General features: G+C 47.0%; 2 protein-coding genes across 2 annotated transcripts; one reads left to right on the forward strand and one right to left on the reverse strand.

Moving 5' to 3' along the window:
• Nucleotides 1-16,912: 16,912 nt before the first annotated feature.
• Nucleotides 16,913-32,578, reverse strand: HTATIP2 (HIV-1 Tat interactive protein 2). Its single transcript, XM_078863697.1, has 6 exons — nt 32,344-32,578; nt 29,901-30,093; nt 28,241-28,348; nt 24,673-24,810; nt 23,366-23,427; nt 16,913-20,476 (listed from the first exon to the last, which is right to left on the reverse strand). Exons 1-6 carry the CDS (start codon nt 32,448-32,450, stop codon nt 20,260-20,262), a joined length of 825 nt encoding a protein of 274 aa, XP_078719823.1. The 5' UTR covers nt 32,451-32,578; the 3' UTR covers nt 16,913-20,259.
• Nucleotides 32,579-49,826: 17,248 nt separating this feature from the next.
• On the forward strand, nt 49,827-60,027 carry DBX1 (developing brain homeobox 1). The gene is made up of 4 exons (XM_078863455.1): nt 49,827-50,464; nt 51,277-51,378; nt 57,386-57,585; nt 59,666-60,027. Exons 1-4 carry the CDS (start codon nt 49,969-49,971, stop codon nt 60,023-60,025), a joined length of 1,158 nt encoding a protein of 385 aa, XP_078719581.1. The 5' UTR covers nt 49,827-49,968; the 3' UTR covers nt 60,026-60,027.
• The last annotated feature ends 12,062 nt before the right edge of the window (nt 60,028-72,089 follow it).

Here is a 72,089-nt window from a genome sequence, read left to right on the forward strand (position 1 = left end):
CGTTGCTTGAAATATCTGCAGTCTCATCGATATAGCATTTATCACTGAGCTCACCAAAACATCGCAGATTTTCTATGGCAGCAAAACAGATAGACTAAATGAAAGACAAAATGTATGCTTGTATGTTGAACTTCTTTCCCACCGTACGTCGCCAACCGTGCTAATCTGGTGCCAGAACAGTAATAAGACTGCTTTTAAAAAACTGGTTTAATGTTGCAGCACTCAGTGATGACCAACATCACGATCGTGAGCTAAACACGACCCGATCGCGAAGGTAAATCAATTGCGTTCTAGCGCACTACCGAGTATAAACGGGTGTGAAATGTGCACGCCTCTACCCGCTGTGAATACGTACGCACGCGCGCGTCCGCCAACGTGTGCGCGCGCCTGCGCGTCCCGGCGCGCACGCGACCCGCGACGTCCACGCGGACCGCGTAACGTGCGAAGCGTCGCGCTCGAGCGGACAGGGCGGGCACGCTGCGACACAGAGCCGGGGGCACCCCCTGAATTGCGCAACCTATAACGTGGACGGGACGTGGACGTTCCGCTCGTTCTCCAGGGGTTTGCCCAAGCACGCTCTCCCGCAGGTGTGCGCCCACGCGAGTGGGGGGGGGGGGGGGCTGGGGAGGTGGGGGGCCCCTTCCCGTCACCGTGTTGTTTTTTTGCCCATTATCTTTCGGTGACCCAGCGGGGGTGGTGGTGGTGGGGTGGGGGCACTAGCGGAGCCAGTGGGGGGGGGGGGGGTGGCCCCCGAGACGCAACTTTTTCGGCCTTTGTGCGAGCTCAAGAGGACGGCTGACAGGCGCATAAGCGGCTCTTAATTAAAGCATAACCATCCCGTATTAATAACAAAAACTCCGTTCGTCACGGGGCACGCCGGGGAGAAGGAGGGGGGGCGGGGGCGCATGCGCCCGATTCCGCCGCCTCCATTCCCAGTGCTGACACTGCCCCTTTTCTGCACACTTCCGTCACAGTCCCTGGGTGGCCGGCAAGAACCAGGCGGAATGAATCTGGGCCCAGCGGGGAACCACGCATTTAGCTCCAATTACCGCGTGTCCCATTCCCACCGACCGAGGACGGCTGCCCTGGCGAGGTGACGTGGGGGGGCGAGGGGGGGGTGAGAGGGCGTGTTGGTGAGCGGCGAGGAGAGGCGGTCCGGGGACACTGAGCCAAGCTGCGCTGCGGCGGTGGCTCTGGCGGGGGGTAGTGGAGTGGCGTTAAGTGTGGGTATGTGCTGAGCTTCAACAGCTGGGGGAGACAGAATGGGACTTGGTCGTCTGTCTGCCATGACTCTGGGTTAGAAATAGAAAACAATGCATATCGTTGTTATGCTTAAGCATTACATATGTCGTTCATACAAAAAAAAAATTGTAGCCAACCCCATGCAATTGTGGGGCCTTTTGGCTCAGGAGAAAAATGAGACCCTCATGCAACACGTTTACATCAACAGCAATATCTGTGCTACAGAGGCTTCAGCGTGGTTGGCATGGACCCTCGTGCAAATAATTAAACGGGATCCCTTCTCCACTTTTCACCCCCTCCCCGAGCTCCAGTGCAGGGTTGTCCCAGCCTGCTCGCTCGCTCGCTAAAGGACCGATGTACTCCTCCGCCTTCTCTCCTGAAGGGTCTCCGCTGTCCACTCGGCCAATGATCAAGCTCCCTCCATCTCATCCGGTCCTCACTCCCAACTTTCCTCCACTTCACCACACAACACGACACACCGCATTGGGCTTCCGGAGCCATGGCCAGTTGAGAACATCTGAAATTGCTTCTCCTTGCGACGGTGTATTTTTAGGTGACACCCATCGCCGGCCCTATGTATATATGCACGTTCAACTTCTTTCGCACCGTACGTAGCCAACCGTGCAAATCGGAGGTGCGGGAGAAGGTGTTTTCAATCTAGATGATTTAAAATTGCATAGCACCAGTGGCTTCCTAATATTGGAAGAAAGAGCGTTCCAGACGGCCGTGTAAGCGCATCTGAAAGCGCACGATGCGGTGACCATCTTTGTTCGACGGTTAGCCAAAAGCCGCTGTTGCCAGGATGACCGAAGTCCGCGCGATGGTGTATGCCCCTTGACGAGATCAGCAAGGTACTGTGGTTCATTTGTGGCAAGCACTTTGTGTGCAATGAGTGCGAGCGAGCAGTTTAACATCACACCCAGGACATTCGCTACAACTACAGCAACAGTTATTTATTCTTCCACTCCGAGAGAGTGATCACACACTGGAGTTCGTTACACGCGTGAACTCTCACACCAATTAAAACGAATGCCCCCGTTTTTTTTCTCTTGCAGCTTCACCGTTAACGAGACAACTTTCGGGTGAGGTGTCGTGTGACGTACGTCACCGCTTTAAACCCCGCAGTCCTTTTTTTTTCCCGACGCGCGCATTCTGAAAAACAACCGGGCGAGGGTTGAGGTCGAATTCACACATTTTGACTTCAAAAGTGAAGGAGAGCCTAAGTTTTACGTCAAAAGCCTCGAAACTCATTAAAGCTTTCAACCCGACGAAGATTCTCCAAAGGGCGGCAGCGGCCGATGCATCACTTAAAAAAAAAAACCCCGTCGAAATTCATCGTGTTAAGAAAAAAACCCAACACATCAAGTCAGAAAACAAACACGGAATTAAATATTTCAAGGCAGTACTTTTGAGCCAGTTTGAAGGATGATAATGTAAATGCTTTTTTGATACTGTTTCAAATGCTTCACTTAAAGAGGGTTGACCCTCTGAACCTGTTTTAGTGGGCTGATGGATGGCTGAAAGTGCTGCCGTTTGTACATTTTGAATGCGGAGATAAAAGAAATGCAAAGCAGGGACTTTCAGTTATTTGAGCGGTGAAGACGCCGCACACGGAATGATAGACTCCCGCGTGAATGGGTCAGCCTTCCCCGGCCCATTGTTGCCCGGCCGGGTGAATGAGCCTTTCAGCGGCCAGTGAAGGGCTGTCACAGGTAAGGAACTGCGGAGCCCAGAATTCACACATCATGCTTCATTAATTTCTCAGAAAAACGGCTCCCCGGGGAGCGGCAAGGCGGGCGAGCGGGGCGAAAGAAACGCGTGGGGTGCAAGCGCGCGCGCACACACACACAACGCGCACACACACACACACAACGCACACACACACACACAACATGCACACACACACACACAACACACACACACACAACACGCGCACGGCCTCCTCCTCCCGTTGCTACTCCCCCCTGCCCCCCCTCCCATATCCCTCCCCTCCGTCTCAACCACCCTCGAGCCCCCCCCCCCCTCTCTACAAGAACCCCACCCCCCACACAAACCCCATCCCTACCCCCGAACCACTGCACCCCCACCCTCCAACCACCAATCCTAACGCCGAACACAATACAACAAAAAAACACGGCTGAAATGAACTGCTGGCATCGGCCAACCCACTTCTGCAGCTCACTGGGTTTTCCAGGGATGTGAGCAGTTTGTGAGATTGGGTGGGGGGGGCGTATGTGTGGGGATGTGGTGGGAAGAGGAGGGGGAGAGGCCGGGGATGGAATAGGAGGGCGGTAGTGGCCACGGAGATGTTGGGGGTGGCGGGCGGGCGGGCGGGTGGGCGGGCGGGGGGGCTCCCGCCGGAGAAAAGATGATGCCACGATTTGGTGCTCGAGCAGGGACAAAAACCGCGGGGGCCGCCGGGGTGGTGCCCGCCTCAAGATGGCCCCGTCGGCAGCGGCAGGTTTTTTTCTCTCTCGCCCCGCTCGCCAAGCGGTCAGGTTATGCACGCCCACGGCAGATGGGTCCGCGTCGACCGGCCGCAGTTAACTGGGCGCCCTCTTCCCCTTCGTCTGTTTTTTAGCGGCACAAAGCGAGTAAATTATCATTACGCCTTTTTTTTTTAACTAGCCGGCCACGTCGATCCGTGTGGCTCGACGCATCTTCATTTCAAGGCACAAACAAAGCCACGTGCTGGGCCTCTCGCTTGTGAGAGCATCGATGGGAGTGTGAGCCGAATATATGCCGTGCGAGGTGCAGCAGAATAAGCTGTGCTGTCGTGCGCCGTCCCTGAAACGTAACGTGTTTTTTTTATTGAAGGGTTGCACACTGTCTGTGAATAACTGAAAAAACAGTTGTGATTATTTATTCGGGAGAAAAATGGAGAATTTACACTACCATGAGAGGACTCGAAAGTCGCGATTGGCACAAATATAGTCGCCCTTGCAGAAAAGTCAATGTCTCATCTGTCCCAAAGGGATTATTTCATTTCCTGCGTAAATAACGGCCACTGTCTGAGTAGAGGCTCAAAACGAGAGAAAAAATCCAAAAACCAACGTTTTCAAAATTGGGCCCCCCAAATAATTACTGCCTCGAGGTCGATTGGATCCACTCAGAGGGCACGTTCAACGGAAGGTTCTACATTGCTTTGAGTCGCATGCTGAACACGTCTAAATAAACAATCTTCATCGTGAGTGAGCCAAGTAATTTGTTTGTGTGTGCGTGTGATACGAAAGCCAAAAGAAAAGTGGACAGAGCCCACGACTCATAACCAGTAACAACCGCACTTACACCAGAGTAGCCAAGTGAACAACTTATTAAACGCAAATGAATGTAACGATAATTAAAAACAACAATTAAATGCAAATGAATGCAACGATAATTTCAAACGACTTTGACGTTAAAATGTGGTAATCGGCATTGGATTATGCCATCATAATTTAATTCTTGTTCCATTGCATAATTTGCAATGCCCGAGCATTGTTAAAAATCCCATGATCGGCATTGGATTATGCCATCATAATTTTATTCCCCTTCCCTTGCATAATTTGCAATGCCGCGAGCATTGTTAAAAATCCCACGATACACCTGTAAAGAAGAGCTTATCCGCCTTAATCTCAAAATCCGTTACAAGTTTTATTCACTTGCAAAACAACCAAATACTAAACCTGGATCCGCGGCCCGCCACCACATGGCCATCACGCCTCTATTATTCGCGCTTCTCTCTGCCTCAATTCATTCACCCCCCCCCCCCCCCGGCTTTTCGTCGCGCGGCCCCATCCGCTGACGAAGGCTGCCACCGCCGCCGCCACACGTTCTAATCCGCTCGCGCAAAAATCGGAAGAGCTTTCTCTCTCCCCCCCTCCCCCAAAAAAAAAAAGCGAAAAGGAGAGAAAACACATATATATTTCTCTCGATATATAACAGCAAAAAAAAAACGAACCCACGCCCCAAAATAAACACGCGACCAAAAATTGCAAAGACATTTTAACAGCGGGAGGACAAAATGTGTGAACGCGCGCGCTGCGAGGGGGGCTTCCAACCGCCGTCGAAACGTCTGAAACCACCTCGACGGAAAATGTGGGTTTGAAAGACGGCGGAGGGGTGAACGAGCTCTCGCCGGGCAACATGAATTTGGCGAGCCCTCTCCCCCCCCCGGGACGCGCTGCTACCGCCTCCTCCGTCTAAGCTGCCTCCTGTGTTAACACATTTGCAGGGGGGGCCGCATCTGTAGCCGTCCTCCTGCGAGGCTTGCGGATAAAGAGGGGGGGGGGGGTGGCGGGTGGCGGCCGGGCGGAGGCTCAATGAGCCCGCGACTCGTTACAATAACTTTTGTGGAGGACCCCCCCCCCCCCCTGCTCACGACCACCCCCCCCCCCCCCCCAACGCAAGGAGAACCATATGCGACGCGCTCGAGCAAGCGATCCGCAGCTAATCTGATCCCGGAGCAAGGGGCGCGGGGGGAAGTGAGAATTATTGTGCGACCTCTGCGGTCGCCTGTGCTTTTGAGCCGCTTACACCCATATGCACGTTTTCCTTTAGCTATTAACCACAAATTTGTCCCATCTGAATAATAATGGGCCCGCTCCTTTGCGACGTTTAGCACACAGATGGTGCGTTTATGTTTGGCTTATTCACACACACACAGACACAAAAAACCCCGAAACGAATGTAATGGAACATTGATGAAGACGGAGTTTTGGCGGTGACGACTTCAAATTCGGTATTCGCGCAGTTTAGGTTTCGTGGCCAATGATGTCGTTCGAACGGAGTGTTGTCTGACCACCGGTATATCCGCAGGATGTTAGGTAGTTTGAACAGTGATGTTAAATTGAGTTTAAGTCCTCTCTATCGAAGTAACCCGTGCCACTTGATTTCACACACGTGTAAATATTTACCGAGGTTATTTGTACCGTCATACCCCGATTTCAGTGTCGCACATTTGCGTCGTTTCGCAAATACGTCGCCACTTTATAAACGCATCAACCCCAGACAACTCACGTCGCTGACAGCACCATCCGTCCTCACCACCACCACCTACCACCCCAATAAGTCGTTTACTACCCTGTACGTCGCTTCGATTGACGTCGTTTCGATATTCGTCATCGACTTTTAAGGAACGCACCCCCAACGTAAACCCGGGTATTACTGTAAATACTAAAAACTCACTAACTAACTAAGCCATGTTTTAGAATAAACTTATGTTAACTCACATATGTGTACTTGCCGCTCAAAAATAAGATGGAAACAAGCGATTCAGTATCTACACGTTCAGGTATGAATTCGTAACATATTATGCCCCTTGGTGTTTGTCAATGGCTCCTACCCATGAGCGCTGAGAAAACCATGACTATTCTATAAATATTTACACCTTGCAGAGATACAAGTACGACGAAGAAGATGTAAACCTACCCAGTGCGAACATTTGCATTTTGCCAGTGACACAAACATCTTGCAGGCCCCCTATCCAAATATATATTATGCTGCTAATCCGTAGCGGATTTGTTGTGCGCTGTTTATCAGCTTTAGTGTCACACTCCATGGCAGGCGGATTACGCGGTTGGCTGGTTCAGTGTTTAGCACCAGACTTTAAAGCAATTCACAACTTTAGACTGAGCCTGCCCCTGGACTGTAATTATTTGGAGCCCAAATTCAATAATTTAGGCTTTTATATAGATTGTTTAGTTGCAAGTCTAAGACTCTGTGATATTCATATAAGCTGCGTTACAAATGTGACCAAATGTCAGCTTTCTAGCCATAAAATGTACATCAGTGTATCAGTCATCATCATCTATATTACATGCACGTACGTTTAAACACATATGTAGGTAAGTTTTGCACAATATGGTGTTTCCGCACTTAATGTTTGGAATTGTGTTTAATTTAAACCCTGAGTCTCCGTCATGGAGACACTCACTGTCACATGATGGGCTCTAACCCGGCGCAGACCACTACATTCAAATGAACCTGCTGGATATACAACACCATTCATACAAGGCCGTCATGACCTTCCACCACCCGATTGTGATATAATTAGCCCTCCTCTGTATTTTAACGATTATACCGTCTTCCCAAGCGAGTGTTTGTGTTTTGCAAGCTTTGACATTTTCTCTGCAGTTGCATTTTCTCCCCGATTGTTTATCTTGGCCTCGTACGTGAAGCCTACACGCCCCCCCCCCCCGGACTTTAGGTCACGCTTGCAAATGGGACGCGAAGGAGGTCTCAACGAGTTCTCTCACCAAGGTCAAAGCCAGTTGACGTATAGATGAACGATGCACGAAGGGCCTCCACGTGGACGCCGCTCACGGGGGTTGTGCGACCGTACTTCGGCACGTTGGTCGGCGCGAGCTGGTGAAGGGCGGACACGGGGCCCACGACTGGGTTCGGATTTCACTCGCCGCCAACGCTCACCGCGGCTGGGAATCGATTTCAAGTCGCAGCGCGCTAACCACTGCGCCACCGCTCCACTCTGAAAATTTGCGATTTGGAAGCAAAAACTTTGATTCGGAAACAACTTTAACTCATTAAGCGAGTGCAACCATGCCAAGTTAAGAATGCAGCCCTGATTAGCTTTTATGGCAAAGCCGTTCCGAAGTGAGGTTCATTAACTCCCTTCCTCTTTATCGCTCGTGACATCGAGGTCCGGAGGTCACCGTTACCGCTTAATCTCGGCTCCTTTCTCCGCCATTCAAATCCCGCCGCAGGCAAGTCCCACTATGCCCGGGTCGTAGCGCTAACACGTTTCGTACGAGGACTCAACTCGCTGTGCTTCTCTGCTGGAATTGAGTCCCGAGACAGAGGCACACGCGTGAATGTTGCCGCAAGAGCCGGCCGGCTCGTGCGTTTTGCCGTTCGTTGCTGAGTTGACTGCCACTGTTTGTACGTCCGTGTCGAGGTTGGCGAGTGAGCCGGAGAATAGCTTCATAGTAATAGTCAACAAAATAATCACGGTCATAATAACAGTAAAAATCATAGTCGTAATCATAGTAAAGATAATCGTAATAATCATATTAATAATCATAGTAATAATCAGCACGTGTATTTGTCCAGCTCCTTGTGTCAGAGATGATATCAAGAGGCTCGAGCCTCTTGAGCTGCGAAGATGAAAACGCAAACGTGGCCGTTGAATGGCCGAAGCGGGCCGCCGCGTGAGTGTGTGCATCGTGGTTTTAGAGCATTTGGCTGCTGTACATTTCCACGCGATAAGCCACTTTGTTGAGTTATCATTTGTGGCCCAGGTCGCTTCTGAAAAAGGAGCTAAAGAGCTCAGTGGGCCTTACCCGTGAATTTTGTTTTATTTATTTAGTTTAGTTTTCGAGACGAGTGGCCGCAGTCACACAGTGTGGCGATTTCCGATGATCCACTGCACGAGGAGATGACGATGTTTTTGATGCGATTCGGTACAAACCGACCGTTCCACTGAAACCGGGAGGATCGTCGTCCATGGGGGGTCGGCGGTACAGCGCTCATCGTCGTTGTCCGGTTGCTCTCGCCGAGCCTCGGGAGTTTCCTGCAGTGAAATCGAGCAGCGGATGCAGTGCACAGAGCAAATGGCTTTCGACAATATGCACAGCAGTAAGAACTGGACTGGTGAATCCTTTCCTGCTTCAGAGACATCTGCAAGTCGCAGGGTGGGTCCCGTTCACCGCTGATTCTCGGAACGTGCAAGCGGTTGGCGTTATGTTTTATGTACAGACGTTTAGTGCAGTTGTTTGTGAAGACATTGTATTGTACTCACCGCAGAAAACTGTAGCGACATGACCACACTCTATAATAGCTGGCGCCAAACCATGCCACACACCCTCTTTAAAAGCGGCGCGTACCAAATTGGAATGGAATCGTACGGAAAACTGATGATGTACACGCCGTCAGTCATCGGAATGGGAAATGGTTAAATAAGCTAAATTCATTGTTCTCTATAATTCCAGGAAAGCCTCACTGAGCCTCAAGACTTGTTTTCAAGGAGGCTACGGATGTCCGGCCAAATCCGAATTTAGTATTTTGAGCTAAGTGAGACGGTGATGTAATCAGCAAACACGAAGAACCAAAAACATGTACGTGTGAATTGGTCAGCAACTTATTTTCTGTCCTGCTATACGCTTATTTCTGTAGTAACGGTTCTAAACGACATGTCAAAAAAACACTGCACGAAACTAATTTCAATCATTTTAAAACTGTAATGGCACAAACATTAATACAAGTTTGAGCTTACAAAGGGCCCAAATAATGTCCGCAGAATTATATGGCTGGATATGTCGTGTCCTACATATAACGGGGGATATTTTTGAACCCATAAACATCGCAGGAGAAAAAGAAGCTAAAAAGTTGGGTTAAGGAAACGGGTAAACTGGGGAAATCCACCTCTGAATTATCCTGGTATTTCGACGACACATGGGCAACTAAGCTGTTAAGACATCCAGCCACTGCCTCACAACTGTGACACAAGCCTAAGCAACAGCCATTAAGCCATCAGAGCTTGACACAGCTCACAATATGCCCTCTCTTCTCGATCTCTTGCTCTGTGCGTCTTCAATCCCATAACAACCGAGGGATTTGGCAAGCTCCGGGCGGCTGTATCTGGGACAGGGATATCGCTAAACTGTTGGTCTCATTAGCGGTTTTGCAACGGGGATTAAATGATCAGGACTCGCAAAGTGAAATTTACGAATCAATCCGTGTTGCCTGCCACATCCTCACAGCCTCTGCTAATTGAATGGGAGGGAGCGGAGGAATGGTCTTGTTTACACGCAAGCTTTCACTCCTCTTGTTGTTGGGAGATATTTCCACTTTACCCCCCCCTGCCCCCCAGGCATTTAGCTGCTAATTGTTTCTGCGGAGGTTTTGTTTCCGATTAGCTTTGCTAAGCTCGCCGGAGCTCAGGGATACAGCCAGAGCCATCGCAACACCAAGCGGGGGGGGGGGGGGGGCGCTGTGCAGATGAGCAAACCATCAGCCAAACGGGCGGACACTGAGAGACATGGATAAGAGACAGCTGCAGCAGAGGGACACAGAGACGTAGAACAATTTACAGAAAGACACCGAGATAAAGGCAGAAAGAGACACGGAAAGGAAGCGCTCAGAGACGTGCATTGACACGGGGAGTTTTGTTGGGGCCACTGAAGAAGTGGAAATCCTCCACCACAGCACATCGACGCCATATGGCACGCAGCCTCGGTGCAAGAGATATCCGATTGTGCTCGACAGGCCAGATTTAAAATACTCTCCCAAATTAAGGACCGTATTTAACTAGGGCAGCATCTTCATCGATGAATAACAATAAAACCATACGAATAAGGAGGCAAGAGACTTGATAACCAACTTCACGGCCATTTTTAAATGCCCTCATGAATTCCACATTTAACAAGGCAAAGCCTCGTTGTCGCCGCATCACAATTGGAAAAAGTTAGGGGCCGTCCATAAATGACGTCACGCACCTGGGGGGGGGGGGGGGGGTCAGATATTTGTGACGATTTGTGACGAGGGGAGGAGGGTTTGAGAAATGTTACGTCACATCAAAATGCGCAACTTTCAATAAATATATAATTGTTATAACAACACTAATTGTTATAACAACACTCCTGCAACATCAGAGTGCAGCGCCACATTAAATACGCACTACAATGACAATAATTTAAAGCGATTTGAAGCATGTTTTATTTTCAAAATGGAAATATGGTTTTGGGGGGGGGGGGGCAGAGCTTTGTGACGTCACATTTGAGGGGGGGTCTAACTTTTCGTGACGTCGTGTGACGAGGGGCGGGGGGGGGGGGTCAAAAATCGTCCAAAATCGCGTGACGTCATTTATGGACGGCTCCTTACCCATAATACTTCAAAATGTGAATTGATAAATGACTTGGGCATATTAAGCACGCGTACAACGAATGCACTTTCTAGAAGTACAAGGCCAGGGCATTAACTTTTGGCAACGAGAACGAATACACAAAGTGTGATGCGTTCGATTCGACTGGGACGTGATAATCGGCCGTGTTCGGCAGTGTAACACCTCTCTCACAAGGACACTGTCGCACGGTTATTATGTTGCATACGGCCGAATCACCCACGTGCGTCCAATATTGTTAGAACTCGGAAAGCCAAGCGGGGTTTTCAGCCTGGTTAATACTTGGATGGATGAGCACTGAGGCTTGTCAGATTTTGGTAGGCGTGGGACAGTGAGGTGGGCAGAAGATGGCATGGCTCAGCGTTACCTCCTCATTGAAGTGTCATGCCTAAAGCAATGTCAGCTTAAATTTCAATTTAAAGCTTTCGTGACTGCAGGGATTCATCTTCTTGGTTCTTTCGGTAAAGTCACGTAGAAGGGAAGTAATAAAATAATAAAAATAAAACATAATAAAATTATTCTCACGACGTTTCGGCCACAACGCAAGTAGCCGTGACGCTGTCGCCTCGACAGACCTGGTTTTCACCTGAGGACGGCTACTTGCGTTGTGGCCGAAACGTCGTGAGAATAATTTTATCATGTTTTATTTTTTATTATTTTATTACTTCCCTTCTACGTGACTTTACCGAAAGAACCAAGAAGAACAATGTCAGCTTCATGGTTAATGTCTCTGTTAAAGAAGAAACGCAGAACATGTCATTTGAAGAAGACATTTTCACGGTGCCTTTTTGATTGGTGTGGCTGGAGCAATCATACAATTGCACTTTATTCAAGTCACTACAGTAATCGGATTAATATCACGTATCGGGTTTCCATTTCACCTTTTGATTCAAATAAGATCCCCTTATTTCAATGAAGGTTGCTTAAAATATGGTAAAACCAATACCGAATGCGTGCTTTCCTCCCATCACAGAGTCTCAAGACTCAGTGAAGGTTGAGGCTCAAGTGAGGCTGTCCTGGTTACACAATTGGTTCTATTATTTTTAAGACGATAGTCATATTACTCTAGAATAATAATAAAACAATCTTAGCTCTCCGATGCGTGTACTTTGTGCTGTTTCGGCACGATGTCCGATGTTTCGCACCGCGCCCCACGTGCTGGAAAGCGTCTTCCGAAAGACCTAGATGCTGTACATCGCAACACAAACACATCGGCAAGCGGTACAACAACAGCAAAAAAAGCGGCACGCAGCAAAGTAAACCCCTCAACCAAAATAACGAGCATACGGTTGCTGCACATTAACCCACTCAATAATAACGACTCCATGACAAAACAACCGCGGGTGACAGGCATCACGCATGTAAGCTTCTGTCTGCTGTCCAAACGGTGGATTCCATTGCAACCGTGAACGGAACCTGCACAAACATTAGCAAACGAGTAAAAGCCACGTCCAACATTCATCACACGGCGCGTGACACCGCGTCCCCGCGGGGACCCCGGACCCACAGGTGAATAACGCAGAGCAAAGCGTGGCGTGCCCGTGCGCAGACGCCCCTTCTCCAACGGTCGTAAAACACCAAGCCACGCTGGCTTGACGCATCGTGGCGTTCGTCCACAGAGATGACGCAGCAGGTTATTAACGCAGCTGGGGGAGGAGGGCGCAAAGGCACCTCGCACACATCCGTGGCAAAATCCATCTAGGCGAAGCGACTAACCCAACCCACCGTCCACTGCTCACAGGCGCTGGGAAGGAAAACAACTATTCGGGTGCCCCAGAAGATGAACCACACCTGTCAACCCCTGATCAGTGCCCTACCTTAGGACAGACCAATTCAGACCGCATTGGTCACCCCCGTGCCCCTTATACATCTCAACGTTCATCCTACAAAGTCCCATCACATGGGAGAAACACAAAGGCATTTCTTGCCCGTATTGAAACGGCTGTACGCCGTATAGACCTGAAAACTCAATTTCCCTGTAAAAGAATACGGCTAAACCGTACGGGTTGACAGGTATGATGAACGAACACGGACATAGCAGCAACGAGCGACGCGCTGTCCGATGTCCAATGCCCGTTATAAAAAAGTACAACAAAAATAGTACTAACGGAGAAATTCTGTTCTTAACTTTTAAAGTGATTGAAGACTCATCACTCATGCCATCTGACACGGATGTTATGTTTAACCAAATATTTTCTAGAACTATAACTCTCTCTGACGTATGGATCAGAAGCGTGGCCGCTAACAGAGAAAACCAAACATTTGGAACTGCACGAAGGGAGTAAAAGTGGAGTGCAAGGGTCAGGGAGAAAAAATGCAAATTTGAGACATCGTTTCACCGACGTGACAATTAATTGGGATTGGGCAGGACACAAAGCAAATTTCGATTTAAAGCTTTCGTGACTGCAAGGATTCATATTCTTGGTTCTTTCGGTAAAGTCACGTAGAAGAGAAATAATAAAATAATACAAATTTAACATATTTTAGAATTTCCCTTCTACGTGGCTTTACCGAAAGAACCAAGAATAAGACACAAAGCAATTGGTGGGCCATTGGGCAAGACTTTGCGAGGACATCACGTGACTGAGAAGACGAGTTTCGATTTAAAGCTTTCGTGACTGCAGGGATTCATCTTCTTGGTTCTTTCGGTAAAGTCACGTAGAATGGAAATAATAAAATAAAACATAATAAAATAAAATGGGCCGGATACGTCGTGAGAATAATTTTATTATGTTTTATTTTTATTATTTTATTATTTCCATTCTACGTGACTTTACCGAAAGAACCAAGAAGATGAGAAGACGAGCCCAACGGAGATGAAGCAACACGATCCGTGCAGGTGGCCGTGGTCCCTCCAGACCACGAGGCATTGTGGCATCGTAGGGAGGCATTTACCCACCAGTGGATAGACAATGTCTAAGGGGCCGTCCATAAATGACGTCACGCGATTTTGGACGTTTTTTGACCCCCCCCCCCCCTTCTTCACAAAAAGTCAGACCCCTCCTCAAATATGACGTCACAAAGCTCTGCCCCCCCCCCACCTCCCGAAAAAAATATAAAACATGCTTCAAATCGCTTTAAACTATTGTCATTGTAGTGCGTATTTAATGTGGCGCTGCACTCTAATGTTGTAGTAGAAAACATTTATTAAAAAGTCTATTTCATTAAGTAGAACGTGTCGTCTATATTTATTAAAAGTTGCGCATTTTGATGTGACGTCACATTTCTGAAACCCCCCCCCCCCACCCCTCGTCACACAAAGTCACAAATGTCTGACCCCCCCCCCCCTACGGTGCGTGACGTCATTTATGGACGGCCCCTAATACCTTTGATAGCTTCTTCGTGATGATATAAAGAAACATTGTCAAAATTAGGAGCCAGTTGTTCCCCTCATTCAGATGTCAGAATGGCATGGCGAGTAATAATAATAATAAGTTCATTCCCGATATTTGTTGAGGTAAGCCTCACCGAGTCTCAAGACATTGGGATATCTGACCTGTCCCTTTCATACGATTGGCATTGCGTGCGTAAATCGGAATAAAAATCTGGGGGGAAAAACCACACACGGAAGAAGGCAACACTAAATGTGTGCAAACCCAAAGCCAATAACCCATTGCTACTTTTAAAATAAAAAAAACAGAGTTTAACCAGTTCTTAAACAACAAAAACAACTGTAAAAAAAAACATAAACCCACATGAAACAATTTCAAAGACCCACTTGAGATTTTAATTAACATTGAAAAATGTCACTCAAAACACAAACGTGTGAAGACAATAATTCTTGAGGCTGCTGTCACTTTTCAACAATCGCCGAGGTCAGGCCCCCCCACCCCCATATGCCTTTAAACCTACGGCCGCATTCGAGGGGGCGAAGCTGTTGCAAATTACATGGATGTTTCAGCCTCCGGTGAGCACAGCAGTGGGGCTCTGTTTGGCGTCTGTCAGAACGAGTGGGAGGGCTGTGTGCTTGCCGCGTGGTTGGTGGTGGTGGTGGTGTATGGTGGGCGGGTGGGTCAGTGGTGGAGCCAAGCTGGTAGTGGGTGGTGGCGGTGGTGCGGTAGGGGAGAGGGGTGGGGGTGGTGAGGCTGCTTTATACGAAGACAGCAGGCGGCCGGGCTGAAATGGCGCCATGGCGAATTGGCGGTGTTGTTTGGGGTCCTTGTTGCGGAGGTCTACGTTGCGAGGAGGTGCGCGCTGACCGATCGTATGTGGCCAGGCGGAGGGCCGCCCGATGGAGGGGTGGGTGCTGCATGGGTGTGCGGGGGGGGCAGGGAGAGGGGGGTGTAACAAGCCCACACGCCTCTTACGCCCTTTTGTCAGAAAACTGACAGAAGTAAATTAGCCAAACGCGCTACGCGTCCCATGTGTGGGGCGCACGCGCGCGCTCCTCGGGAAACTGTGCGAGACCATCTTCGAAGCCTCCCAACAAGGAGGATGCCAACGCAGCGCTCTGCACGCTTGTGCCGTGAAGCTCTCTCTCGCTCTGTCCGATTCGCACGATGTCCGACGTTTCGCTCCGAGTGCTGTGGGGCTTCTTCGGGAAGTCAAGCGAGCAGCCACATATTTCCCCCTCTATCGTACAGCACAATTCACTTCCCGACGAAATGTCAGGACGTTACGGTGAACATGTGGCATGTCCTGAAAATACCTGACTTCACAGTCGCATGCCTAACGTTCAAATCCAAAGATGACAGGTTGAATAAAGGTATCTTCTGGAAAACGCAAAGGTTGGCATGCTTGCTGATAGTGCCTGTTTATCCTAGTAGCAAAAGTAGCTACATATGCTAGGGTCCCCGCACTTTCAAGGGCCCCACGCTAATTGCTTTCAAGCTATCAATGCCGGTTCAGTGATTCTGCACTTGCTCTATTACTATAGTATTATACTGCCTTCAACTGTTGTGAACGACTGAGTGTTTAAGGTTAGCGATTTGTCGTATTATCTGGCTGTATAGCAAATGGAATTAACACAATTACGTTACTGTTAGTAAAAAAATGTTTATATTTACGTTCTTTTTAATGTATGGCCCCTTGATAACATATGCTACAGGCCCCGCACTAGCTTAACCCGGCACTGCTTGCTGCCCCCGAATTAGTTCGCACAAATGATCTCAAGGAGCATCAACGATCACGCGAACTCCGGTCATCCTCGGAGCGGCTTGTGGCTACCCATCGAACACATTTGGTCGCTGCGTGGCGCGCGTTCAGATGCACTTCGGCGGCCGTCTGGAACGCTCTTCCTTCCGATATTAGGAAGCCACTGGAGCTATGCACTTTTAAATCTAGATTGAAAACCTTTTTCTTTCGAACTGCTTTATGTTTTGTTTGTTGTCCTTTCCCCGCATTTCTGATTAGTACGGACGGCTACGTGCAGTGCGAAAGAAGTTCAACACACACACACAGAGGATCATGGTTTGAGCCCTAGAAATGGCTGGCCATGTTACCAGAATTAAAACGTGACGTTAAAAACCCTGGGATGTCATTGTGCGGGGTAGTTGCCAACATCCAACATATAAACATATCATTCTTTGGTTCTTTCGGTAAAGTCACGTATGACTTTACCGAAAGAACCAAAGAATAATTCCTGCAGTCACGAAAGCTCCAAAATTAAGATGTAAACATGTCTTCAGTCTTGCTTGTACGGCAAACAGGGTCTCCCGAGTTTGACATATCACCTCTAAGTGATCCCCTCGCCTGGTTAAATAAAGGAAATTGAATCGTAAACATTGTAATGGAGAAGCGCAAAGCACTGTAAACAACACAGAGCATACACATCGACAGTTACATCGTAGGCAATGCTTACCTGTGTCAAAGAGACGAATTAGACATTTGCTTTCTCCGATTAATTTATTGAATGACCTCATTCATAATAGCGAATTATTGAAAACAAAACACTCAATCCCTTAAAGAGCACTTTATATCGATATACATATGGCAGCATTGAGAGAGAAACAGAATTCATACACAGACCCAAGCACAGTAAACAAAATGCCAAATATAATCAAGGCACTCAAAATATAACATTCGCCACACCAGGACACCGCCCACCAGGACAGACGTACATTCACCACATTTACAGTTATATATTCCCATTGCCAGTTTTTTTTTCCACGCAATTCCACAAGTGCATGTCATGCACTTGTGATCGAAACCACGATACAATTTGTCTTTGGCGTAAAAAAATAAAAAAGAAATGGCGAGCACGAGGTCACGTAACGTCACGTGCCGCCAGCAAGCACGCTCGTGCAATTCATCTTCGCGTTACAACGCCCCGCACCGCGTATCCCAGGTCCGGCCCCCACGTCCGTTGGGCACCTCGGCTGTTAAGAAAGCACGGAGCAACATTTCTCGTGGCCAAGCCCCAAAAAGAGGAGCCCGTTGAACGTATTTGCCGAATAAAATCCCCCCCTTTTTGAAACCGTGCAGCAGCAGCAGCAAATATTAGCACTGCCGTGCGAGCGCCGATATTGACCTCCGGAAATCCAACGAAAGCTCCCTCTCGAGCTTCCACAAAGAAGCAGGGCGAACCGTCGGATCCGGCGGTCGGTCGCAATTAAGGACAATCGGTCATCGGAAAGGCCGGGAGCAGACCTCGAGAATGGGCGGGGTGGGGGGTGGGGGGCCTTCAAAAGACGTCAACGAACGACTCCAAGAAGTCCACCCCGAGCCACCACCGGTCCACGCAAGGTCCACGGTACAGGCGGTGGGGCGGTGGGGGGGGTAACCTTTGGTGCCCACTTTAGGAGGATTTGTTTTATGAGACGCACCGGGGGGGGTGGAGGGGGGGCTCCTGACGCCGGCGTTTGCTCGCCCTCCCGCCCCCCCCTGCGGCTTCTGTGTGCGGCTCCTCCGTAGCCGAGAATTTGACAGCCGACGCCTGAAGCCTGGCGACATGGCGGGGTTACAGCGCACGAAGAGAGTCGAAGGTCGAGGTGCAACCAACCCCCACGGTTTCGTGCCAACGCCGCTGCCGGCGGAACGGCTTCCGCTCGAGGAGGCTCGAAGAAAACCCCCCCCCCCCCGCATCTCTGGAGCACATTTAGGCCTACTCTTTCACGCCGGCCAGACCTCTTGGAATTAATGCGGGGCGTTACCCACACCTTTACCCCGCCGTACGCAATGCGGTGTAAGCATTGATTTATTTCGCCGCGCGTACAGAGGCGGCGGGGATTGGAGAAACGCGAGCCGTTGTTTCACCTGCCGTGCTAGCAAGCTGGTCGAACCGGCGACCTCTGGATTTGCAAGTCGCAGTCTGCTGACCAAAACAAAATGAGAAAGTAGTGCGTTTGTATTCACGTGGTACATTCGGTCACTGCAAGAGCCTTGGAAAGGCATGCTCAAGTTCTCAAGTGCCCGTTTGCCCGTTTGCCTGTTTGGTTACTGGGCGATCGCTGTACGTCTTTGTGTACCGATTTGTTTACCGATTCATTCCCTTGCTCAACCTTCTCAGTGGATGTCAGCTCCAAACACAATAGAACCCTTTTTGACTGGAAAAGACAATACACCGGTTTAGTTCATCCATTTTACACCGAAATGTCTGAGATACACACACTACCTCCTTTGACGCGGGTTTTAGGCTCATATTTATTTTGAAATAGATGAGCGAGAAGAATTAGAAATTGAGCTGTGTTCAGTAACATTCCCAGTGTGTGTTTTCCCATTTCTATCCAACTTCTGATTTAAAAAAAAAATGAATACAGCCACAATCACCCAACTACGGTGGACGACCCTCTCCAGGTTAATATTTTTCCTGCATCAAACGTTCAATTTGGCTGAGCCCCTGAAATATATTGAGGCTACGCTTCAACAAAAAGTGAAATGGTGCCCCACTTCATAATTTCCCACCTTTTCCATCGCCTGGCACATAGGCCCCTCCGGCCCATGGACTCAGGTGCAGTTTCACCGCCTCCCCAGTGGATTCCGTACCGACTTAAACCCACTGTGCGATGCAAAATAATTTCAGATTGATAATTATCAAGGGTTAATATTCCAATAATTATCAGTCTGAAATTATAATCAGAAGTAATTATAATTATTATAATCTCCCAGCTGTGGTCTAAAGATCCCACATGTGAAATAAAATGTCCATGTGCCCCAACTTGTCGCGAGTGGTTTAATCACGGCCTAACGTGATCAGTTCAGTCAAATGAGTTTTACCAAACCGGTTTAATTTCTTTCATGCGTCAAGGGTTAATGTTCCAATGACTCCCGACGACCATCAATCACCAAGGGTCATACACCATTGGGCACGTCTAGCGAATACGCACCGTATTAAGGATGCTGTACATAAAAGCAGAACAGCCCAAGCAAGATATGTAGTGCATTTAATTCACATTATCAAATGTAAACCAACTATTTATGTCAATGATGAGACACTTATTAGACAGACAAATTAGTAAGTGCAGGCTGGAAAAAACAACAAATACGTTTCCTATTGCAGTCGACCAATACTCCCTGAGCCTGTGTGGAAGCCTGCGATGATGTATATTATTCCAGCCAACAACAATTCACGATCAACAAATGCTGCTGCGATCAATGCCACCACACGTTCCTACGCTAGACCCACCAAAGCACAATTACAGACACACACGGCCGAGCTGTAAGGCGGCAGTGGCCTTGACACTGCAGGCCGCTGACAACTCAACAGCCTGGTGAGGTTCATTATCAATTACAGGAACACTCCTCTTATCCGTGATGTGGGGGGGACAAATATTGCAGATCCTATTATCTGAGATGTTGCTAAACTTATCTATGGGGAAATTTCGGATAAGCTGCGAGTAATTTTTCCATGCAGCTCTACTTATCTGCGCTTCAACATTAGGAAGCCACTCGGAGCTATGCACTTTTAAGTGTCAGTCGACAACTCATTACTTTAGAACTGCTTTTTGCATTTCGTTTGTTGTCCTTCCCGCACGCCTCCGATTAGCACGGTTGGCTACGTATGGTGCAACAGGAGTTCAACATACATACTTACATTAAATGAGCGCTTGATTGGATATGAGCATAAACTGTGGATAATTGCCAAAAATTGGAAGAACGGAGCGGCTAATAATAACAGTTTACCCCACAACATCCTCGGATAATAGGAGTCGCGGGTAACACGGGAAACGGATAAGAGGAGTCCTCCGGTGTACGTCAATTACCGCATTTACCGCGGTCACCGGGCACGCCGTCGCAAGCCGGGCTCAGTGCGCGCCCTTGCCGGCCACGCGGTGGATCTCGGCGTTCTCCAGCAGCTGCACGCTCTTGGACGCCGGCGTGACGGCCACGTTGATCATGGCGCGCACCATCGTGTCCACGGGGGTCGTCATGAACGTGGGGAAGAGGGCGGCCAGGGGAGACAGCGCCTTGCGAGCCATCCACTCAGCGGGGCGCGACTCTTTGCGGTCACACAGCAGTACCCTGGGGGGTGGGGTGGGGATAGCCGGCACAGGGTGGTGGTGTTGTGGGTTGTTGAAGTTTTTGCGCCACTGCCGCGGTTCTTAGCCCTTTCCCATTCCGATGACGTGCATGTACGTCATCGGTATTTCTTCCGATTCAGTTCCAATGACGTACGTGTTTTTCTTCCGGTTCGGAAGTGTATGTCATTGGAACGGAATTCGGAAGAAAACGAAAATAAACTAACTTTATCGGAACGTCTTCAGGTTGGAAAATGTACCGAGGCTCCCACAATACCGTGCGGGAAGGGCGTGTGGCACAGTTTGGCGCCCGCTATGATAGAGTGTGGTCATATCGCTACAGTTCTCTGCAGTGAGTGCAATGTCTTTTTTCTGCTGTTATTTTGCTGCCTTGCCCAAGCTTGAGAATTGGGTGTACTTATCCAATTTGAACTTACATACTTTATATATTTTACGGATTTATTTTTGGTGATTTGCTTACCTTTCCTATACTTTGCACTTGTACCGTTTCTTTAATTGTTTGTAGCTGTAACTTTCTCACTCACCCCTACTGGGCATCTGTGAAAAAGAGCTTCATAGCTCATCGCATTTCTCCAGGATAAATACAGATTCTGATCCCGATTGCTCTTCAGCATCACGAACAAATACTCATCACCTCCCCTGAAGCGTTTGCCATGCACCACTGCGAGCATCTCAACATGTCCCCAGTCGTGCGTGGCAGAAGCTCGCGAAAATAAATGCCCAACACATGGCCCCAACCTGGGAACACCACTCTCCGATTATGAGCATCTGGTAAAACCTTCGTGCCAAATTAGAAGTTTTCCTTCTTGCCTTCTCTCATCTTCCCTGCTTGCATTGTCAATGTCTGCAAATGGTGTGAGATGTCAATCTAAGTGAACTCTGCTCATGAATCTCGTTCCCCGCGCGTCACGTGAACCAACGCAGCACCACAGCAATGCGGTAACACACATGCTGCGCGATGGATGGGCCACGCTCTGAATCCCAGACAGCGCCCTCTATTGGATCAGCCGGAAAACCCCCATCCTGTTCTACGCGGTTCTCCATAACCTCCCGTTGACCTGACCAAAATCATTATTTTACTACAATCTGCAAGAACCTTCTTTGAAAGAGTAAATAGGTCTGAATGGTACAGAATGTGTAATTATACAAGACAAAGTAATGAATCATACCAGCAAGATGTAATCGACAGCTAAGAGACCATTTGTAAACAAAATATTATTTTCTCACTGCTGTCACTTATTGGGTCACAGCAGTCTTGCAAAGCATATACGTAGATATAGGTGCAGCTCTGCAATTTCTTCCTCACACCACTGCTGGCAGAAGGGGCCTCCACTACAGGGAGCTCTTGAGAGCCCCCCTTGAGGGTTTTTTGGCCTGCTCTTCCACACTGGTATTGGGGTGCCACGGTGGCTAGGAGATGTTAACTCCCTCGCATGGTATACAGGAGGTCGTGGGTTCGATCCCAACCCTGGCGCCTGCTGTATATTTGGAGTATGCATGTCTCTCTCTCCCTGTGTTCACGTGAATTTTTCTCCGGGTCCTCCGGGTTTTCCCTCCACATTTGGAAACATGCATTTAGTGTATTTGGCTGCTCGAAATTCCACATGATAAGCCACTTCGTTGAGCTATCATTTGTCTCTTCTGACAAAGAGCTACACAGCTCGGTTGGCGTTAACCTGGTAAAATAAAAAATTGTTTTTGTTCATTTATTTATAACTCAGGAGGAATCCGATGAGCTATGAAGAAAATTTTCACTAATGTCCAGTAGGGGCACGTGGTCAGGACGTTACGCCAACAAACACACACAATACACAAACACGATAGGAGTGCAAAGTATTGGAAACGTAAACGAATCACTTCGTCCAGCTATCATTTGTGATAGCCAGTTCGCTTCTGGAAAAGAGCTATAGATCTTCATGGATCTTTCGGTAAAGTCACGTAGAAGGGAAATAATAAAATAATAAAAATAAAACATAATAAAATAATCCTCACGACGTTTCGTTGTGGCCGAAACGTCGTGAGAATTATTTTATTATGTTAAATTTGTATAATTTTATTATTTATTTATTTAAAATAAAAGTGAGAATTATTTTATTATGTTTTATTTGTATTATTTTATTATTTCCATTCTACGTGACTTTACCGAAAGAACCAAGAAGATGAATCCCTGCAGTCACGAAAGCTTTAAATCGAAATTTAAGAGCTATAGAGCTTAGTGGACCTTACCTGGTTACATAATAAATCCAATCTTGATTTGAAGCTTTCGTGACTGGAGGAATCCATACTCAAGGCAGCTGACATCGTGCTGGTTCGCAGCAGACATCGCGGCTATCGCGATTTCCACCTGAAGACGGTGGCTTGTGTTGCTGTCGAAACGTCGTGATTTATTGTGTTTTATTTCTACCTACGTGACTTTACCGAAAGAACCAAAGAGTATACGTAATAAATCCTTTAAATACTATAGTTTCTCACTGGTAAGATGTCTTGGAGAAGGTGGTGGGAGTACCCCAGACTTGACCCCACGACACATGACCCTGCTGAGTGACTGTTCCATACCCATTTAGGCTGCAGCCGGGTGGAACAGGTGTGGGAGGATTTAAGAAACTTGGCCCATTGTCTCAATTACTATTCTCGAGGGATCGAACCGGTGACCTCAAGATTGCAAGCCCAGTGTGCTAGCCATAAAACCATGACAGCATCCCTCCCCCATAGCAACCTAAAAATACACTGGGAACTGAACAAGTGAATTCAAAGTCGAAATGCATGAAACAGCAGTGTCAGGGCAAGCATTGTGTCACGGAGGAAATGAGGAAGCTTGTGTGTCTATAATGGACCTTTCCGTTTTCATTGCAATGCCCCGCGTGACACTTACGCGGGTCGATAGACGGTGTATCTCTCAAAGTCCAATTTGTGCACGTCCGCTTCGATCTCGCCCTGCGATAAACAACATCAGAATATGTATTTATGCAGGAGGAATCCGAAGAGCTATGAAGCTATTTTTCACAGATGTCCAGTCGGGGCGGGTAATAACGTTACAACAACAAACAATACAAACACACGATAGTTGTACAAAGTACAGGAAAGGCAAACAACTCATCCAAACAAATAAAACCAAACCATCTCTCTATCCTGACAGGCAAAGCCCACCGTGGCGTTCCCTTATTTTTCAGAAGCAACTTGGCCACCACTAATGATGGCTCAACAAAGTGGCCCATCATTTGGACATTTAAAGCAGCAAAATAATCTAAATAAATAATAAACAACACAGAACCTTTTCAAAGGCAAAATTAACCGTATCCAACACCCGCCATCAAAATGTCGCGGAAAGTTATTTTGGTGTAGCACCAAAGACAACGTCCAACTATTCCCGTTCGAAGAACTGAATACAACGGCGTGGCACGTGCGGGAGCATGGAAGTACATCACAACGCTGGATTTTGCTGCAATGCCCTCTGCTGCCCACACCGCAGCGCCACACTCCGAACAACACGAACGATAGCAGCACGGTCCTCCGACGTCATTTCCCGGTTTGTGCCACGCGCTCGTTTCCGCACGGTGTCCGACGTTTCTCTCCGCGTGCCGGGATCTCTTTCAGGAACCGAACCGAGCCCGAAGAAGCTCCCCGGCACGTGCAGCGAAACGTCGGACAACGTGCCGAACGCGCGACACAACTTGACAACAACATCGGAGAGAGAGCCACGCGGCGCGACCAGCGAAAAACACGGCGAATAGCAACGACGGTGGGCTGCACCGCGCGTCACGGGAAAATCTGTGCTCACCTCAGAGGTCGCAACGAGGTACCCGATACCCGTACCCTACCCGATACCCGGCTACCCGTACCCGGCCAGGTACGGGTACGGGTCCCCGTTTGCGACCCTGGTGCGGCCGGGTACGGGTACGGGTAGACCGTGAGTCACTGGTGAGTAACTATGTGTCACTCATTTCCCAACGTCTTGTCTCTTCTCACAATTCAAGTTCCTAGAATCAACCCACCCGCGCCTGCAACATGGTTTCATCCCAGAGGTCGCAATCGGGTACCCGTACCCGTACCCTACCCGATACCCGGCCGGGTACGGGTAGCCGGGTATCGGGTAGGGTACGGGTATCCGATTGCGACCCTGGTGCTGCCGGGTACGGGTACGGGTAAGGAATCAAAACCCGTTTGCGACCTCTGGCTCACCTTGACCTTGGTGTAGAGGAAGCCGCTGTTCTTATCTGCACCCTTGGAGGACTGCAGGTTGAAGTGCGTACAGCCGCCCGCCTTGGCCAGCTCAGCCGACTTGAGCACATAGTCGTGGTCCACGCGCACAAAGCCATCCTGGACAAACACGACGCTCAACGGCTCATCTCAGGGTTGCTTGTCGAAGTACAGACCGTGCGTCAATTTATTTCTGGATGTATGTATGTATGAATGTTGAACTTCTTTTCACACCGTACGTTGCCAACCGTGATAATCGCAGGTGCCTGTCAACGCCGTTCCTGCCGCGGGGGGATATTTTACCGACGTTCGCCATGCTGGTCAGTGCAGGTTGATAAGGAGAGGACTATTATATGTGGGAGCGCGGAAGTACAGCACAACAACGGATTTTGATGCACTGCCCTCTGCTGCCCACAACGTAGCGCCACAGCCTAATACACCTGTTATATCTGCACATCATCTAAACCAGTCATCCAGGCTCAAGCTAGCTTAGCTGTCGAGATCTGATGAGACAGCGTGTATTCCGGGCGACTTGGTTATTTTGTCAATATCGTCCTTCGAACTGCACACAAATGGGTCTCCGTATGAAACATTAGTTATGGTTCTCCTATTGGGGTTACCATTGTCATTAAACACTCATATTACGCTGACCATTATTAAAAGCAGCCATCGTACAGGAATAAATGAATAGCATGCTTCTCTGATTGTCTTTAAATTTCCGTTTGGACTGGCATTATTCTCAGCATTCGTTTGAACACTCAAACTCTGCACAGGCATTGACCCTCTTCAATGCCAATGTGCAATGAGGCTTGTTAAACACTTCGGTGTTTCCAGATGGTATTGGCAAGGGCACTCCCTCCTTTGCAGAAGCACCACCCTCTCTATTCAGCACACAAAGTGACATTTCATAACATCTCACGTGCCGTTGTCAATAATCACTGTAATCACTACAATGCTCCAAGTTATCACTTAAGGGGCGCTTTGTACAATTCTGTGATACCTAAGAAAATGTACAACTTTTCGATTTAAAGCTTTCGTGCCTGCAGGGAATCATCTTCTTGGTTCTTTCGGTAAAGCCACGTAGAAGGGAAATAATAAAATAATAAAACATAACAAAATAATTAGTTTACTAAAACATAATAAAATAATAATTTTATTATGTTTAATTATTATTTTATTATTTCCCTTCTACGTGACTTTACCGAAAGAACCAAGAATAGGTACAACCGTGAAATTTCTCATTCACGCCACTGCTGGTGGAAGGGCCTCCACTAGAGGGAGCTTTGGAGAACCTCTCCACGGAGGGTATTTTGGCCTACTCTTCCACGCTCGTCAGATGTTTTGTACGAGTTGGGAATAGGCACACTTTACCCCACCTGCAGATCAACTAACTGTGGTGTATCCACTTACAATAATGGGTGGAAAAGAGACGAGGGCATTTAAGAAATCTGAACTACTGTTTCAACTGCCGTGCGCGGAGATCAAATAGAAAAGTCCAGTGCCATGACCATTACTCTACGGCAGCATCCTACACAATCTTGTACAACGGTAAAATCTTTCACGCAAGAATCTTCAAGTGGTTCAAACTAGCAAGACGACCGACCAGGTTTCTGGTTCTAGATCTGAAGCTTTCGTGACTGCAAGGATTCATACTCTTAGGTTTTTTTGTAGTAAAGTCACGTAGGTAAAAAATAAAATAAAAAAATACTAAAAGTAATAATAGAAATAAAATAAATGATCACTTTTAGTAATTTTTTATTTTATTTTTTTACCTACGTGACTTTACCGAAGAAAAAACAAAAACCTAACAGGTTTCTGGTCTCAATAATAAAATGTTAATCTTAATTATCCACACAACACACAGCTGATGTGAATAAACCCCAAATACATTTGTGAAACAAATCTGAACAAAGCAAATATTTGTAGCATTTCGCTATCACCCTCCAAATGTAAAAAAGAAAATATGAAGCTGAACAATTGTAAAACTTGGCACATGACACAACTTAAATCCCAAAATACAATGTAAATTAACCGAGGGACGCAAGTTGGTCAAACTGCATTTGACTTGTGACAAACCTGTTTAAACTTGGCATGCCAATTTCCACACTCACCATTCTGCATTGGAGTCTTTCCATGGGAAAATAATGAGGCCTGACAGTAACACAGCACTGGTGCCCAAACACACTCGAGCGCCGTGATCGGGCAATTAAATCCAATTACCGCTGCACAAACAGATTAAAAGGTCAGACATTGTGACCGTGCTATTGGCAGTCGTGTTTTTTTCAAGAAATGTGAGAGTAATAATGATGATAGCCAACAGCCTTTTGTCAATGCCACGCTAGATGAGGGCCTCCCCCCACTGATGCGTCGGTCATGGTGGTTGTTTGACCATACTTCACCACGTCGGTCAATGCTGGTTTGAAGGCCGAGGGCCAAACATGGTTCAGACATCACTTGCCACCGATGTTAACTGTGGAAATTGGCTGCTGGTTTCAGAGCCCAGTGTGCTAACCACTATAGTTGCAAAATAATTTTTCCGTTTAAAACTTTCATGACTGTAGGGATTCATCTTCTTGGTTCTTTCGGTAAAGTCACGTAGAAGGGAAATAATAAAATAATAAAAATAAAACATAATAAAATACAATTCTCACGACGTTTCGGCAACAACGCAAACGTCGTGAGAATTGTATTTTATTATGTTTAATTTTTATTATTTAATTATTTCCCTTCTACGTGACTTTACCGAGAGAACCAAGAAGTTGCAAAATAATGTGAAATATGACGTTATCAAATACAACCACGTAAAACTGTTTGACAATCTTCTAGGTGGTGTTATATAAACGTGCATTATGATGACGAGCTTCCTCTGTCGTATTCAAAATATTTGCCAAAGCTTTGAAATTTAGCTGTTTACTATGCACATTAGGGATGGAATTGACCCTCTCCTTCCCAGCTATTTTATGAATTGACAATCACGCAAATCCGACTTTTTATTTATACTGGAGGAATCTGATGATCTACAAAGCTCTTTTTCACAGATGTCTATTCAGGAGGGCGATTTTAAATGAACAAAACCAAATGTTTTACATTGTAGTTAATAATAGCACCTCTAGTGGTTGCTAGGGTGACATACATCGCCTTGGCAAACATCGATGAGTAAACACATGAATCGGTGCATGTACTACAAGCTCAACAAAAACAATTAATGTGTATACGCATACATATACAACATGCTTATGCTTTTAATCCATTGATATATTGGTTTTCCAGACCAATATCACACAGCAGCATTTGCTTAAGTGAGAAAACTCTGGACCGGTGTCGGCTTTCTTGGTCTCATCGGCAGAATTAGGTTTGTTAAACAACTGTTACCCGGGTGACTGGATGTTATTGGCGAGAGTACTCCATCAAAACTACGGCGACCCCTGTTCAGCGCATCGCGCAGGCGAGTTTGCATAAATCGACGAACTGATGGATCGCTAAACATCTAGCCCGGGATGCGAGCGTCCGGGGAGGAGATAGAAAAGCGCGCTTGGCGGATCTCACTCACAGCTCCGGCCTTGCCCCGCGTTGTCCCGAGGCAGCAAAAGCCGACGTCGTGACCTTTGAAGGCGTTGGCGTAGTCGTCCAGCTTCTCAAAGTCCACCACCTCCTGCACCTGCAGCACCCACCAGCAAGCGCAACAGCACATTCAATGCAACTCCAGCTGGGACGATTCGTCGATGAATCCGATTCATCGACTACAAATTGTAACAGACTACTTTAATTGTCGTCGATACCTCTCAGGCCCCTTTAAAGATGAAGGCCGTCCTGACATCCTGCCTTTCGAAGGCAGAAAACCACCCTATGAGCCATCCCGGAGTTTATTTTGATGATGTAACGAAGCCAACCCCATCTCTTCCCATTTGGCGGGTGTGTCTCAAGTGGTGCAGAGAACGTTGATTAAAGTTACATTTCTTGACACATTTCTTGAGAACTGCTTTTTGTGCTTAGTTGATTGTCCTTCCCCCACATCTCCGATAATCACGGTTGGCTATGTACGGTGCAAAAGAAGTTCAACACACGCACATACACGTTAATAATGATCGCTCTCCACGTCACGTGCGAGCAAGTAGCGACTTTATTTCAACTTGGACGGAGACTGAGCAACGGTGGCACATTACACGCGGCCAGGGCATTTCAGCCAGGTATGTCCGTGTAACTCACCACGCAAAAAAAATGTACGTGCCCGGCACACCTCTCGCGACGGTGGCTGTAGCTGCCAACCACATGCCTGCCCCGGTCTACCAGCAACCCGTAAAGCACTCATTGATAAATTCAAATCTGGAATGTACAGAAGAACTCCATTTCGCTTAACGAAGGGCCTCTATAGAGCACATTGTGTAGTGTATACTGTGGTGTATAGTAGTGTATAGTGTGGTGTATAGTAGTGTAGTGTATAGTGTAGTGTATAGCAGAGGTGGGACAAAGTCATTGTTATGCAAGTCCAAGTCGAGTCGCAAGTCATCAAATTCATGACTCGAGTCTGACTCGAGTCCAAGTCACATGACTCGAGTCCACATCTCATAGGTGGGACAAAGCCATTGTTATGCAAGTCCAAGTCGAGTCGCAAGTCATCAAATTCATGACTCCAGTCTGACTCGAGTCCAAGTCACATGACTCGAGTCCACACCTCTGGTGTATAGTAGTGTAGTGTATAGTAGTGTAGTGTATAGTAGTGTAGTGTATAGTAGTGTAGTGTATAGTAGTGTAGTGTATAGTAGTGTAGTGTATAGTAGTGTAGTGTATAGTAGTGTAGTGCCTCCATAAAGCCGAATGTGTTCGCTTACTGACCATACCCCTTTAAACGAGCTGTTGTAGGTACAGAAAATATAAATTAATGCATTAACCATTTTTATTTATAACATTATGTCTTTATAATGTTATTAGTATATTTATGTATAATGAACCATTGTTTAAATATCATAAATTCCTTTTTTGGGGTGAAAAAAGTGGTAACTTCCGATGCCATCGGAACAAATTAAGCGTGGAACATGCATTTCCCATACTCGCTTAACGACCAAATCACTTAACGGCCGGTTTCGTGGAACCAATTACCGTCGTTAAGAGGGGCCCTGCTGCACGCACGCCAAACTTCCTTCGCACCGCACGGAGTCCAACAGCGCCAATCGCGGGGTGCGAACGGGGCGGATCGTCTAACCGCGACCCACCACGTCCTTGTAGGAGTCGTCGGGGAACTCCAGCTGACGACGCCCGATGCTGGTGACGCGCGAGAAGAGCCGGCTGCTCACGATCTCCCGCAGGAGGACGCTGCCCGTCTCCCCGGAGGCGCCCAGCACGAAGCACGAGCGATTCTGCTTGCGGAAGTTCTCCCGGTGGCTTTCCAGCTCCTGCTCCATCCTCCTGTGGATTGATCGCACGGCTTGGTAGTCGGCCACATTGTGGACAATACACCGATTGCATTGATTTAAATTTCGATTTAAAGCTTTCGTGACTGCAGGGATTCATCTTCTTGGTTCTTTCGGTAAAGTCACGTAGAATGGAAATAATAAAATAATAAAAATAAAACAGAAAAAATTAATTATTTTGTTATTTTCATTCTACGTGACTTTACCGAAAGCATTGATTTACTGAAGGATTTTCGGCATTCTCCTGATAAGTCTTCAGCTCCCACTCCCCATCATCCTCTGCATACACTATAATGGGTTGTCACGGTGGCGAGATGTTAACTCCCTCGCCTGGTATGCATGAGGCCGTGGGTTCAATAGTTGGGAGTTTGCATGTTCTCCCCGTGGTCGCGTGGATTATTTTTGTCTGGGTCCTCTGGTTTTTTTATTCCACATTTAGTAATTGGCTGCTATAAATGTCCACATGATAAGCCACTTTGTTGAGCAATGTAGCCAGCTCGCTTTTGAAAAAAAAGAGCTACATAACTTAGTGGGCCTTACCTGGTAAAATAAAAAAAAGGTTTACTTGAGTTTAATGTCACACTGCAATCAAACGAATTAGCGTGGGGCTCGGGTGGTAAATGCGTGCTTTGGGCACACAATAACTAAGGGCGGAACAAGAGTTGCTAAGAACATAACATTACAAACGAGAGGGGGTCCAAAAGGGCCCAATCCGGTTCGTTCGGTTGAGAGTTGAAGATCGATTCTAGGATCTCATTGAGGCATTTCCCGAGCACTCCTACTGCTTTGCGAATACAAAAATGCCTCTTGGATGCGGTCCAGAACTTGCCCACGTCGAATTATAGGGCTCACGATATATATAACATCGAATCACCAGTGTTTGTTGCATTCACATGTGTTGTATAATGCCCGTGTCAGAGAGCAGTTGTCGAATGTCACATCGTGCCATGCGACTGAAAGATAGTCGGCAATCTTGATTATATAACCTGATAATCAAAAACGACGCTTGGTTGAGCTGAAATAGAAAATCGTGTTTCCAAAATGCAATTTGTTGTTGTTGCTGAGAGTAAATGCCCTAACCTGGAAGAGTGCCCTGTTTGTGACTGCTAGAAAGATATCTATTTATGACAAGCCCCGGGTCTCCTGGAATTTTACCTACGTGCTTTTTATTTATTTATGCGGTTACCTGCAATGTGAAAAACAAAACCGGTTTAACAACGCTGCAGTTTAACCGGTTACATGGGGACCCTGCGTTGGCAGTGGCGCACAAACACACGCAACAAACCTCGACAACATTTGTCAAAACACATCATAGGCGACGTTTCGGGCAATGACCCTTTCTTCATAGCACACGACTCGCGTGCTATAAAGGGTTGCTCAACTCTGACCGAAGCAATTCCGCAGGGATTGTGTGGTTTTCTTGCTCTTCGTTTTAATTAACGTATCCTCTTAAAATATCATCTCTTACTAAAATCTCCCCGGGCTGATGCCAACAATGACCGGGGAGGATGATCAATATTCTTGGTTCTTTCGGTAAAGTCACGTAGATAGAAAAAAAAAATGCAATTCAAATTTAAAAATACAAATAATACATTTTTAAAATTTAAAATAATAAAAGCAAAAAAACACGATAAAAATTGTAAGATAAAATTTAAAATAATAAAAGCAAAAAAACCCCACGACGATTACACTGGTCAACAAAAACAAAACTTTTTTCTGGCCTGGACTTTTGCAGCTGTTTTAGACTAATTTCAGGGTGCTGATTCCAAATCTGATCTCAGATTTGCTCTATCACATCATTTTTATGCTATCGGCATACCCCATTTTCATTGATTTTACCCGAAATTAACTCTGTCACTTATGATTGCAAGTTGTTGCGAGTCAGTGACTGCTTTAGTGTTAAAATATGGTGCTGTGTTTTTAGGATAGTGTGTTTATAATATCATTTTATGTAGATATCCACATTTATTTAATTTTTTTCTTCTGCAGTTTTTATTGAAAATGCAATATTTGATATCTCAAAAACCTGATGTGATAGACAAAAAACTGATGCCAGATTTGGAATCGGCACCCCAAAATTACCTTGACACCTTATGCCAGAAAAAGTGTGTTGACCAGTGTTATCGATGCCAATTCCGGCCAAGAGACTGCCGGCCAAACCGGAATGGTTGGGCAACCCACGCTACGCACGCACGAACGAAGAAGCCCCATTTAACGACGTTGCACAAAACCATTTCGTTCTTACCTCTCGCTCTCGGGATAACTCGAGTCGACTTGAATCCACCAGGCCACGCAGGCCACTGCGATAACGAGCAGCGCTCCGCGTCTCCCCTCCAAGGGCGGATAAACCATGCGGCTTCTATTACAACACCAACAGCGAACGATTAACGACGAAATCAAACGAGAGAGAGAGGAGAGTAATAGAAACCCTTACGAGCGACACAATAACGCCGCTGCAGTAAAATGTTGAGCAAGGCGATCACCGCGAAACGCTTCCGCGTTGGCAAAAAATATATTTGCGAAGCGCGTTTAATTTTCCACGTGCGATGTTTGGCACCGCGCGCTTTCCGTAGCGCGCCGTGATTCGTTTCCCTACCTGGCCTCCACCTCCAGGGCGGGTCCACGTGGCCAGCGGTGTCAGTGTCAAGGGCATCACCCCCCACCTCACCCCCTTGACTGCCGGTGGTGGGTTAAGAGTTTTTTTAATTATATAATTTTATTATATTATATTAAATAATATTAAAATATTATTATTTTATTATATTATTATTTTTATTTCCCTTCTACGTGACTTTACCGAAAGAAAGAACCAAGAAGATGAATCCCTGCAGTCACGAAAGCTTTAAGTCGAAATTTAAGTTGGGGGAGGCTTTGATTCGTGATTTGTGGCCACCGGCATTGAGAGAGCCGGTTGTAATCGCGCCGGCGAAACGTCGTTGCTCGTATTGTCAACGGCGCTGTGGGGTTTTTGGCCTCCAGACCACCCCGCCGGTGGTGCTGAAGGTGGTCACTCATCGGCACTTTTTGTGTGCGTGACAAACCTCGCTAAACTAAAGAAAAAAAACTCAACTTTTTTGTTGTTTCAATACGAAGTAAGGCCCACTGAGCTATATAGCGCTTTTTTTTTCAGAAGCGTCCTGGCCACACATGATAGCTGAACGAAGTGGCTTATGTGGAAATGTATAACAGCCAAATAAATCCTGGATACGCATGTTTATTACTTGTGGATGGGGAAAAATCCTCTCTTACTAATTCATGCCTGTCAACACCTTATCAGTGCCTACCTTCTAACAGACCAATTTAAACCTTATTGATAACGTGTCATAAATTCTCAACGTCCGTCCGACAAAGTCCCAGCACAAGGGAGAAACACAAATAGACAAATATTTGTGTTGCAAACGGCTGTACGCCGTGGACTTTAAAACTCAATTTACCTGTACAAGAATACTGGCAAACCGTATGGGTTGACAGGTATAACTAATTCATAACGTTTTTGGGTTAGATCGCGTTATTTATAAATGTGTCGTAACCCTCCACCACCCGACACGGCCAATCAGCAAAAGAGTGTCACGTTGACAAAAGACAAATAGTTCACTACTTTAGCCCACCGGTGCGTTGGCAATCTAACCCAAAAACGTTGATTATGAATAATATTGGTCGCGAAAGCCTACGTGTTAAACAGGTATGACTAATTGTCTATGTCGGGTGGAGGTGGGTTTTACGACACATTTACGCGATCTCAGAAACTGCTGTATTATGAACCGGCACAAATTGTTACCGTGTAAGCAGCACCACCGCTGTGCTGTAGACCAAGGGAAGAGCGCAATGCACACAACACATTTACCACGTGGTGGGTAACGGCGTTTCGCTGGGAGTCAAAACCAGCGTCAGGCAATTGCTGATTAGCCAATTTGCCCGGTACTGCTGAAGTAGTTAATGCGTTGGGCACGTTTGTTCATCACGTGACGACTATTGATGGGATGTGTTGGGTGGAGGAGGGTTTACGACACTTAACTGGCGCAATCTGACCCCCCAAAAAATGTAATTGGTCGCGAAAGGCTGCGTGTGAAATTAACTAATGGATGGTGCTTATCGCTGGGGGTGATTTACATTACAAAGGTGAGCCTCTGTCTTGTATATGGGTGAGTGTTATTGCCATGGCGCTGTTAGCACTAAATGTCCCGTCTAAATGTGTACGTATTTGAACTTCTTTCGCACCGTACGTAGGCAACCGTGCTAGTCGGAGGTGCGGCGAACCTCTGGTTGCAGAGAGATCACTATAGAAGCGATTCATTTGCATGCAACCGATCGCCTCGTTAAGTACTCCACCACCAAAAACACTCAACGTGTACCTCAACGACACCGCCCCCAAAAGGAAAACGTGAAATAGGCGACGTATCGGGGAATGTCTCTCCCTCATGCGCACATAATCCCACGTGCTGTGAAGAAGGAGCGCTGTTTATGAACACGTTTTGTTTTGTGTGTGTGTGCGTTTGCACCACAACTGGCTTGATGTAGATGCAAATCAACAACTACAATTTCACATTCAGGTCGTCAAGCCAGATAACTGCGTCAGGAGAAGCGCAGTCTATCGCTGCGATGTCTCCTTGTTACTTGTTAGATGTGGACTGCTCAATGCGTCGCGACACGTTGTACGGTCTGTTCTGGATGACCACAGTCATCGGGTATCCGCATCTGCCATGGTTTGTGCAGTGGATGCGGTTTAGGGTGGACCGTGAGCATTCGTGGAAGATCAAATCCAGGGATCTGCGTTGGGTCCATCACAAGTGCTGTAATGATACTTTACCGACGCAGTATCACCAAGTAATTTGTTTAACTAGAATTTCGGCGGCCTTAAATATTTATTTTTTTGTGGGGGGGAGGGGGGTCGACAATTTTTGGAAATCTGTTGGATCAACTTTTTACCCCCACATCAGGGTAGGGGTCCACTTTATATAACTTTTTGATTCAGGCTTTCTGAAAGTTGACAGACAAACGGAACACCGGGCTTTTACAATAGATGCATAAAGTGCATACCTGTTAGGTCCATACGGCGTACAGCCGTTTCAATACGGGCAAAGAAAAAACTTTGTCTTTGTTTTGTATTTTTCCCTTGTGATAGGACTTTATAGGATAAACGTTGAGATGTATAAGGACACAGGGTGATCAATAAGGTCTGAATTGGTCTGTAATAAGGTTGGCAGCACTGATAAGGGTTGACAGGTATGTTATGGTGAGTGTAAAAGTGGTGAGTGTAGTGGTGAGTGTCCTCGTGGTCAGTGTAGTCTCGGCAGTTGTCTACTTGTTTGTATTTCTCCCTTGTGATGGGACTGTAGGATGAACGTCTAGATGTCTAAGGGCACGGCGTGACCAATACGGTCTGAATTGGTCCGTGATAAGGTCGGCAGCACTGATAAGGGGTTGACAGGGGTGGTCGTAACGCGAACTCGAACCATGAAAAAAAAACATCGATGAAGCTGCAGATATAATGAGTGTCCCATAGACCTTCGTGAGAATGGAAATTATTGGATAAAAAGTACTGTACAGTAGACAGAACACATTCCTCAAATGATACTGTATTCTCCGTATTATAAGATGGCTTTGAGATTAAGACGTACTCAAAATGTGTGCCCAGCATCAATTGAGATAAACATATCTGGTCCCACACATAAACCGCATTATAAGACGCACCTCCAATGCTGAAATAAAATACAGGCGGGAAATGTACCTCTTAAAATACGGTGAAATATCTTTTGATGTCTTACTGCAGTCACATCATCACCCCTACTATTTTTGCTGGTTACTCATTCAACGTCGCCGTTGATAGACTTGACAGCACATTCTTCATATGCGTGTGTGTTGTCTTATTTAATTGTTTTCATTTTGTAAACAGTGTACGCTAGTGCTGGATATATACGTGTGCCTTGCACAGCATCTTGACATGTTCTCGTATTCAAACACTTGACATTTTTTAGGTTACATATAATAATTATGTAGAATGTTATATACAGCGTTATAGGGTTGCAGGATGGAGCGGTGGTAACGTGGTTAGCACACTGCGCTGTGAACCCGGTGACCTGAGTTAGCGACAGCTCACATCAGCGGTGGGTGATATCGGAACAATGCCCATGACTGACAACACGTGGGGATGCCTTCACACATCAGTGGATTGGCAAGGGCTGTAAAATAGTTTGACTGCGTTATGATACACACATTCATTCATTTATATGTTCTCTAGAGTATGGGTTCTCAGCTCGAAGAGTCTGATGTCACTTTTAGGGCCAGAGCCTTCAATGGATGTAACATTTGTAAAGTTGCAGCTCGACAATGTCTTGCTCACACCACTGCTAGCTAAAGGGCTTCCCCTCTAGGGAGTTCTGGGGAGTTTTTTTTTTACATATGTGGAATTTAGGCCTCCTCTTCTAAGCTCCTGGCCATGCGTTTTTGCAGACGTTTGGGGCAGTAACCACACGTTGCCTCACCGCACGCGACCTGAAGAACGCCGAGACATGGTGTACCCGTTTTGCATTGCCAGGGAGAGAGAGAGGTGGGTGAATTAAGACATCCCCCCACTATCACAACTGCCGAGCTGGGAGATCGAAGCGGCGACCTCTGCATTGCAAGCCCGATGTGCTGACCATGCAACCCTGAAGTTTCTACATGCACGTGCAGAATTCACCGCGTACTCGGATGACTTCAAACTGCGGAGCATATAAAGTACACACGCGTGCACACACATTGCAGCAAAGTCAACAGCAATAGAGGAGCAATTAAAAGCGCCATCCACGGCGTCTTTTTTTGATAGATCATTGCGCATTAAGATTGCCACGCATTATATTATTATTACGAGGCACTGTTAAAAATACAGCTCATCGTGGTCATTATGTCGATGACAGTTGCGAGTTCTGTGTGTTATGAAATAAAGGTCTCAGTGCGATCATTAGGAACGCGTGAAGGAATCTACTTACTTGTTGTGTGCGCGTGGGGTCTTAACTGATTATTTCTATACAGATTATAAAGATCCATACAGAGTCATAGAACCTCTATAACTCGCCACTCCCCCTGTTCCCCACCACCCACCCCTCCCCTTGCCTCGACCTCCCCTTTTCATTAAACATTCAAAACTCAATGTGGCCAATGAGGCTTTTATTTGTGCCAAGCGAGGCAACGCGAGATTAGGAACACTTTTGGGGGCAGTTGCCCTCAAATCATTCGCCTCTCTGACAACAAACACACACACACACACGGTCACACTGATGCATTATTAATGAAAGTGCTTAACACTCAATTATGGATTCCACTCTAGCTTATTAAAATAATCATGATATTGTAGGTTTTTATTTTTTACACAACGTCTTCAATGAGCAAATATCAGAATCAGAATATTTATACTGGAGAAATCAGATAAGCTATGAAGCACTTTTTCACAGATGTCCAGTAAATTCAATGACCGTATAGCTTTCTCCGCATTGTAAGATGTTCTGGTAAATAAGACGCATCCCAAAATTAAGTTGTTTCCAAGTTTCAATCAAGTTATGCAAAACGAATCTGGTCACACACAAACCTAGCGGAAAATAAAACGCATCCCAAATTTGTACTTGAAAATATACGGGTACAATGATGTCTTATAATGCGATTTTTAAAATGTGTATATAAGTTATATTACCCCCAAAAAACTGCATAATGAGTAGTCATACAATACAGTTTTTTAAAGTATATATTTTAAATTATCGGTCAGCTGGACAGAGACGTGGTTTGTTCAACTGTGTTGTGAACCCAGCCCCATGAGTTCGATTCCCGGCCACTGCTCTCACATCAGTGGCTCGTGATATCGAACTAAACCAAATCTGCACAGCAAACCCTTTAACCAGCCCGCGCTGACCAGCCCGGTGAAGTATGGTCAAATCAAACCGCCATGGCCCATACGGCGTCGGGGGAAGATTTCCACCACACAGCAATAGATTAACTCAAGACTTGTAAATCATTATTATTTATATAGGATACATTCTTAAACGTTTACTAAAAGCATCCGTTTTAGTTGGCTCTTCTTACGCATGCACGAGAGTAACGTGTACGTGTGTAATGCATTGCCATTATTATGACAATTTAACTGTTTGGTAAATGGCGTTTTAAAACGGGGAGATAATGAAGCGAGCTCATAAAATGCAAAAATTGAAATCTGATTAGGCACGCTGAAATATGCGCCTTTAGCGCACGCCGGCTTTAAAAGGCAGCTTAACTAACGGCAGATGCATGGTCCAAAGACTAAGCAAGCGGGGATAAACGGATTCGAACTCATTTCGCAAGAAGCCGAGCGTCGCCTGTATTGATTTCTGTCATTACCCATACGCAATCTTAACGCGATCTGACACATTTTCTTCCCCGCTCCAAAGAAAACACAAAGGCGACAGGTTTAAGAAGCACGGGCCTGTGTGTGTGTGGCTGACTGTGAGTCTCTTGTGTTTGTGTGGCTATGTATGTCTGTGAGTGCCTGTGTGTGTGTGTGTGATTGTGTGCGCTTGTGAGTGCCTGTGTATGTGAGTGATTGCGTGTGTGGCTATGTGTGTTTGTGTGGCTATGTATGTGTCTGTGAGTGCGTGTGTGATCGTGTGCGCTTGTGGGTGCCTGTGTGTGTGATTGCGTTTGTTACTGCGTGAGTGTGTAGCTATGTGTGTTTATGTGCCTATGTATTTGTCTGTGATTGCCTAACCATAAAACATCGCACCTCAAATTGATGTGTTATGAAGGAAGGTTATTGCCTCAAAACATTGATGATAATAATTCTGAATAAAATTTTATATAGCGTCATTCATGCCAACATCATCCCACAACGCTGCACGTTTATCATATATAAGGACCAAATCACATATACGAAGTTGGCTATGAACGACGCAAAAGAAACACACACGTACATACCAAACAAATTAAAACCCTACTACCAAGCGAAACCTAAAATAAATAAATTAAGAAATGACACCAAAACAAACGAAGCACAAACAACAAAAACTTTTCCCAACAAATCGTAAGTTCGCTTCTCACAAAAGGACCACCGAGAGGGCCGAGACTGGTGACGGAATCGCAGACAGAGCGGGGGGGGGGGGGGGTGGGGGGGGTGTGGAAACACCACGGAGGACGAACATCACGGAGATGGAGCGCGCGTGCAAGAAGAGCACGACGGATCGATGCACCGGGAGCGGGAGCGACGTGGAAGAGGTCTTCTGCCGGGCGTCGATGGCTACGCACGTGACCTGTACTCCAGCACCGTTGAGGCAGCAAGGATTGGTGGATCACCACACAGATTCATAATGAAGGTTTTTTGGGGGGTTAGATCGCGTAAGTATAAATGCGTCGTAACCCTCCACCACACGAAACAGCCAATTAGTAAGGGATTTGTGACGTTAACAAAACGCCAATTAGTTTACTACTTCAGCCCACCAGTGTGTTGGAGAATAAACCCACAACATTTACAATTTGAGTAGTACGACGTTTCGCTGGTAATTACATCCGGCGTCGTCGGGCGATTTTCCAGAATAGTCACCACGCAGATGTCGTGAAGCTCACTTCCCGTATCCCTGGCTCGCCAGGAAAGTGCAGCGCAGCGAACATGTGGACTCCCACCCGCTCCGTCTGTACGGGATAGAGCGTTTCCCCTTCGCACTCGTGTTTTTTTTCCAGGTGCTCCGGGTTCCCTCCCACTTGAAAACACTCATTACTTGGAACCCTCACGCCCAAGGCTCAAATCCACAACACCGTTCTGGATACGCGCCTCCGCTCTAACAGCCGAAACTAAAGCCACTCGGAAGTCTGAATCGTGGCGGGCTATAGACGGTGGCAAACGAAAACATGACTCACGATCCGACAGTCACAAACAGCACGCGTGAATGTGTAAATATACGATTGAATGTTTGTTCTGTTTCTTGAAATATAGGACGTTCATGAGAATTTGGGAATTCAGACGACGGGAGGAGGAAATTCCACAGCGGAGCAGTGTGAGGATAGAAGCAGTGTGGTGAGTTAGTGGGTGGGTGAATGAGTGGGTGGGTGAGTGGGTGAGTGGATGGGTGGGTGGGTTGGTGAGTGGGTGGATGAGTGAGTGGGTGGGTGAGTGAGTGGGTGGGCGGGTGGTTGAGTGGGTGGTTGGGTAAGTGGGTGGGTGGGTGGGGTGGATGGGTGAGTGGGTGGATGGGTGAGTGGGTGGATGGGTGAGTGGGTGGATGAGTGGGTGGGTGGGTGAGTGGGTGGGTGTGGTTGGTGAGTGGGTGGGTGAGTGGGTTGGTGCGCTACGAACCCAGCGACATGAGTTCGATTCCCACTCACGGCCAACACCCAGTGACGATTATCTGAACCGGTCCTGGGCCTCCTCTAGGTCGACTCAGCCCCAAATGAGTACCTGGTGCGGTGCGTGAACATCGCCACTGGGGAGGCGGCCGGGGATGGTGGTGGCTACCCACCCCCTCGTGTGCCGGGCCGCCCTTTATAGGTGCTCGCTAACAGCACTTGCCCCAACAGTCTGTTAAGGCTATACGGGGGATCTTTGTCTTTGTTGAGGTGACCTGCAGTGTGGTGCTTGAACGTAGTACGGATGAAGCGACCAACTCCGTCTGGCAGACCGAGTTCTCAACGTGGGATGTATGTATGGCGAACTTCAACAAACTAAGCACAAAAAGCAGTTCTAAAGAAATGAGTCCGTCAATCTAGATGATTTACAAGTGCATCGTTCTAGTGGTTTCCTAACATCGCAAGGAAGAGCGCGTTCCAGACGGCCGCAGCATCGCACCTGGAAGCACCACCGCGATGCGGTGACCGTCGTCTTTGTTCGACGGCTGAGTCGAAAGCCGCTGCGTGGGTGACCGGAGTTCGCTCGAAGAATTCGCGGGACGAGGAACCAGTGAGCAAAGTTCAAGGTACCCATGATCGTAGCGATACATGAGTGACGAGGAAATATAATCAGGGCGTCATACTGTCGGTCATCATATAAACAATATCCATATACCATTGGAACCTCATTTGCCAGTAAAAAATATGAGAATTGGTTTTTTACCCTTCTATCTGGCAACAAAACTCAAGGACAGTGCACATTATCAGAGTTATGTTTTTTGTTTGCATTATTTTCTGCAGGTATTGTGGACTATGCAAACATGACTCCTTGTAAAAAAGGTGTCAGTTTTGTTGCCAGATAGAAAGTAAAAAAAACAATTATCAACAATATTCATATCCTGTGTGTGTATATATATACATACGGTCCATCAACCCATTGGATGTCCAAACACACACACATCATCACGCAGCCATATGTTCAAGCAGGCAAACTCTTGGATCGGTTTCGGCCATCTGGCGATCATCGGCGAGAACCAGGCGTGTTAAACATTGGTGCTCAAAGTGAGTGATACGGGGGCGAATCACCGCCGGTGGTTGCTCGCTAGCGGTACCCTCGCCACCCCCCCTCAACCCCCAACAGTCTGTTTGGCTATACGCTGGGGGGCTCTTTGTCCGTGGCGTGAGCTAAATATCCCCTTTTTGGCAGTGAACTCTGAATGAATGCGCACGTGCGCGCGCTGCGGGGGCTGCGATTGTGCCCGCGCGCGTCACCATTGTCTCACGTGAAATCCATATCGACACCCACTTCAAAAGGAACCATAGCTATTTATTGCATGCGTCATTTAATCCCGAACAGGGCTGGCCTCTGGTATATATGTGTGTGTGTATGTGTGTGTATGTGCACACACATGGAGAGCGGTAGTGTGGCGGTTGGCACGCTGCGCTACAAGCCCGGCCACCCGAGTTCGATTCCCGCTCACGGTCAGCAACTGTGACGATTATCTGAACCGGTGCTGGGCCTCCTCTGGGTCGACTCAGCCGCAAATGAGTACTTGGTGCGGTGTGTAAACATCGCTGGTGAGGAGACAAAGGCGGCCGGGCGTGGTGCTGGCCACCCACCCCCTCGTGTGCCGTGCCGGCCTTCATAGGTGCTCGCGAACAGCACTCGCCCCAACAGTCTGTTGAGGCTGTTAAGGGAGATCTTTGTCTTTGTGTGCCCCTGTCCACGAAATAATATGTATTTATTTAAATCTCAGCGTTAAGCCTGCAAATGGACCAAAGTTTTAAAACGAAAATGTATTTGTAAGGGTTCACGGATTTTCTTTCTCTTCGTTTATACCCAGACCTTTTTTATACTCTTTACGACTCAGCTTTGAGAGTGCAGTTTTGTATAAGTTAACAAGCAAAACGTTACCCCACACATTCGTTGACAGCACCGTGGCCTTAAAAACGGCAAAAACAAGTAATAACGCCCAATGTTTTGGGCAATGGCCCTTCTTCTATTTGTGCTTGTGCCACTAACTTCCAACGCAAGCAGCAGCACCACCGAGTCATCAGTATGAATACAAAATGTATTTTGAAGTCTTTAGACACAATGCGGTAGGCTACGTACGGTGCGAAAGAAGTTCGGGACACTTGCATATTTGCAAATATGCAAATAAGGCTTGGCCAGACAGCTATACCCATCCTGTTCTATCCTCCTCATTCGTTCATTCATTCAATTAATTTGAGTAAAATCTCGCCCCCCACCCCCCTACTCAAGAGGGCATTGCAATAGTTTACAGTATACATTAAAGAAAGCTAGTCCTATACAATCAAGACACACATGTAAAATATATATATATAATGAAGGCGGGGTGTGGTACATACTCAAGGGAAAGCTAAAATGAGTATTGCAGAGTTTCCATACACACATACATCCGAGGACACGCGCACGTTGGAAGCCAACCCCACGCGAAAGCATGGTTCTCCTCCCTCGTGAGAGTGAAGCTTCAGCGGACACGCATTGAAGCGTCTGGCGTGGGTGGCTGAGTCGGTGGGCGTTGTTGTTGATTACTAATTAAACGGTGATTGATCGCACGGCGTTTTAAACATCACTCGATGGAGAAGGTGCCGACAAAGTGGCCGAATGAAAGTGCCAAGACTGCAATCGGCTTGCTGCTGCTGCTGTTGGAGCGGTGGCGCAGTGGTTAGCGCATTGTAAGTTGAGATCCAGCGAACTGAGTGAGTTTGATTCCAGGCCACGAATTACAATAGTGGTAAGTGATGTTGTGAACCGGTCCTGCCCCCCCCCTCTCTCTCTCCTGCCCCTTCACCACCCCCCACTGACCAAAGCGGAGAAGTATGTCAGACAAATCCCATGTACTGTATGTTGAACTTCTTTCGCACCGTACGTAGCCAATCATGATAAACGTGCGGTTAATTCCTATCATCATCGTTATTATTGCATCGATCCGTAAACGCAAGCATTTACTTTAAAAATTAAAATGGTAATAATCAAATCGACACGTATGTGCCTTTGATTTGCTAGAGGTTACATTTCATGATACGGTGTGTTTTTAATGGAACGTACAACGATCCTCATCATGCATTGCCTCGATACGGCACGAAATGTAAACCGTACACCTTTACGTTCAGCATGTTGGCCTCAACATCACCGACGCTTCGGAGAGGGTCTACCAACAGAAATCCGTTAGAATTCGGTGTAAGTTTTAACAGAATGCTCATCAAACATTGAGGACAATTAACAAACAAAAAACTTAACGCATTTGTCAATGGCACTGATTAATTATTGCCTTCTGGCAATGACCCTTCTTTGTAGCACATCAATTATTGCTTTGTAATAAGTACCATGAAGAAGGGCTACTTCCCGAAACGTCACCTAGTATATACATTTTTAAAGCCACAGTGTTGTTGAGTTTTGTTGTTGTTGTGAATTGTGCTTGTGCACCGCAGCCAACGCAGTAGCGGCATCGCCAGATAATTTGTTGAACATTTCGAACGCGTTTGCGTAGAATGCGATGGATAGGTTTATTACGTTTTGTTTGACAATCGTTATTGTGAATTTAATCTTTTTTACGACACCGTTTGTGATTACGTTTCCAAGTAACGCGATGACTGCACGTTTTTTAAACACATGCATCTTGTGTGTGTGTGTGTGTTTCATATTTATAATTGTATAGGTAAATAAACTTGACTACTGTCAAGCAGGTAATGTCTTACATTACCCCCTTTAAAGTTATTTTCTTTACATTTCACCAATCGGTGTGGGTAGCGTTCATGAAAAAACCCGCGTGTTGAAAAGGCAGGCAAGTGTCCGTGCTTTTCGTGCTCTTTGCACTCCTTCCGTGTGCTGTTGTTAGAATCTTTTTGTTTTCGAGCCTGGACAATGTTCATGATGGGGATTGTCTCGTCATTTACACATTGGGGATTTAGCAGCCATGATCTATCCACTGCTGGACGATGATGATGATGGCCTCTCTCTGAGCCGTCGCCATTTCTCACGATCTTGCGATATAATAATCGGTGAAATCGCACGGGCATGTATCCCGTATTCTCAGGATTACGAGACGCACTTTCTCCTCTGTATTATAAAGCAGAGATTTGGAGGGGGGTGCATTTTATAATCCGATAAGCGTGTGTGTGTGTGCGAGACCATATGTGGGGATCGGTCGTCATCTCAGATATTCAACCCAAAAACCTGGGTCTGTCCCGTGACCTCCTGCCAGCGAGCGTTCTACACTTCACGCGGTATCAAAGTGCACTTCGCCTGGCACAAGCGCTTTGATGAGGTCACCGCCACTTGGTTGCCAATGGTGAATGTTGTTGTTGGAGCGGTGGTGTAGTTATTCTTTGGGTCTTTCGGTACAGTCACGTGGATAGGTTCAAAGAAAATAACAAAAAACTACGACGTTTCGATCGCAACACAAGCGGTCGTCATCAGGCTAAGGGTGGTGTAGTTGTTTCGCGTTTTGCGCTACGAACTCAACTACCCGAGTTCGATTCCAGCTCACGGCCAACACCAGTGACGATAATCAGAATCAGTCCTGGGGCTTCCCTCGGAAAACTGAGCCTTAAATGAGTACCGAGTGTGATGTGGTAACATCCCCTTGATAGGTGCTCACTAACAGTACTGGCCTCAACAGTCTGTTAAGGATATAGAGGAATCTGTGTCTTTTATGTGGATAACTTCCTTGACAACGGGCACACGTTTTGAGTGCGTCTTACTTTCCGGAGCATCTTTACAATCCAAAGTATTCGGTACTCCAACGCATCCATAATATATACTCTACCATTCTGGTATAAACTAGCTATTATCATTATCAGAGTTGCTTCTTTTTGTTTGCATTTTTGACTACTTGTGTTGTGGTTATTGCAAATATGATGCCTTGTATAAAGGTGTCAGTTTTGTACCAGTTTAAAAGGGTAACAACCTACTACTAAAAAATATTCCACTTGCACAAAGTAATCTAGTGCAACACACACTCTCTCTCACACGTAACATATACGTGTAGAAAATAAATTGCACGTAGATTGGTCGACAGACACGCACAACACACCCATCCCGATAGCCTCAGATCTACCCCGCCTTCTATAAGCGAGACACGCAGTGGCGAGATAACGCGATTTGGAGGCGGGGGGGGGACACAAGGCCGTGAGTCTATTCTGAATCGTAAATCGCTTAAATAGTAATTTATTTATTTAAAAAGCCAAGCCCGACTTTGTGCGGCATGATAATTGGCTGATACACAAATAATTGGCTGATGCTGTCGGCGTATAGGGGCAACCCAGAAGGCTCTAATCTCAAGCTGCCGTGTGCTCAGTTCTCATTTCACGGATACCCGTTTACACGGCACTCCCCCACGCCCCCCACACACTTTTTTTTGCGAGCCACAGGCCCCCTCCTATTCCACTCCGGTCACTCACTCGACCCACGATTCAACACTGCCCCCCCCCTCCCGCCACCACCACCTCCCCACCGTTTCTTTCCACCAGCTTCGGTCAATCTCCCCCCCCACCACCAACCCCAACCGTCCACTGATCCGGGTCCCATCTGCCAAGTGATCATCGTGGTCGGCTCAGCGCCACTTTATTGCCCTTCAATTAAAATATCGACGAGACGTAGAGATTAGTATTATTTAGTAAGCTAAAGGCGCGACCCTGCAGTCGCTTTCTCACATCCCGCTGGCGGGCGGATGGGGCCTCCACTCGAGCGCCTCTTCTCAAGAGTGCTTTGGCCTACTCTTCCAAGATGTCTTGGGAGAGGTGGAAGCATTAGCCACCGTTATCCCATCCACACGCGACCTGGCCGATCACCTAGCGATGGTTGTGCCGTAGTTACACTGTTGCGTGTGTGGTTCTTTCGGTAAAGTCACGTAGAAGGGAAATAATAAAATAATAAAAATAAAACATAATAAAATAATTCTCGACGTTTCGGCCACAACGCAAGCAGCCGTCCTCATGTGAAGAACAGGTCTGTCGGAAAGACCGCGTCTGAATGGGCCCGAAACGTCGTGAGAATTATTTTATTATGTTTTATTTTTTATTATTTTATTATTTCCCTTCTACGTGACTTTACCGAAAGAACCAAGAAGAGGAATCCCTGCAGTCACGAAAGCTTTAAATCGAAAAATATTGTTCGTCTTGATCTGAAACTTTCGTGACTGCAGGAATCCATACTCTTTGGTTCTTTTGGTAATGTCACGTAGGTATAAAATAAAATAAATCACGACGTTTCGGGCGCAACACGAGCGCCCGAAACGTCGTGATTTATTTTATTTTCTACCGGTGCCGGTAGAATGAACTGGCGACTTCTGGATTGCAAGTCCTGCGTTGCTGACCATGATCGCGCCGTACTGCAGCGGCCTCGTGCGTTGCCCGGGTTTCACAGACAGAGCCGTCCTTAGCGAAGTGCGGTGCCTGGGAGAAATCCCAGTGTGTGGTCCCCCCGACGCCTTCGAACTAAACTTGAAGTATTACACCTGACACCGTTACATCGAAGCGCGCCCCCCCCCCACCAGCCCCCCGAAACGCGGGGCCCGGGGCAGTCGCCCCTATTCGCCGTACTCTAGGGATGGCTCTGTTCGCAGACTCCTGTCATCCCAACACCACCACCGCGGGTCGGCACATCGATCACGAGAATCACGATTTAATTTCGTTCAGTTATACAACAAATCGAAAACGTCGACGCGCATATGCTCGGCACGCCCGATGATTGCTAAACGCGTACGGTGAGGAGCGAGGAGAGCGCCGATTTAAGTTCAGATCGAGATCTTGCGCGTCTCGACGTTCCCGGACCGCGGACTTTAAAAATTTTTTTTAAAAATTAATTTCTTCAGACCTGCTTTTTTGTGCTCAGTTTTTGTTGTTGTGCTCAACCTAGTCATGGGATTCTCCTAGGTTGACTCAGCCTTAAATACGTATCTATTTTTTAAATCTCGGGCTACGGCGAACAGTGCCATGTGATGCGTGAACCGGTCCTGCAGGGCCACGCTAGCCCTACCCCCCTTTCATCATCTCCCTCTGACCAACGGGGTGAAGTATCGTCAAAATAATCCCTATGACCGACACGGCGTGGTGAAGCCTTCATCTGGCAATTAATTGACAATAGAGGCTGTAAATAAGGATTAATGAGTTTTGACTGTAATTCACTTGTGCACATACTGTATACACTCGTCGCTTCTGGATATGCGTAATACATGGGACTGGACCTGCGACAATTGCCATATTTGTCAGACTGCAAGATGCTCTACGCACCCCATATGTGCCCGGTGTTAATACTATTATACAAATTCGGTCTCTCTCACACACTCACACACCAGGGGGTAAACGAGAAGCACTTTTGCTTATGAAGCGACGGGGGCAAGTGCGTCTTGTCATCCAAAGAATACGGCGCAAACGCCAAAGCTGGCGTGCGCTCACGCGTGAACGCATTTATTTATTACCGCAGGCAATTGTCGCGCAATTGCAATTACTTTGCCCCGATAGATTGGCACGTCTTTATGCGGCTCATCACCATTAGTCATCGTGATTGATGAGTCGTGGTCGTGTCGCGCCCCGCGCGTGCAACCACGTGAACGGGCGTGCGTGCGGCTCAACCTTGCTCATCTCATCTTCTTGGTTCTTTCGGTAAAGTCACGTAGAAGGGAAATAGTAAAATAAAAAGATTATGTTTTATTTTTATTATTTTATTATTTCCCTTCTACGTGACTTTACCGAAAGAACCAAGAAGATGAATCCCTGCAGTCACGAAAGCTTTAAATCGAAAAATACTTGCCAATCTCGCGACATTTATTCCACGCGGTTAGCATTGAGGGGACAAAGAAATGCGGATAGCTGTGAGGATGAGGAGGAGGAGGAGGAGGAAGAAGAAGATGATCATCGGCCACCAATGATGTTATTAAAGAACAAAAAATATTTCAAGTACAAATGACCGTGGCAACATCTGATGAGAGTTGACGATGATGGTGATTCGCCGTATCCTTGGGAGTGCTCTGTCCACAGACTCTGGTCCTCGCAACACCACCGTTGGATGCACGCCTTCACGAGAATACCGATTTAATTTCGTTGAGGTATACAAATAAAGTCGCTACACACACACTCGACGCGCCCCACGGTGATGATGATGAACAAAGTTGACTAACGGAGTGGAGACTGCGAGACAGCAAGAGAGGAAGACAGAGGGAGGAGAGGGCAGGAGCGAGACGAGATCACAGAGTTTGGAGGCCACGACTGGGACAGGACATTACGGAAAGGAAGGAATGGAGAAAATGGGGGGAGGCATTTGCACAGGAGCGGGAAGTTACAAGTTGAAAACAATAACATACGTAAGAATTACATAGTCATGCGTCGATTATCCTTTTAAAAAAAGTTTCGCAAAAATATGAATCTGCTGCAGTTCAAGCAGAGCTGCACTGTAATGACTTAATTGGGCACACGTGGGCGCTTTTGAGTCTGGCGAGATGGGTTCGATCCCCGGTCACGGTTAACATTGGTGGCCGTGTGATTCTGAACCGCAGCGGAGTGACGCCCTTCGCGAACATAGATTGCCCAGCTTGGGTTGCAGAAGGTAACGATCGATCAAACAACCCCCAACTTCCGACACAGCGTGGGAAGACCTTCGTTCCGTAATGGACTTTACAAAGGCGGCAGTGCTTTTTGTCGTTAGTCATTATATATTGTACACGCCAAATGCATCAACAGTGCAATAAATAACTCTGTCGCACGGCTGCGAGCTTGGCGGGAAGAGTTCGCTTTGCGATGAGCAAGCGAACGAGCGAACGCGAAGTAACGTCTGCGACTCGGGTTCCAGCAGCACGGCCTTACGCCTGCCCCCGCTTTGCGAGCCCACTGAAAACATGCGTGTGTAACGACATCGAAATCAACACAGATTACTCTTCAATAAATCCTTAGCTCGCTCTCTCTCTCTGTCTCCCACCCCGCGCGCGCGCGCGCACACGCGCGCCACCCACCTACCCACCTCCTCCACAAACTCTCTTCTCACCCCCCTCCTCCTCCTCTCAAAAAAAAAATCTTAGGCATATAACTTTCAAAAAAAAAACTTAGGACGACGTGTGGAGTTTCCCTTTCACTTCACGGGCAGCATCCCCATCACTGAATTCATTGGTCCGTAAAAAAAAAAGAAGACGGGAGGGAGAGAGAGAAAAAAAATCCTTCGTCCCTCCTTGGGGGCTGACGGACACCTTTGTTATTCAAAGCAGCCGCTCTCTTGTGGGGGACGGGGGACGGGGGGGACGACAAAGCGAAATTCACCCACGTGAATCGATTTCAGCCAATGGGGAGCATAAAAAAAAATAACTCCCTCGTTTAAGGCGCACGGCTCGTAAAAAGTGCATTGTACAAAAGCACGCGCACGTAAAGCCACGCAAGGTGGCCCGAGCCCTATAAAGAGCAAAAAAAAGCCACCCAAAGTGATTTGTAAACACGGCGCAGAGCTCTCTGCTGCGGTCACCAATTGGCTCACTCCTGTCCTCCTCCGTGTCTGTGTTGCGCAAAAAGCCAGACACAGCCTGGGGACAGCACCTTCACACCCATGATGTTCCCGAGTGCCCTGGCCAACGTAGCGCTCTACCACCACCACCACCAGCAGCAGCAGCATCACCAGCAGCAGCAACAGCAGCAGCAGCACCTGCTCCACGCAGTGTACCGGCCCACGCCGACACTGGGATTCCCCGTGTCGGCTGGCAACTCCAGCTCGTCTCAACAGCAGCAGCAGCATCAGCAACCGCAACAACAACATCATCATCAGCATCAGGCAGCGCCGGGCATTCATCAACCATCGCGCACGCTTGGGGCAAGCTTTCTCATAGACGAGCTGCTCAGGATAAACCGGGGTCCCCCAGGGGGCTACGGGCACGGGCGACAAGGTCCCGCGCCTCCTCCAAACGCGTCCCCTCCGGCGGGGCTGCTACCCCCCGAGCCGCTGTGCTCGGCGGCTGGGGCGTGCATGCCCGTGACCACGGCGAGCGACGCTGCTACCGCGCTCAAGTTCGGCATGAGGGCCATCCTGTCGTCTCCGCCAAAGTCAGGTGAGATGGGGGTCTCTCTTTTTTTGGCGTTTGCCGGTGCGGCTTATCTGGTGCGTGTCAATGTGCGTGTGAGTGTGGTGCTGGTCACCCAGCCCCGTCGTTCATAGGTGCTCGCCAGTAGCACTTGCCCCAACAGTCTGTAGAGGCTATAGGGCAATCTTTGCCTTTGTGTGTGGATGTGGTTGCGCGATGGTTGTGTCTGGTTGTGCGCGCGCGCATGCGTGTGTGTATGTTTGCATTTGTGTATTTGTGTGTGTGTTGGTGTGTATGTGTGCTTGTGGGTTTTTGCGTGGGTCAGCGCGTTTGTGTGGGGTTGTGTACGGGTACTTGTGCGTGTGTATCTGCGTGCGTGCGCGGGTGTAAGTCTGTTCGCTCGGAAAACAAGATAACGTCTCGCTCGCGCCGTTCTTAACTCAGTTTACAGCAGCATGCACAGCGAAATAAAGGTCATGATTATTGCAGCGATGCATTGCAAGATTTAGACAACGATGATGCTGATATTGTCGGCGTGTTTGTGCGTAAATGTTATATTTTTTGTTCGAATAACTGCCCATCCTGTCGTGCGCGTTTTTTAAAACTCTGTCCCATAACTTCGCACGTGTGTTTGTGTGTGTGCGAGTTGCAAGTTTAACCGATGCCTTTCACGGGTGGAAATTAACCGCTCGCGAATATCATTCCGCAACGTGGCACAACAACAGCAGCATCCACGTCTCTAAATTGCCTGCATTGGATGCGCTGCAGTGTTGCCGTTGAAATTGATGACGTTAATTAACTTGAAGTTAATTAATCACGCGCTCGATTTTCATTTGCAGATCCCTCGACACACTTCATACAAGAGTACTCCACCAAGGCACTTCCCTACTCATACTTCGACGGCCACTTTCAACAGTTCATTCGGTCGGCGTATTACCCAGGTATGTGCACCGGGGCAATTGCCCGAAACGTCACTTATTCGAATCTAATTTAGTTTTATCCTTTAATTCCACCGTTGTCATGGACGAATGTGTTGAGTTTTTTTACGGTGACCCAGCTAAGGGTCAGACACCTATTTAAGGGGGAAAAATATCTAAATAAAGATGGTCACAAAATCAGGGCAATGACGCGTTAGGCAAAAGTAAACATTTGCGGTCGCTTTGTGAAGGTATTCATCCAGCAGTGAATTGACCATTACTGATGAGGACGATGTAATGGTAGTGTGGCTTTTGCATGTAATAATACGGTGCAGTAGTAGTACACTACTTATAATGCCTTTTAATTATCCAGGGAAAGTGTCGCTGATTGTTTTGGAGGGGTCCTGCATCGGGATGCTCGGCAAATTCATTTTTATGAGGAGTAATTTTTTTTTTTAAGTTTAATTCCTAATATCATATCATCATGCTGTCTGCGGTGAAGAAGGCTCATTGCCTGAAACGTCGATATTGGCTTATGTGTCTTTTCAGTTCTGCCTGCGCACCCATTGAAACACGCAGTTGCCACATTTGATCTATCATTGTAAGCCACGTCTCGGTTCGGAAATAAGTTGCATTTAAAGTTCTGGCACCCAAACCACGCGTGCTCATCTGCACGCAAACGACAAAGGAGTTTCAACGCAAACACAAACTAACATCAACCAACCATCATCACCAGCCATGATCAATCCACTGCTGGATGAAGTCCCCCGCATGCCACGTTGGTGATGTGTGTTTGTTTATTTTTAATCACACTTTAATCGGCGCGGATTGAAGGTGAGAGAGCGGGTGCGGGGCTGGCCCGGTTCCAATATCACTCGCAATCTGATGTCAGCCGTGGCCGGGAATTGAACTTGGGTGGCGCAGGGCTTCACAGCCACTGCTGCCACGGCTCCACCAAAGATCCCCGTGCAGCATTTGAACAGACTACTAGGGGAGGCGTTTTTAGCGAGCACCTCGCGACAGGGTGACTGTCCAACACCACGCCCGGTCGTTTTGGTTTCCCCACACCAGGTGCTCATTTGAGGCTGAGTCGACCTAAGGGAGGCCCAGAATAAGTTCAGTTAATCGTCACTGGGGTTCACCGTGAGTGGGACTCGAACTACTGGATGTCTGTGCAAAAAAAAAAATTGCTTCGTAGCTCATCGGATTCCTCCAGTATAAATAAAGATTCTCATTTTAATTTCAAGCTTTCGTGACTGCAGGGATTCATCTTCTTGGTTCTTTCGGTAAAGTCACGTAGAAGGGAAGTAATAAAATAATAAAAATAAAACATAATAAAATAATTCTCACGACGTTTCGGCCACAACGCAAGCAGCCGTCCTCAGGTGAAAACCAGGTCTACGCGACTTTACCGAAAGTACCAAGAAGATTCTCATTTTAATTGTGAACTCGGGTGGCCGGAAACGCAGCGCGCTTAACCGCTCATGCCACCCGCTCCACCTTTCGCTAACAAGCCAAACGCGACCCGCGAGGTCCTTTGGAGTGGCCGACACGCACTCTGTTGACTCGCGGTTGGGTGGAACGGGCTCTTGAAAAAGCGGTTGGGGTTTTTTTTATATGGTGGGGGGGGGGTATGGTAGGTGTTTACGTCGCACGATTTCTTCTCGTGTCGCGCTCGCAGCGAGGCTCGCTCCCTCCCTCCCCGCGTGTCGCCTGGGCTGCTGCCCGCAGCGAAATATCCCACACGGGAAGCTCCTTCACTCCCTCCCGGTTCGCATCGGTGACGTTAACGTCCAATCCCCCATCAACTGCCCCTCGTCCCTCTCATCCAACAGCCCTCACAGAGTAAGGCAGATAGACTTGCCCGGTCAGCCTTCCGTGTGTAGGATATATATGTGTGTATACTTTATACAGTATATAAAACTAAACTCGTATTTTTGTATTTTACCAGGTAAGGCCCACTTAGCTATATAGCTCTTTTTTTCAGGAGCGACCTGGCCACACGTGGCAATGTATAGCGGCTAAATAGTCCAAACCAAAGAATACACACGCACATACACAAGGCGATCTGGTTGGAGATACACCCATACAATTATATGGATACACTTTAGAACAATATTTTTAATTTAAGCAAATTCTACGCGTCTGCCATCAATTTCAACACATTTTTTTAAACGACGTAAATCACTGCTTTGTAACATACAAAGCCATCGCTTTCACACACTTCGTAGACCTCGTGAGATGAAAAAGACTGTGAACATCAGTGGGGTATCTACAGATGGATCAACCTACATATGCCGTGCACATGGCAATTGCGGTTACGCCTTGTTCCTTCGGCACTGTGTAGCGTACAACTCAAAGCCCTTTGCGTGTTACGAAGGTAGCAGTGCGCTGACAAATGTGGAACATCGAAAACTGCCCTTAGAACTGCATTTAGTGCACGAAGAATCTCCCAGCACGTGGAGCGAAACGTCGGACATCGTGACGGACAGCACGCGGCACAGCCCGCCAATCACATCGGAGAGCCGAACAGCAGCACAACTGCGAACAGCTCCTCGGTGCTTGTGATGCGCTGTTCAGCGTCTCCAAATCTACGGAACGCAAAGAGAAATGCCATAAAATTACCAGCGGTTTTTAAAAAAAATTCCGTAGACTGTCAATGTAAATAACCCAACATTTTCATTCAGCGGCCTCTTATCTCGATGGATGGAACAATGCGGTTTTAGTTTTTTGTCAGCAGGTGAATTCCACACAATGTCCGACGTTTTACAACTATCCAAAAACACAACAGAGATCGGGCACAACCACGATGACCTAAGCTGTGGTGGTAGTTTCGTTCAGAGCCGGTTTCTAAACAAACTCTGCCGGATAAACGTGAATAGTTCAACGACAACAGCCACAGTTACCTCCGCATCAAATGTACACTGTCGTTTCACCACTTCAACATTGCGCAACACACACACACACAGAGACGGGGGAATTCACCGCCTGTGATTTACGTCTGCACGAGGTCCCTGTCGTTTTAACGGCGTGTGTATCCCTTCCCGTGTGTCCGTGGTGTTTGCGCGCAGCCCTTAGTAGTTTCAATTCAGGGCATCAGGGCAGGCTTAGGTAATGCGTAGCGACGCGAGGTTTTCGGCATAGCCCCCGCCACCCCACAAGTCAACGTGCAGGGTCCCCCAAGTCCCTGACACGGGGGCTTAGTGCCAAATAATCCGACTAGGAAAATCCAGAAAACGCGATTAAATGTTTTCTTTTTTTCCTTTCTCCTTCTTCTTCTTGAGCGGAACAGACCCGGTCCTTAACCTGCCCCCCTACCCCCCCTGCTTAAAATGAGCAGGTGTGAATGATTATGGTCTATTTAGTTTTTACTTAGTGAGTAATATAACACCCATTGCATTGCCGGTGTGTTAAGGACGTGTACTTATGTCGGGGTTTTCATGCTGCTGCCGGTGTGGTGGCAGGTTGTGAAACGTGCGGGAATTTTAATAAAACGAGTTTTCAAGTGAAATGTGGATTTACCACGTAGGCTTTCGCGAGCAATATCATCCATAAATAGGGGTTTGTTTTGTAAGCTAGTTGTAATTACTGGCGAAACGTCGTACTCAGATTGTAAATGTTGTGGCTTGGCTCTCCAACACACCGGTGTGCTGTACTTGTGACGAATTGGCACGTTCTGTTTACGTGACAACCCTTACTAGTTGGCTGTGTCGGGTGGTGGCGGGTTTAACGACACATTTATATATTTACGCGATCTAACCCCCAAAAACCTCTATTATGGATTAAATGTGGATGTCCCACGGACATGGAACCGCATTGGTTCTGCTTCACATTTAGAAATGATTGGTGTACGAGTGCTTAGAAAACTCATTTGCGGATATCTGTATGGATAATATGTTTTTTTCATAGAAAATTACTGATATTATTATTCGCCGATAACACATTCGTCGATAACACTGCCCTAATAAAGGAATATGGATATGTTTATATTAGGCAACGTTGTGGCCACTGGCCGTCGTAACAGAGCTTCGTGGTTTTTTGCATAACTTTTGTTCTATTATAATATTAGTTTGTATTGTGTTATCTTGATGTAATGACAATATATCTATGTTTAAATCTCAAATGAACTCTCACTTGGTTCTAAACAAAAGACGGTGACTTGAGGTGAGGACACATCGATGCAATGCGAATCATTGACACGTATGACAGTCATAGGGTACAAAGAGCAGAAACAGGAATATGTATCATCATTACCAGCCATGGCCACCTAAAATGAAATGTCAATGGAATTGGGAAACAAGAAAACTCCACTGATTGCACTCTTTAAAATGAAAATCGATAACTGCTATAAATAAATCACGTTAAATTCATTATCTTGCAGGTGTAATGCACGATTAAGACTATTTACACATTTATTAAGCTGTGAGATAATTTTAGAGAAACATGCGTGTCAATGTTGCACGGGCAATACTTGCCAAATTTTTGTACAATTTTATTGAAATTGGGGATATAATCACCACTGATATTTGCCTATTCGTGATGAAGAAACGGTTAAATAAAGTCTGCCCCTCTAAACATCGATAATGCCAAAGCTAATTGCTGTTTAATCGATAAAAGCTGCCTATGCATATACGAATGATATTTATTATATATTATAGGCAAGACCCAATTGAAGTTACCTATGGCATTTTTAAGAACATTCGTCCTCTTTATACTTAACATTTTGGATTTTCAAATCCACACTAAAGCAACATATAACGCGACAAGCTCTTGAAGCAAAGAAATATAACAGCGAAAACAAGATTGAATGTCAAGGCCTTTACCCATCTCGCACCAGTCTCAATACAAATCAGTACATCCTTTCACACCCTCCTTTGCAACACACGAAGCCATCGCTGTCGACAATAATTAATCAAATAGTTGCAGAGCAAGAACGCAAGAGGGTCATTAGAAGTCTATCAATGCACCACCTTGTATTTCCTAATGACACACCTCGGTCGCCAGGGTTACAGTGCGGTTGTGCTAACCTGACCCTCCTCATATTATGCAAAATCACTCGAGGGCAGTTTTACTCCGCATGTTTTAAAAGTGATTTGACCCAGCCAACTTATGCGGCAAGAAATATTTGATCTCACTTTGATATGTTTATTGCTGCAGCAGTATGTATGTGTCTATCGCCCCTGTAGCGTGGTCGTTCAACTCAGATTTTGTTTAATTTTCCTTGCTGTGTTTTGTTTTTATTCCTTCCCGTGATTTTGATGACCCGGGTCTGTATGTATGTACGTAGCACTTTTTTTTGCACCATTCGTAGCCGACCGTGCTAATTGGAGATGCGGCGGTGATGAGGGTGGTGGGGGATAACAAACTCAACACAAAAAGTAGTTCTAAAATAAATTAGTTTTCAAACTCTTACAAATAAGACTCGTCCACCGTCTCTCGAGTTCTCACCTCGGTCCGACATCATCAACTACAATTTTATACGATTTTCTATTTACCAAGTAAGACCCACTGAACTATATAACTATTTTTCAAAAGCGACCAGGCCACAAATGATCGCTCACTGAAGAGGCTTATCATGTGGAAATGCATAGCAGCCAAATACTCGAAACGCGCGATTCTAAATGTGGAGGGGAAAACCGGAGGACCCGGGGTAAAAATCCACGCGACGACGGAGAGAGAGACACCGCAAACTGCAAATATATACAGCAAGCGTCAGAGTCGGGATCGACACTTACGCCTGCCGACCTCCTGTATGCCTGGCGAGGTAGTTAACACCTCGCCGCCGTGGCACCCCAAACTGAACTAAACCAAAGTGTGAGTGACTTCGCTAACGCATCCACCAAATATATACAGCATGCGTCAGAGTCGGGATCGCCTCTGACGCCTACCGACCTCCTGTATGCCTGGCGAGGTAGTTAACATCTCGCCACCGTGGCACCCCAAACTGAACTAAACCAAAATGTGAGTGACTTCGCTAACGCATCCACCGTCGTCATCCCCCCCCCTCTGACCCCACCTCCCCCTTGTGTAGCCTCGGCCGTCATCCCCATGCCCGGCTCTTTCTCGTGGGCCCTGGCAGCCCGCGGCAAGCCGCGCCGGGGCATGCTGCGTCGCGCCGTCTTCTCGGACGTGCAGCGCAAGGCGCTGGAGAAGATGTTCCAGAAGCAGAAGTACATCAGCAAGCCCGACCGACGCAAGCTCGCCACTAAGCTCGGCCTCAAAGACTCGCAGGTGAGCCGCAGCTGCCGTACATCGACGATTTGACGTATAATTGACGCGTTTTTTTTGTTCACGTTCCGTGACTTTTATTAACATTTTCTCTATCTTAAAAAAATAAAAATAGAAGTAATAGAAGTAGTAATAGAAATAAAATAATAAATCACGACGTTTCGGAGGCAACACAAGTCTCCGTCGTCAGGTGGGACCGTCACAGCTAAAATTACTGCATCAAGTGAGACAAAATTCCAAGAGACCAGCCCTTAAATACAAGTTAATTATTTTTATTTTTTTACCTACGTGACTTTACCGAAAAAAGCCGAAGAGTTTGAATCCTTGCAGTCACGAAAGCTTCACATCTAGAACCATTTTCTCTGTTTCGCACTCCTATCTTTGTTGTTGTTATTGTGTTTGTATTGTTGCTAATTGCGACTTGCTGACCCGCCCATACTGGGAATCTGTGAAAAAAGAGTTCAATAGCTCATCAAATTCCTCCTCCAGTCTAAATCAAGATTTTGATTCTGATCTACCTGCCGATCGACCGCAGGAGGATTTAACCGGCCTGCGCACACAAAGAGCTCTTGCCCTGTAGATCAGTGGTTCTCAACCGGAGACCCTGGGAATACGTGGCAATGTGCCATGGGGTATATGAGATGATTTATTAGTGTGAAGTTATAGCATGCATGAGAGTCATTGGTGAATAATCAGGTATGAATCCGCGAACATGAAATAACTATGATACAATTTAATTCCATACGGTAACCTAGAACGATATAAAACACCTTTCTAAACGCACTGAGTGTTAACAAGGTGGTCTCCTAGAGTAACGAGCAAGCGTGTACAAATGATGTCGTGCATTGGAGATCGTCCGTTGACTTTTTTTTATTCGCTTGCAGTTCCTAGCTAGTTGGGACACCTCATAAAATGGATAATTGATTAACATATTGATTAACACGTAGGCTTTCGCGACCAATATTATTCATAATCAACGTTTTTGGGTTTAGATCGCGTTATTTATAAATGTGTCGTAACCCTCCACCACCCGACACGGCCAATCAGCATCATCGGGCGAATTGCTCGATGATGCTGGATGCAATTACCAGCGAAACGTCGTACTCAAATTGTAAATGTTGTGGTTTCACGCTTCAACACACCGGTGGGCTAAAGCAGTGAATTATTTGTCTTTTGTCAACGTGACACTTTTTTTACTGATTGGCCGTGTCGGGTGGTGGAGGGTTACGACACATTTATAAATAACGCGATCTAACCCAAAAACGTTGATTATGATTAAAATATTGATGCTTATTTTCCCATTTAATTTCTTTCTCAGAACCTTGTTTTGGGGTCAGGCAAAAGAGGGTTACTCAGTTGAAACTAGAATGCAACAAGTAGCCAAAAGAGGGTTGAAAGCCACCGCTGTCTGTGGACGCTGCCGTGCGGAGCGAGGGTGAGCGCCCTGGGGGCTTGCGATGCAGAGGCACCTCTGATTGAGCGTGGTTGGCGGCGTACGGTGCGAACGAAGTGAAACAGCGAGATGTTCATGATGGACGCCTGCGTTCTTACACTCTGTACACCGGCAATTTAGGACAGGGGTATAGGGACATGTCGCCCATTGCCGTAGAATCAATTTCATAGTAGACCATACGAATATTGTTTATGGGTAAAACATTTCAATTTCAACCTTTTCTTTAAATAGGGCCACAAATGAATGATAGAAACAAAACCAAAAATTTCGATTTAAAGCTTTCGTGAGTGCAGGAATTCATCTTATTGGTCCTTTCGGTAAAGTCACGTAGAAGGGAAGTAATAATAATTTTATTATGTTTTATTTTTATTATTTTATTACTTCCCTTCTACGTGACTTTACCGAAATAACCAAGAAGAAAAAAACCAAAAATCCCACGTATTTTCTCGATTAAACATCAACAAACATACCAATTTCCGGGGGAGCGGGTGGTAATCACTGTCCCCCCTCCCCCCACTGGTATCCACCGCTTGGTGCCAGCTCGTTACCCACAAACCCCCCGACGAACTCCGCTTCATTCGCAAACCATGACCCTTGCGTCGCTCGTCTCCACACCGCCCCCGCGCGCAGGTCAAGATCTGGTTCCAAAACCGGCGCATGAAGTGGCGCAACTCCAAGGAGCGGGAGCTGCTCTCTGCCGGCGGCTGCCGGGAGCAGACGCTGCCCACCAAGGGCAACCCGCACCCGGACCTGAGCGACGTGCAGGGCCGTCGCGGGGCCGTTTCTCCCGGTGGCACGGCCACCGTCGCCATGGCGGCGGATGAAATGGGACGACGGTCTCCGTCGACGCCGCTCAGCAGCAGCAGCGGCCGCAGCAGCAGCGGCGGCGGCGGCGGGAGCTTCCGCTACGAGGAGTTTCACGAGGAGCGGCATCTCACGGCGTCGTTCGACGACTCGGAGGAGGATGACGTCGAAATTTCCGTGCTGTAAATTCGGGGACGGTTGGAGGTGGTGGTGGTGGGGGGGAGGGGGGGATGCTGTCGTGTCTGCTGTGGTCGGCACTCTGGACTTGCCATGCCGGGGGGGTCCCTTGGCTACAATTCAAACTCCCTGGTGTAGAAATTCACACTCGCTGGTGCTGCAATTCAAACTCCGTGGCCCACCTCCTCCCCCCCCCTACCCTCTGCCTGGGTCCACCCAACGTCTGTGAAAGAGAGCTTTATAGTTCATCGGATTCCTCCAGGATAAATCAAGATCATGATTCCGAACGGTATCAATGGGTACACCTCAGATTGTCAATCAGCAGCTTGCGTGTGGGGTAGATTGCGAGCACTCCAGGCCTTTCCAAGGCATCTGGCGAGTGTGGAAGAGTAGGCCAAAAGTGCCCTCTTAGTTGAGACCCTTCTCCCAGCGGTGGCTTCAGCAAGAACTTGTAGGGCCGCACCTTTGACCTTCGCTTACACGTTGACGATCGCCTACTGTGCTTGACACGACCGCGTGCCACTGCCGGGGTCGAACCCCCCTTTTTCTTATTCTTCTTCCACGCGTTCGTCCCACTCACGTGGGCTCCCTCTCTCCTTGTCAACCTTCTCCACGCTGCCCTGGTCCTGCGCCGTCTTTCTTTCCGCTCCTCGGCCCACCACTGTCCGATCGCACCACATCGCCCCCCACCCCCACCTCTTCTTCTGCCTTACCTCTTCATCTCATTCCTTCCACTCGCAGAGACGCGAGACATCCGCCTCGGGCTCATGGTCACGAAAGGCGATGAACGCCACGTGACGGCCCTTCGAGCAGGGATACACGCTCACTGGACTCTTCTCTTATTTTTTTTTCTCGCATCGCTCACGCGTGTGCACGTACGTTGAACTTCTTTCGCACCGCACGCGGCCAAGCGTGCGAATCGGAGGTGCGGTGCGTGCGATGCGAAGGGTTGAGACGTGACTTATTGAGGGAGCGGGTGCGTTGTTGTTGTGTACATTTTGCAGAATACCATGTGCCTGAAACTTTATCGCTTGTACATACGTTCAACACTTGCCTTCATGCCGGTGTTGTGTGGTTTGTTTTGTATAGGAAGGGGAAAATGAGGTGCTTTTTCATATTCATTTTATTCTGTAGAGCTCTTACGCCTAGTATTTATCATGCGAATCCGATATTTTTGAACGAGATGTTATTTTTCACGTAGAAAACAAAGTTATTAAAGTAAGTATTGAGAAACGTGGATTGCACATATTTTTAATATTGTACATTTTTTCGGAAGAGAATACGGTTTTAAAAATTTCAGAAACTTTAGTATCCTTGCGTATTGGTATTTCTAAAATGTTTTAATAAACTACTGCTGATTTATGAACACGTGATTGCATTCAAGATTGCTTCATTGGCCGTGCACTTGATATAAATAAAACACATTGAAATCTTTGTTTTCTTCACATGAACAAGAAACAATTGGGGGTAAGTTTTTATTTAAATCGTCCCCCCTCACCTGTACTCACCCAGCAGTATGCATTAGTACGTAACAGAGTAAGTAGGTCCATCAGCAGGGCACGTGTGGGCATACCCACTGGTTCGGAAAAAACATTGAAGGAACCGGGAAGAGAGGAAGACCTAACGGAGAATGGCTTGACGAAGAACATCGTAAGTGATCGGTGCCAGAAAGATGTGGCCGCTACTTGAGAATATTGGGCACAAGACAGAGGAAAGTGGAAACAAATGACGAAATGTGCAGTGGACACTTACGGGCGATCTGCTCATGGATCGTGATGATGATGATGACGACATCTTTACCATTTTTCAATGATGTCAATGTCCATAGATTATAAAAAGGGCATTTGCGAGTGGTAGGCAGAGACCAAAGAATGGTCTTCTTTCTGCATAGTCTTTGTCTCTAATAATTATAATGACAATTTCTTCAGCAGGAAAGTATCTCAGAGTCTCAGGAATATGTTTTGAGTTCGATACTGCATCAGCAAGTTTAGCCAGAGTACCCAGATAATGTATGTGTGTGTGTTGAACTTCTTCATTATATTGGTTTTACATAGGCACGTGTTAATGAAAGAAAACAACAAAGTTCTACAATACTCCATCTGCAGGAAAGATGATTGTGTTAAGCTGAAGAAGCATTCGATTGAAGAATCACAATTCCTGTAGACGGGACAATTGCTAAGGACTACCTTTTGATTTAAAGCTTCCGTGACTGCAGGGATTGATATTATTGGCTCTTTCGGTAAAGTCACGTAGAAGGGAAACTATAAAATAATACAAATATAAAACAATAAAATTCTCACGACGTTTCGACTGCAACACAAGCAATCATCATCAGGTGTGAAAAAACACAGCAATATTTTATTATTATTATTATTTTATTGTTTCCCTTCTACGTGACGTTACCGAAAGGACCAAGAATAAGGACGACCTCTTTCACGGAAACGGCACGAAGCGGGGAGTGACACTACCGCTGGCAGCGGAGTTCAGCCACTGCGGGTGCTGTGGTTGTCTGAACACCCCCAGCATCGCGTGGCAAAGAGAGACACCCACAGCATTTTAGACGAAAAGCCTTGGGTATATTTTGGTCCACGTTTTACTCCCGCATGAAAGTAACAGATGTTTACGGCTGTGGTGATGATGGGACATTTGAATATGTAGAAGTGCATGAACACGAGGCCCCGTACTGCGTCAGTAGTCGGTAAATTGAATAATTATAATAATTATTATTATACAACAGAACTCCTCTTATCCGTGACAAAGTGGCTGGCGAACTTCGCCGATCCAAGCTGTGATTTTAAACCAAACCAAGACGTCCCCTGGCTGACACAGAGTGTCTGTGGCCCCACGGGTGACATTCCTCATCGGCGCACCGTCGCCAAGGACAGGGCTCACCAGAGGTGTGGACTCGAGTCATGTGACTTGGACTCGAGTCAGACTCGAGTCATGAATTTGATGACTTGCGACTCGACTTGGACTTGCATAACAATGACTTTGTCCCACCTATGAGATGTGGACTCGAGTCATGTGACTTGGACTCGAGTCAGACTCGAGTCATGAATTTGATGACTTGCGACTCGACTTGGACTTGCATAACAATGACTTTGTCCCACCTATGAGATGTGGACTCGAGTCATGTGACTTGGACTCGAGTCAGACTCGAGTCATGAATTTGATGACTTGCGACTCGACTTGGACTTGCATAACAATGACTTTGTCCCACCTATGAGATGTGGACTCGAGTCATGTGACTTGGACTCGAGTCAGACTCGAGTCATGAATTTGATGACTTGCGACTTGACTTGGACTTGCATAACAATGACTTTGTCCCACCTCTGGGGCTCACTTTCGCACCCCATATTTTCTGGAATGCTGCTACGCCGCCTTCGGACGTAGGGATCATTGACGCGAGGCACCGTCGCTGATGTAGCGGCTTATCCACGCAAATCCACGAATTATTTATTGAACCCGACGCTGCTTTCTTCGAATGAGAATGAATAAAAGAAAGTAACACGAAGACAAAATAAGGCGAGATGGATGTGGCGTGCCAAAGCAATTGCCAGAACATTGTTCTAGCCGGAGGCGAGCGCTGATGGTAGAACTCCCATTATCCGTGATGGAGTCGGGGTCAAACGTCACGTAACTCATCTGTAATCGAACCAGTAGCCACCAGGAACGATGCGCAGCCAGGACATCCCCAAAACGTCCAAAGTGTGTGGCTGGGGTCTCCCCGACTTACATACCCGACAAACCAAATGCACTCCACAATAACCAAATACACTTCACCATAACCAAATGCACTTTACAATAACCAAATACACTTGACAATACTCTTATGTTTTTTCGGTAAAGTCACGTAGGTAAAAATAAATAATAATAAAGTAAATAATAAAAAGTAATAGAAATAATAATAGAAATAAAATAATAAATCACGACGTTTCGGAGGCAACACAAGTCTCCGTCATCAGGTGGGACCGTCACAGCTGAATTTATTGTAAATTTTACGTACTGTAAATTCAGCTGTGACGATCCCACCTGATGACGGAGACTTGTGTTGCCTCCGAAACGTCGTGATTTATTATTTTATTTCTATGATTATTAATATTATATAATTATTTATTTACCCTTTTTACCGAAAAAACCTAAGAGTATGAATCCTTGTAGTCACGAAAGCTTCACATCTAGAACACTTCACAACAACCAAATGCACTTCACAATAACCAAATGCACTTCACAATAACCAAATGCAACCGTCGACGGCTCAGCAGCCAGGGGCAGAGCCGGCGGACCTCTGCAACGGAGCCCCGAGGCCAAGCAAAAGAGTTATGCTACATGACACCTCATGCCTATTACCGTCTCTTTGTGCCGCGCTCCGGCTCTGCTGTCACAGGCCATTGCCTCTCTGCATGGGGTTTCGCTGTACACGCCACAAAACAGCAACGTGGCAAATTGCAGGAATGATTCTCTGACGTCCGCATCATTGCCAGACAATGCGATCCCCTCCCCCGCATCCCCATCCCCCCCCCCCCCCCCTTTGCCCTGGCCTCAGCTCGGGCAGGCGCTGCCCCCCCTTTGAGAATGTATGGACATTGGGTGGCAGGCTGGCGCAGTGGTAACACTCGTTCCCTGCCGGGTGCCTTGCTGTGTAGAGTTTGTATTGTCTCACCCTGTTCTGCATGGGTTTCGGCTGGGTTTTCGCAGGTTCCTCCCAATAACTGAAACAACATCCAGTGGCGATGGTGTTGGCCAAAAAGATCCACATGCAGGACCCTCCTGTTAAAAAAGTACTTTGGCTTAATGAGCCTTTCAAAAATAACTACGGAATTATTATCGTAATTGTTATTGTTATTGGCATCAATCGGGAAATAGTAAGGATGGCAGGCCATTAATTCTAGATTTGAAGCTTTCGTGACTGCATGGAATCATCTTCTTAGGTTTTTTCGGTAAAGTCACGTAGAAAGTAAAATAAAATAAAAACAAAAATCACGACGTTTCGGAGGCAACACAAGTCTCCGTCATCAGGTGGGACCGTCACAGCCAGATTAGCTGTATCAAGGTACAGCTAATCTGGCTGTGACGGTCCCACCTGATGACGGAGACTTGTGTTGCCTCCGAAACGTCGTGATTTTTGTTTTTATTTTATTTTACTTTCTACGTGACTTTACCGAAAAAACCTAAGAAGATGGCAGGCCAGTTGTAGGGTGGTAAAGGTACAACTCTGCAATAGCCGGTGGCTCTTGTTTTGCTGATCTTTCTTTTGTTGATTTTGGTGGGAGGGGTCTGCAGGCGTTAGGATTATATTTTGCAGGTTTGCATTGCGTGAACAATGTCAGGCTTTTTAGTTGTACGTTGGATCTAAAAAGTGTTAACTGCGTTTGCAAAGAGCACGTTGCAATGTGACATTTAAAACAACGCAATTGTAAATTGAACTATTTATTGAAAGAAGACCTTCAAAACGTAATTATGTTCAGTTAAACAAATGTTCTTTAACGGGTACTTTAACAAGTGCTGAATTTGTATGCAGTTGCAGAACAAGATAACCGCTCTCGTGTAATGCATTTAAGGCATGTCAATGCCCGTGAGGGTAAAGGGATGATAACCACATAGACATAAAATAATAAAAAAGAAAACACGTTAAAGATTTAAAAACAAAATCTTTTATATACGTATATGATTCTGCTATTTATTATATCATAGCATTTCTCCTAGGCACTTTTTTGCAATTTATATAAATTCTGGCACCAGTAAAACTTCGAAAGTGCATTTAACAATAGCGGCCATACGAAACATTCTCCCAGTTTGCCGCGGGAAGGAGGAACGCTGCCTCGACGGCACTAACAAGTCGCTGGCCATTTCACATCGCGGGCCTGTGAGCCTTTTTAAAATGCATTCCGACAAATTGATGGGCTGAGTGCGTTCCACGGTGCGAGGCCAACAAAGGGAATAAAACAGTATTAGTCATGCAGGCCACTGCCTAATGAGGCAAAAAAGCCGGTTTTTGGATTTGGCGAGTGTGATTTTTCTCCCCGGTTTTGTCTCTGATTTGTCTCAGTCTCTGGGTGGCTCAGCCCTGGCCGGACCCGGCTGGGTGGTCAGAGACCCTCCGCTAGGCGTTTTTGCATTTAGTGTCCACAATTATTAACTCGTTACACGAAATGGGAATGAGAGTTAATGCAATCGCGCATGTGTTTTTATTTATCTCTTGGGAATGATGGTCAATCAGGCCAGAGTATTTGCTGGGCACTGCCGCAGCATGGTTGGTATGGGCCCTCATTGCAAGGGACGAGATGGGGCCTCTGCGTAGGACAGTGCTTGAGCCCCCTCTGGTCTCTGGGCCCTCTCGTGCAGTTGCAGTGCCTGCATGTTTGGTAACTAAGTCAGCAAGTAGTGCCGTGGTTCTTAACTCGGGGTGAACGCACCCCCTGGGGGTGTGAGATGCCCTCTTTGGGGGTGCGAGACATGCCAGACAGATCTGTTTAGAAAGTAAATAACTAAAAACACCAATTAAGCACGGGCGCGTAAGTACAACTACTTTGTTTAATCAAACTTGTGTGTTTGTTAACATTTTCTTGGTTCTTTCGGTAAAGTCACGTAGAAGGGAAGTAATAAAATAATATTATATTATTATATTCATTTATTTTATATTATTTTATTATGTTTTATTTTTATTATTTTATTACTTCCCTTCTACGTGACTTTACCGAAAGAACCAAGAAGATGAATCCCTGCAGTCACGAAAGCTTGAAATCGAAATTTATTAACATTGTAATTATTTTACGATTGAGAACCAAAGGAGTGCAAGGCTGCAGCAAAGTTTAAGAACCACAGATTTAGTGCATTTAAATATATATATAAATTACTAGAGGCGAGTGGGTCCAGAACTGAATTATATATCACTTACCACTGCGGTTAGCCATGCCTGGGGGCTGGGAATTGAATTAAAGTTTCCAGGTTCACCACTGCATTGTCCCGCCACCATTACACATTATACATATATACTGCATTTTAAAAAGGATAACATCCCTCCATCCACGAATAAATGACACGTCCTTTTGGACAAATGTTCGTCAGCAGCATCTATTTAAAGCAGGTAAATTATGGATCAGTTTCGACAATCCGCCGTTCGTCAGCAAAGTCAGGACTGCTCGGTTGTGCTGGATATTCATAAACACGCTGGGGCCCATTCAACAGAAAACAGTAACATTGTGTAAAGACGCATTGTGTTGTTGTCATCATGAGCCATGAACTATCCACTGCTGGATGAAAACGTCAAGCCGCCACCATCCCTCATGGTCCAGCGATGCACAATTCATTCAGCTCTTGCACGCGAGATGACGTCCATCACTCGAGCCAATACGATGTCTCCAACTTTACAAAATTATTTTTGTAGGGACAGGCCGAGGTGAAAACTCCGTATACCCTTTGACCCCCCCTTCCCCCACCATGTGTGTTTTAATGCACCGCGTTCCCTCTGGCCTCCGTGGGTGTACGACGACTTTGAAGGAGCTAAATGAATAAAATAAACAACCTTTCCCGTAGGTGCGGCACGGTCGCCGCACAATCGCGCTTCTCTCGGGCTAGTTGGCAAGAGAAGAGCTACATCATTGGCGGCGTGGACTTGCACGCCACTCCACACCGAGTCAAACACGTTGCGCAAATTCTCCCTCGCATCCCGACGCTGGGGGAGGGGGGGGCTGGGGGAGGGGGGGCTGGGGGAGGGGGCTTGGGGGGGTCTTGGGGGGAGGGGGCTTGGGGGGGGCTTGGGGGGGGGCTGGGGGAGGGGGCTTGGGGGGGGGGCTTGGGGGGGTGGGGGCTTGGGGGGGGGGGCTTGGGGGGGGGCTGGGGGAGGGGGCTTGGGGGGGGCTTGGGGGGGGGCTTGGGGGGAGGGGGCTGGGGGAGGGGGTTTGGGGGGGGCTTGGGGGGGGGCTTGGGGGGAGGGGGCTTGGGGGGGAGGGTGCTTGGGGGGGTGGGGGCTTGGGGGGGGGGGCTTGGGGGGGTGGGGGCTTGGGGGGGAGGGGGCTTGGGGGGGTGGGGGCTTGGGGGGGGGCTTGGGGGGGGGCTTGGGGGGAGGGGGCTTGGGGGGGAGGGTGCTTGGGGGGGTGGGGGCTTGGGGGGGGCTTTGTGGGGGGGCCTTTGGGGGTGGGCTTGGGGGGTAGCTTGGGGGTTGGGGGGGGAAACGTTCGTGGTCCAATTCAACACCGGCGTCAAACACGCACGGCAAGCGGAGAGAGGGGAGGCCGTCTTAGCCTGTTGCCATTGTTCCACCTCGTGCGGGCAAATTTGCTCAACGCACAAAAGCAACGTCGTCGTCGTCGTCGCTGTTGTTGTTTACCGCGGAGCAAGCGGCACTCGCATGTGCCGATGCGCCGTTGTGGTGGGGCGTTGCTAGTGGCGCGTGATGGCTCGTTTGAATGGGGCACGGTGACAATAAGAGGCTGTCCGAGTCGGTGGAATTGCACAAGGCGTTATTGCGATTCCAAGGAAGTGCACGTGCGTGTGGAGATGATGCCTTGGTGGAACAATCGGCGAACTGAACTTTCGACTCAGATTGTCGCCAGTTCGATTCCATCTACCGGCGCCGCAGTTTCAAGTTTCATTTATTAGGTGTAGCCCTGTGAGCCATGCGGCTCTTGAGTCGGGTGCAACCGCAACAAACAAAATATGAACAGAGAACATCTTAAATCATCCCCCTTCCCTATCTCTGCCTACCCAGTAGTATAAACTAAACATTTTTTTTTATTTTATTTTAGCAGTGGCGAGATGTAACTACCTCGCCTGGTATACAGGAGGTCATGGTTCGATCCCACGACCTCCTGATTATTTGGAGTTTGCATGTTCTCCCTGTGGTCACGTGGGTTTTTTTCTTATCAACATCACCCGTTTAGAGTGTTTGGCTGATATAAATGTCGATGTGATACGCCACTTCTCGTTGAGCTATCTTTTGTGGCCAGTTCGCTTCTATGAAATAGATATATAGTAACTCAGTGGGCCATACCTGATAAAATTAAAAATATATAGTACATAAGTTTGAATAGTAAAAAATTAGAGCTATACCGCTCTTTTTCAAAAGCGATCTGGCCACAAATGATTGCTCAACGTAGTGGCTTATCTTGTGGAAATTTACAGCAATCAATACTCTAAACGCGTGATGTTGATTCTAAATGTGGAGGGAAAAACCGGAGGATCCCGATAAAATATCTGATGGTTTTTGTGGAAACATTCAGGCGGAATCTATGACTAAATCACTCTGAGTGTGTGTCCGATCTTGTTACATCTCAGAAGCTTCATATGCCTGGGCTTATTCCAGGTTCTACGGCCAAACACCCATTTAATAGAATTGGACAAACATCCCAATGCAGGAATCCTCCAGAAACACAGTATTGACATTCAGCGTGGCTTTCCTCGGTTAATAATTGACATAATTATTATAAATCCAGCTGCACTGATGGCCCTTTATGTAATGGTCTGTGAAAAAAATAGTAAAAAAAACAAGTCAGATTAAAACATATCTGGCTTTACACTTCTCTCCACGTTGACTCGTCTAAAAGTTCGACTTGGGATTTATCCGAGCCACTAAACTGCGTGTCCAAATGAGTTAATTTGATGACCAATTACTCTGCGAACGACTCATTAATTTTACTTTACACACCGGCCATTGGGCATAATGTTAATCGTTCACAGAAACGATAAATCACTCAATCAAACGTATTGACTACAAGAAGTTCGACTCGCCGGGCTGGTTAAAATATAAACATTATCTCCGACCCGATGTTTTCTTTGACACGGAGCGCTTGCAACGTGTAGGCACAATGGACTAAGCTTGAGATAGTGTAAAGATGTGTGCGCGTGCGCTTGTGTGTGAGTTTTGTGCCTTTACTTTGCTAAAATCAAACGTCAATTATCCCCACTAACGTGCTCTGCTTAAAACATTAAAGATTAGGGCTCTGTCAGAGTTGGCATGCATCTACACTTCAGCGGTTCTCTCATTGTACTCGCGGAATGTCTAAGGCGTGGGATGGTATGAATCCCGCGGATTAAATAAGCCCCGTCTCGAAATCCGCCACTTAAAAAAAAAAGAGCGAGATGGAAGTATGCATCACGTATGAGCACACAAAGAATGTTCCCTTACGGATCCGGGAGTTTTGTGAAAGGTAAGCAAAACAAACACGTACACACGCGGACATTCGAGGGACAAAAACACAAGTCGGCTAAAGAAATAAATAAATGTTTCGTGTGGTTTCAACATGGGGTTCTTGTAAAGGTTTTAGTTGCCGTCTGTTGTACGTTGTTTTTAGTTTGCTGGTTTGATACGTCTGCTCTCTTTGCTGGGAACATAACAGCACGGGCAAATGATGAGTAAACACGCCGTTAAATCTGTGGTCGTATAGCGAGTACGAACTTCTGAGCAGCAATCATACGCGACTCTGTGGGTGTTTTTGAACGCGCAGTAACTGCCCCGAAAACACACCGGAGTGAGCTTTGTGAGCATTAACTTCCAACAAATTGCTTTGGACACAACTGCCACGGTATTCATGGAGCCGACTGCATTGCTGGCGACAACAACAACAACAACAAAATCCTACGCATTCTGTAATTTAATTTTCCCTTTGAATGGGAATTTCTTTTGACACTCGCTGCTAATCAAGGCACAAGAGGCCCCTTTTGAGGAAGCAAACTCGTTTTTTTTTTTCTGGCTCGGGGTATTTGACAGAGATGCTCCCTTGTCCGTGGTGCGTTTTGGGAAGGCTTCCCAATCCCCAATCTTTGTGAAACACGCCGACAAATGAGAGCAAATCTCGTGGCGATGAAACGACAGGGTAAACTGAGCTTGCGTCTCCCCCCCCACCGACCCCCAGCAAATCCCGTTTTCCCCCTCCCATTCAATTAACCAAATCCGGATCGGGAGAGGTTGGGCGAGGGATTGTGGCGGTGCTGGAAATTGCGACATAATTGGCTCATATGTATCAGAATAAAACCCTGCCTCTAATCCCCCGGGGAATGAATTACTTCTTTCAATTAATTACGCCAAGACACTGATAGCGTCCCCATCCCACCCAGGCAGCGTGACATCATGCGGCCGGCCGTCATGCCGTAGGGACATTGGCGGAGGCTGGCAGAGCCAGAAAATGCCAAACATCCACTCGGCAAGGACTTGGGAACGGTCAGAAAAACACTGATGCGATGAAGCGATGGAAACTGCCGTAGGTTTATTTGTGCGAAACACCAAAATCCGCGAGTCTAACGGCCAAGGAAGAAGGGAACCACAGAGTTCATTGTCTATGTACGTAATGTTGAACTTATTTCGCACCGCACGTCCGCCAACTGTGCTGATCAGAATATTTATTTATGTCCAGTTAGGGGTGGGTAATAACGGAAGAACAAAAAAACCCCGATAGGAATGCAAAGTGCAAGAAATGTAAACGAATCACCCAAACACATACAAAAAAACTAAACCAGCACATGCTTCCAGGCAAAGCCCACCGAGGTGTTAACTTATTTTTCAAAAAAGACCTGGCCACAAAGAGATAGCGCAACAAAGTGGCTAATCATTTGGTCATTTATAGCAGAAAAATAATCGAACAAGTAGTCACGCATGTTTCTAAATGTGGAGGGGAAAACCGCAAGACTCGGAGAAAAAAAAATCTATGCGACCACGAGGACATCGTGCAAACACTCGGAGGTGCGGGGAAGGCCAACAAACGAAAACACAAAAAAGCAGTTCTAAAAAAATTAGTTTTCAATCTGGATTTTAAAGCTCACATAGCACCAGTGGCCTCTGGGTGCTTGTCCATTTGGGGGCCTGAACCAGGCGATATTATTTGGTGGTTTCCCGATTACGTTACACAAATCCTGGAGGGCAGGGTCTGTTCGGGTCGGTGACACAGAACACATTTTCTCACCCCGCTCACCGGTACTTGTCAACCCCTTATCAGTGCTGTCTACCTTGTCACGGACCAATTCAGACCTTATTGGTAGTCACCCCGTGCCCTTATAAATCTCAACGTTCATCCTACAAAGCTCCCATCACAAGGAGAGAAACACGAACAAATAGACAATAACATGCTTTTACTCAATT

Source organism: Lampetra fluviatilis, chromosome 16 (genome assembly GCF_964198595.1).
Source record: "Lampetra fluviatilis chromosome 16, kcLamFluv1.1, whole genome shotgun sequence".
In the NCBI taxonomy this organism is placed as follows: Eukaryota; Metazoa; Chordata; class Hyperoartia; order Petromyzontiformes; family Petromyzontidae; genus Lampetra; species Lampetra fluviatilis.

Coding starts and splice junctions, on each gene's coding strand:
- DBX1 (XM_078863455.1), top strand. CDS start 49,969: ATGATGTTCCCGAGTGCCCTGGCCAACGTAGCGCTCTACCACCACCAC. Junction 50,465..51,276: donor GTCGTCTCCGCCAAAGTCAG/GTGAGATGGGGG, acceptor TTTCATTTGCAG/ATCCCTCGACACACTTCATA. Junction 51,379..57,385: donor TCGGTCGGCGTATTACCCAG/GTATGTGCACCG, acceptor CCCCTTGTGTAG/CCTCGGCCGTCATCCCCATG.
- HTATIP2 (XM_078863697.1), bottom strand. CDS start 32,450: ATGGTTTATCCGCCCTTGGAGGGGAGACGCGGAGCGCTGCTCGTTATC. Junction 24,811..28,240: donor CGCGGGGCAAGGCCGGAGCT/GTGAGTGAGATC, acceptor GTGTTTGTCCAG/GATGGCTTTGTGCGCGTGGA. Junction 20,477..23,365: donor TACACCGTCTATCGACCCGC/GTAAGTGTCACG, acceptor CCCACCCCCCAG/GGTACTGCTGTGTGACCGCA.